Below are 70,445 nucleotides of genomic sequence, written 5' to 3'. Positions count from 1 at the left end.
TAAAAGAGCAAAGATACCAACATGTCCAGGTAAGATGTCTGAGGTTATATACACAGCTATAAAAAAAAGTGAAAAACACTATATCTTTACAATAGTAAAACTGTGTTCTTACTGTTTTTCAGAAAGTAATGGCGGTGAAAGCAATAGAAACACCACATTCATTAGTATTTAGAGATGATGCAGACATCCAATGTGATGAAGAAAACTTGCCACATGATGCTGGAGAGAGGCAGGATTAGTCACACTATTCTTTGGTACTGTTACGTATGTACCTTTTAGTTTTTTTCCCCCAGTAATTCTATAAATTACTAGAGACAAAATACTTTATTGAAGAAAACTGCTGATTTTCATTCCTTCTTTTTTACCTTACGTAAAAATTGGTATGCTATACAATCTATATTTTTTAAACTATTGAGTAGTGTCAAGTCACTCAAATTGTTCAAACTGTAAAGATGAGAAAGTTTGTAATTTGTGTATTGGTGTTTGATGCTAGTGTTTTTACTCTCAGTGTGTTCTGAGTGACAGTGTGTGTTATCTCAGTGAGGCTTGTGCATAGTGTTTGGCTGCACTGAGCCTGTTTTGCATGTGATGTGAACTGTGACAACACCAGTATCTTCTTATTACTAGCCATCCTATTTTCTTCCATTCAGCGAGTAATGACAACAATGATCCTTCTTGACTACTATCAACACTCTCTGATGAAAATAATGACTGATGACAGCGTGTGTTTACTAGGTCTAGATCAATGTTCTGTCAAACGATACAGATTAGCTCCGCCTGCTGTTATGGAGACGTATTAAGTCTCCCGCACGCACACAGCATACGCTCAAGTCGGCGTCGCTTCGGTGTGTTCTAAGGCACTTTTTTGAGAGACGGCAGCCAACTGATCAGTCCGACTGCCTTTTCTGCCGACGGTCGACCATCAGGTTGGTGTATCGGAGCCTTTAGAGACTCCAGCTGTGTCTTCCCTTCTTTAACACCATCCTCATCCTTGCCGTGACATCAACAGGATATCCTATACCAACACTGCTGACCTCAGTAGACCTCAGTCCACTGCACATACATATACTGTGTGTGTGTGTGTGTGTGTGTGTGTGTGTGTGTGTGTGTGTGTGTGTGTGTGTGTGTGTGTGTGTGTGTGTGTGTGTGTGTGTATGTGTGTGTGCTGGCATGTGGTCTGCTTTCCATTAAACTGCATCTAAGAAAGTGTCAGTTTTTTAAAGAGCTCTAAGCGCAGGTTGTAATTTACTAAACCTGTGTTTAGGACGTGTGCTTGGAGCTGGTGCAGTGCATGTGCTGGTTGGGTGCTTGGCACAGTTTTTTTTTTTTCTTAAAATACAGAGGGCAGCAGCAGACCTCATCAAAGCTTGACTACTGTTTAAAACTTGCTGCCTGCTAAACCTACTCCCTGGATTATTTCAAAGGTCAGGTCCACTCATGAAACCTTGTCCATACTGTAAACACACACACATACACAGTGATCCAAACACACATGAACCAATGCACTGGGGGAAATTGAGAAAAACAGTTATTGGTCACTGCATGTTTCATCTAAAACGATCTAAGGCAAGGGTGTCAAACTCAACTTCCCAGAGGGCCACACTGGAAACTAAGAATCATATCCAGACATGTTTAGTTTATTGATATGCTTTTATTTAATTGAAAAAGTCAAATATCCTTGACTGTATTATTGCATGTCTTCTCACTTACAGTTTGGTCGACATAAAGTCCTAAAGAAGTCAGGAAAAAGTTCTTCAGCAATCACAGACAAAAACTTCAGAAAAAGTGGCCAAAACTTCGGAAAAGTTACAAAAACTTCGGAAAAAGTGGCAAAAGCTTCTGAAAAAGTGACAAAAAAATTCAGCAAAAGTGGCAAAAACTAGGTGGGCCAAAAATGTATTGTGAAGCTAAATTGATATGCGGGCCGGATCATAATCTGCGAGGGGCCAGATTTGGCCCGCGGGCCGTGAGTTTGACACCTGTGATCTAAGGTATGACAAGTCGAACAAGCTCTGGGAAGTGTTTTAACTGACCACTCAGGTAGTATTACAGCTTCAAGATTTGGGGAAATTTGCTTGAAAAAAGATCGATACAACTGTTATATCTCTCCATCTAGTAAAACAAATAAGTGTATAATAAGTGTTGTATCTTGTCATCTAACTTTGGGCAAGAAAGCAAAAATGTGGAAGAATTAATTTGATAAAACTACCGTGTGAACAGGGGTATTTGTTTAAAACACACATTTGCCTATAAAACTGCATTACTACAGATGTTTAGCATTGATTAGTTGACGTTTGTTAAGCCCAGTAAGAGGGGTCAACCAGGCTCAGTCACTGAGTGGAAGGAAATATTTCAGCAGGGCTGTTGATGACATTTTCTCAGAGAACAATAGCGTTGAAATCCCTCTTTAGATCTGGCTTGGAGACCAGAAGGTTCTTGGCTCCAAAGATATCAAAGTTTTTTTTTGTCAAGATTGCAAATATTGATTTTTAGCATAAAATGCTTTTCTTTTCTATTCCGGATTAACTGAACTTCCCTTCCCTTATAAAGAGTTTGGCACAATAAAGAGATCTAATGATTAAAAGCGCTGGTCAGTGTTTCACATGGAATGTGATAGAGCAGAAGTCTCTCCCCTCTTAAATGTGCTGCACATTTAGCTGAAATTTGAGCATTTCACTGCCCATCTCTGTTTCTTGTTTTACTACAAAGCAACACTAAACACTAAGTAGGCCAAGCTGATAAAGGGATAATCAATAAGGTCAAATGAGGGTTAACCACCCCCTCTCTGCATCACTGCTAAACATCACATGCAAGCTGTATCACAAAAACTGCATCTGGTACTGGTAAGATTCCAGAGTCCACCGCCAGATAATTTGGGTCACATAAGTTCACTTTTTAAAATGGCAACACATGTAAAATCTGAAACTGACAAGTAGCCAGCTTCTTTTCGGGCAAAATATTTCACTGTAATTGGAGGAAACCCCAAAATACATGTAGTACAAAACAGGTTAGATTTTTTAAAAGTTTAGTTTATGATTAAGGTCTCTTGGCTTTATCCAGTGAGGCCATTTCCATGTTATCAGAGTAAAGTGAAAGAAAAGGATTAGATTGTCCTGCTGAAAGCATCTGGTTTCACCCCCTAGTGTGGCAGTAACAGCATGTAACAGCTGAAATCCAGAAAACATCTTGGCAGAGTTTGTACATTTCCAGGTTCAGGGAAGTTAAAAGCACCCTAAACTCCATTTTCTTCTCTTGTAGGGAAATAAAAGAAAGATTTAGATATTGTCTTCAAATACAACAATAAACAGTGAAGGATAGACCTTTACCCGACACTTTAATACCTCCAAAAGGACACACAATCCAAGGATAAGGATGGTTTTCATTGACTTTAAAGATGGCCACACTTATTTTTTACAGGGTACAAAGGGTGGGGCCTTCTCAGTGATGAAATTTACATCTAAGTGCACCATGTTAGTTATTTAGTTAGTTGCATACTTCTATGAATCTTCTTTGAATGCAATGCATGCCTCAAATCATGCTGTGTGTATAAAATAATCAACATAATTTATGAATATCAAACTTCTAACATTATCTTATAGAATTTCATAAAGTGAGCACACCCCATATGGGATTGAAGATTGAGAATAGTTACGGCAGTAGTGTGTGAAGGGTTGCGAAGGGTTAGCTTGTGATTACATTTCAGCAAGTAAAATAACTATGAGGCAGATTTTGATTAGGCAACTTGGACAACTTTATTTAAGGTTAGAGTTTAGGTTACAGCTTTGTTAGGGCAAGTAACAATAAAAATAATTTGAAATGATTAGAAATTTGAGAGTCTTGGCTTTTGTTTTGGGTTAATTGAGAAAAAAGTTAGCAAAAAAAGTCAAATATGTTACACATTCCCATATGACCAGGCTTATATGGTATTAAAAAAATGTGTAACTTGTCTTTCTGCCTTTATGCTGCTTTGGGATGGGTTGTCACTTTTAAATGCACAAAAAGATGCCTTTTAGTTATCACACTACATACAAATACAGATACTGCTTAAAGATTCCCAGGAAATCAGGCTGGAAATATGCCAAAATAAGTAAACACAGTAAAGGTGACAGCCAATAAAGCTGTCATGTGTACATATCTGGTTGTCATGAATGGGCCCATGTGTTCTCTGTATTGCAGATGCATATGTTCATGTTCATATGTGTTTGTGATATTGCTGATATCACTCACACGGCTGACATCAATCACTGGCAGACATGGTACAGATGTAAGTAGTGTTTCAGTAGACACAAATAAGTCTAAACAGCTGGAAGAACAGACATCTGAAAGGAAGATAAGAGCAAAACAGCCCTCAGGATATTATTTGTGTCCTTAAACTTTTCCTGCTGAAGAGCATCTGCTTCTGCAAATGCCTCTGCTACAAGGTTTTACCCACAACAGGAGGATTCTGTCCCAGTCCTTCCCTACTGGAGATGACAGTCAGAACAAAGAAAGGCTCAAGGGCATTGCAGTTGTCTCCCTCTTGCTGCAAGTTTTCCCTCCAAGAAATCTCTTATTGTTGGAGAGGAAGAGAGGGAGGAAACCCTTGGGGCTCCATGGACAATAAATTCACCATGTATCTCTGTATCGCCCTCAACCCAACCCCTAACCATCTACTATCATCTAATACTGTACCAAATGTGGTGTAGACTTCCTCCCTCTTATGTTTGGGTTCATGCTACTGGTTTGATAGACAAAATACAATCTATATCGGATAACTTCCTTCATTAAAACATGGTCCAGATGTATCATTTGACTCCATTGTTGAACATCGAGGGATTTGCTAATTCAGACAAATGAAAGCAAAACAATAATATTTAAAGGGTTGGTGACAAGAGGGGTTCCAGCCAGAGATTGTTGGTTGTTAAACATTTGAGACAAAATTGAACTTTTAATGTGGATACAGCACTCATAGGAAAGCTCTCAACATGCTTTTGTGAATTACTGTCAACAAAAAAGCTGTAGTGATCACTTACATCAAGTTTTCTCTGTGTAACCAAAGTCTGATTCATCTGTGCCGTGAAGCTCAATTGCTGTCCACAAAATATTAAAAACACAGCAATGAGCCACAATTTGTAGCGGGTGAAATGTTCCTTCATTGCCAAAACACAGACATTGTAGTTTATTTTAAGTAATTCCCACACACACAGACATGTTGTGAGAAATACTCACTAGAGAACCAAATATATATTAATCCACCCCTGAAAAGTGTCCCTAACAAATGAACTGTTTACTCCGATGCTATAATTAGAAACCTGATGCTTGTGGGCGCTGTGGAAACCATGCTAATGCAAACTGAAATGAAAATGCCCATTAATAGACCAGTAAAACACAGACGTAGCCAACTGTAGGCTGTAAAAATGAGCTCATTGCACAGAACAGAGGGATGGGTTGGGTCAGAGAAAATCTGATAAATACAGATGTGACTGTGTGCTCACACATCACTCCACAGCATGCTGGCTTGCCAGTGTGGTTACACAGAAGGGTTACTAGCTCTGTGGTTCCTGTAATGTCAGAGTGACACACTGTGTGTGTGTGTGTGTGTGTGTGTGTGTGTGTGTGTGTGTGTGTGTGTGTGTGTGTGTGTGTGTGTGTGTGTGTGTGTGTGTGTGTGTGTGTGTGTGTGTGTGTGTGTGTGTCCAAGAGCACGCCCCAACCAAATGCAATTAATGTGAACTCACTTAAGGTACATGTTGCTGTTACTGTTATATACCCAAAGAGACAATAAAACCTTCACAAGGAAAATTGAGACCAGAGAAAAGAGACTCGAGGCCAAAAGACAGAAGAATCTAGACTTGTCATTTGTAAAGCAGATGATTGCAAAGAAATCATGACAAAGATAATGATGACAATACCAGTGCCAGACAGCTTAAGGATCTGTTATTCTCACTGTAATCCATTAAAAGTACAGACATTGAATGTGGCCTATATATCACTGTTAGTCAAGCCTTCTTCTTTTCGTTCCATTCTGATTATCAGGTCCTGACGTCTCCTCCAATCCAGGCAGCAGGATGATTAGACTGACGCACTGAAGCAGAACCAGGCAAATGGAGAGAAGCAATGTATTGATTGTCAGAGTGACCTTTCCTTTGCCACCGTTCTAGAGAGGTGGGGGTTTCCATTCTTTAAGATGCCGGCTCACTACCAGCCAACGTGGCTAAAGACAGGAGCACTTCTCAGCACAAATGACATTCATAGCTTTTACACACTAAGTTGTAGTCATTGGGATCTCAGCAGGGTAGGACCATCTTACAACAACCTTTAGCTCGGTCCTACTAAGCCTATGGTCATTATAGGGAGCGTGTCTTAATGCAATTACAAAATACCAATGTAATAATATTGGCCATGATAATTGATATTTATTTTATACCTGCCACTAACTACCATTAGCACTATACTTTGATTTTATTTATCTTTGACAATCAAACAAGCAACAATACAGTGAACTTATCAATAAATAATGGTGATGTGTTGGGGCTCAAACTCAGAACCTTTGTCGCCTTATTTAGGTACTGATCTCAGGGAGCTTTTATCTGGGTGATGACACAACAGCTTCACTATATTGATAGACAATTGGTAGGACTGCATGAAAATGTAGAATTTTAAACTACTGTCAAAAACTAATTTCTCACTAGAAATTTCTGAGAATTTCTGTACTTTGTTTAGACAAAATAGAGATACCTGTAATTTAACTTTACAAGGATCAATTAGTGACAAACTGATGTTTAAAGATGGCTTATGTTGCATTGACTGAAATTGTGTAGATAAGGACACAATTATATATATATATATATATATATATATATATATATATATATATATATATATATATATATATATATATATTTCACTTTTTTAGATAAACTTCTGAAATCACCTCAAAACGTGATTGTTTTCCATGAACATCAAAGATTTAGTTTGGAAGAAATTGCAGTATTTGTTGAAACTGCATGCAGTAAAACGTTTTAATGTACTAAGGGGCTCAAATTTTTATACATCAAAAATATGAATGGTAAATTGAAGGAGGACAGTCTGGAGATGAATTTCCCGAAGTTTGGTGTCAATAGAAACAAAAGAGTGTTGGAGGAGATAGGTTTAAGAAGTACGTTTTTGAAAAAAGTAGATTAATGGACTTCAAAATTGCTACGGGCTAAAAGCAGGGGAGAGTTTCTGCTCTATTGGGGCTACAGTTTGACTAAGTTACAACGCTGTAGCATGTATGGTTGATTTGTTATGAATTTTTGAAGTTTAGAATTAAGTTGGCTGTTGTAGCGCCACCATCAGGACTATTAGCACACAAATCGGACTGATTATGTTTGGCATAGGACTGGACGTGTGTGCAAAGTGTGGTGATTTTTTGTGCATGGGAATATGGATTTCTTAGAAATAATGATAATAAAAATTAGAATAATAATAATACTGGCAAAAACAAAAGCCTGTTCTGTGCTGTGTTGCTGTGTTGTTGTGTAGTGTGAGCACTTCTGAAGGCAATGCAGCTGACAGATTGGCTGAGGCTGTGTACAGTAGAAATGCAGGGTGGGGGAGGTGAAGAATTGACTGTTAAACCACTTCTAGAGTCTGAAGCATGGATGGATGGTTGGAGATGGCAAAGGAGAGAAGAGGGGTCTGTGGTTGAGGCGTGTGGCAATAATGGCAGTTACAGATCTATATTTGAAACAGAGCTTCAAAATCTAGGCAATTTTCTTAAGTGAAGTAGTGGAGAGAAAATACAGAGGATGTGGACGAGGGAGGTAGGACAGACAGGGCAATTGACATTATTGGCGGTTAAGACAGGGAAAAGACATCTGTGGAGGGAGTGGGCAACCACATGAAGCCATTGGATCCAGATGGGACATAAACAGGTATGCAAATATGTTGATCTCAGTGATATGAACTGATACATTAAAATGAATAAAAGGAAAACCATGCAATATGATTGAGGGGAAAGTTAAAAATCCAAAAAGTGATGTGAAGATGAAGATCACAAGTGATCATAACATTTCATAGAAAAAACACAGCAGAGAATGGCAGTAATTACGGTTCAGGGACAGAGCTCCTGGACCTCTGACAAACATCCAGCTAAGCACACACACACAACCTACAACACAAACACATGTGGGGAGCATGGGATGATCAGACCATCACTTAACCAACACACATCATCCCTTGCACTGCAGGGCAGGCCTGCCAGCAGGGGAAAACCAACACAGCAGCATGACCTTTGTAGAGAGAAAAAGGGGTGGAAGAGAAATGAAAAGATGAATGACCTCCAGATATTTAGCTCCAGGTTTAGCTGACAATAGTGTAGTCTTGCATTGCCAGACCTCCACAGAGCTGTTGAGTAAGATCTGGCCCCTCCACACATACACTCCTGGATAGGAGAAAAAAACAGTCTGGGTTGTTTGCATTTCTTTAAACCAATCACAATTGTCTTGGGGGAGGGGGGACGCTTAGCTCCGGTTGCAGCAATGGTGGATCTGCAAAATGTTCTCGGGAAGGAACTTGTTTTGGTGGAACATTTGCACCCTGCAAAAAAAAAACGCAACATACAATATTAAATGAAGTTAACTGTTCACACAATACAGTAACGTGAGCTATTTAAATGAGCTGGATTCATGGTTAAACGTAATTTGCTCTTACCAGTGTATCGCTGTGTGTATTTTGTCAATAGCAAATCCCTGCCAATTGGTCCCAAAACCTCCCAGTTAGATAGTAAATGCTGTACACATGTTCTTTGTCTTTACAATCCTTCCCCGAAAGAACCAAGCAGGCCTTTTTGCTCGATCCCATTTTACTTTAAAACTTGCAAAGTTTGCTAGCTCGAAGTTTGTTGTGGTTTCCCGAAACAAAGGCAAGGGACATCCGGTGGAACATCATTATCCAGGAGATGAACTGTCGTCAATCCAGACTAACAATAGTGGAACTGACTTCTATATTTCTACTGCCAGTAATGTCACGTTACAAGTACAAATACATTGAAAGATCAGTAAAAGTACTGGTACAGTTGTGATATGGGAAACTGCAGACAATAGGCTTAGCCTAGAGAAGGCGACATGCAACCATAGAGTTCATGACCTGTCAGGGAAAATGTTGATAATATTCTCAACTATCAAAATGTCTTTGAGGGAAGCGTTCAAGCTGCTTCTCCTCCAGTGAACCTGCTTACTTGGAAACTAATGCATCTGTTAGGCAGTTTCTGTGTGTAAACGCAACTCACATGTAGAAAACAGGTCAGAAATGTGTTATTATGGAACCCACGCAACTTCTAGGCAAGACCCGCCCTTTATTAGCATTCACACACTACTATTGGCCAGGCGTCCATGTTTATGCAAGGTAACGTAACCCGATTTGTTCAGGTCCTATCCCAATCAGCTGTCCTAACCTTAACCACTCAAGGTCAATGCCTAACCTCAACCAATCGAGCTACTTCGTAGGGCGGGACTTGCCTAGAAGTGACGTGGGATCCATAATAACGTGTCAGAAACCGTTTTTGTGGTCAGTAATATCAACCCACATTTCTATTAACTGTCAGTCTTACAGTGTAGTATGAAAACTGAGAATGAAAATAGATATGCAATGGATCCTGGTGTGATCAAATCATCCTCAAATGATCAAATCACTCCAGCCTGGGAATCCCCTTTTATTGCCCCCTTAGCTTCAGTCACACAAACCACTTCAAATGGGTTTTTATATTATAGTGAATTATCTCCTCCTGTGGAGCAGAAGGTCGAGATAAAGAGAGAGTCTGTTAGTAACTTACTGGATCAACATCAGAGATTGAGCTATTGGTGATGTGATGTGGTGCAGATGATCATACACTGCTGAATCAGCTAGTTTGGAAACCAGAAACCAAAGACCCTCGATCCCCTGCTTCCATGCTTCCCTTTAATCCTCAACGACCCCATCATGTATGCCAGACACACACAAGCCACCACCACGACTGTCTCCCCCTGGGCTCCCTGGGAAAAACCGTTTCCTAGCCTGCAAACTATCGTCACTCTTCACCACACCTCCATCTCTAATTTAACCAGAAACCTCATGTATGGTGCCAAGCAAGCCCTGCTTCAGATGATCCCTCATGTAACCTCCAGCGCTGAGGGCTTAATTCAAACTCAGTGTCAACATTACCTTACAATCAAGCTGCAGTCACGCTTCTCAAGACTTGAGGATGGAAATCAAATAACTGCACATTGTGATCAGACGTCATTTGGGTTTCCGCGAATGAGGCCAATTCAAACTGAAGTGCCAATTATACATTTTAAAAAAGCAAACACACTTTCACTGGCGTGTTTCTACTTTAACAATGTTCAAAAGCAACAAGACTTTATTTCACAAGTGCAAGGAGGAGTTCTGCTACATGTTTTCACACTGAACCAGCTTGGTTCCCATGTTAAACAAGCATATCCAAGTTGTGTTTGTCTTGCTTTTCTTTTTTCTACCTTTTTCACAGCAAGTGTCTATCCTTTCCATTCTCATGGGGGTTTCCCAGCCTCCTGTGTAAATCACATCTCTTGACACAGTTTACTGACTAGAATCAATGGGCAGACGAAACATGCCAAAAACAAACAGACCCAATTTAGCTGATAGCTATACCCGTGATTCATGATGTGTTAGTCTAATTTGATTTTATATGGAATATTCATTGCAGATTCATGTAGGGTATTGCAGGGTATTGTAGCCTATCACATCGCCGCCATTTCTTGTGGTTGCAGACATTATTTACACGCTTCTGTGTTTTCACACTAACCCACTGGTCCAGTAGGCCTAACAAAGCATGCAGTCTGATGGGATCCCTGCCAGGATTTCTGATGGCCATTCATCATCCATAGGACACACCGTTTTGCATGCTTACATGCTTTTCCTTGAATCTTACATCTCTCTCAGAGATGGGGCGAGTCTAAGAAAAATAGGTTTTACACACATGCCTGTACGCACAATAACAACCCTTCTCTGTAAAGGACAAAGACAGGAGGTGGGAACTTTGGATAATTTGGTTACTGGAAAAAATCTAATACAATCACCTTGAGGTGTGAAACGAATGAGGAACAGTATTGAGTTAAAAAAAAAAAAAAACTGAAGTGTTGGGAGCAGCATGCATTGGTGGAAAAAAAGTCTCTTTTTTTCTTCCAGATTCACTTTAATCAACAGGAATTGGTCAACAACGTCATTTCCAGTGTGTTAATTGCACTTGGGGATATATTTTCTGCTCAAAAACTATACATTTCTTGTATTGAGGACTATGCATTGTGTGGAGACAGCAGGCCATTAAATTAACCATGGCTGTACTGACAACATAATCAAGTTTTTTATGGTTGAAGTTTTCAATAGTCCTTTTGTAGCCTCTGAAAAAGCATGGAATCTAGAGCAGAGTACACTTTAGCATGCGTAAAGAAAAGGAGTGTAAACATACAGGAGATTTACATCTATGATTGTGAGTCTTAAATAATTTTATGTATTAAAAGGATAAAAAAAGATAGATCTTAACATCTTTCCTTAATTCCCATGTCTACAGCTAGTATATTATGTTGTAGCATGACAGTTTGCCTAATAAGCCTGGATCAAGAGTGACACCTAGTGGTCAATATACAAAAGACAGAGTCACTCAAACAGTTCTATCCCTAACCTGCATGGGAATTTGAACCCATTTATTTGTTTTCCCTGGAGACACATCTATTAAAACATGCCAATACTGTGACTCAGCATCCAGATAGGAATCAGGCCTATACGCACCTGCAGATTTACACACAACCCAAGAGAATGTGCAAAAATATTTTTTTTATAGTACAATATCTTCCCCAGCAAAGCAGGATTTTGAAGCAATACACTTTGTTGCTGTTGACAGTTAAATCTCTGGCAAGAGAAAAATGGCAGTATATAGTTTTTAAGATTCAACTTAATGATTAATATTTTAGGTTTTATTTGTTTAATTTAATTTCTGATGGGGTTCTTTTTCCTAATTTTTACATTCCAAATCCAACATTAGACACGATAACAAAACCTGCATATTTTTTACTGACTGGACGTCTAACAAGTCTCCATCAAGAAAAAGATCTTCCTGCAAAAAACACCTTCTTACAAAGGAAAGGTCCTTGCTAATACTTGAGCAAGTTATCGACACAGAGCACACATCTCCCTTTGTGGTGGTTTAAGCAAGCAACAGGAACACTTACACACTTAAAGGGAAGGCAGTTTGTTCAGCAAAAAAGCTAGTCTCGCAGGTTGTTGGACTTCTTTGTATCAGTGTTGACACAGGGCTGTGGAGATAGGTCTGGCAATGCAAAACTAGTGTTAAAGGAATTGGGCCCTCCATAAATAAATAAGCATTTCTTTTATTCATTTGTTGTTGTTTTTTTAAGTACTTAGACATAAGCATACACCTAAGACAATATCTAAAATGTAATCCTGCTTTAACTTAAACATTATGGCACAATAAAGGATAGACACAAAGAAATAACATGTTCCTGTATTCCTTAATGTGAGTTGTATTAATAAAATGCAATTGAAGATTTCTTATATAAGAAAATGTATATAGTAAACAAGTGACAGTGAAGCTCTTCATGAAGGCATTAACTAACAATGCACTAAAATTGAGAGACAAATAGACAAAAGGTAGGACATATATGAATCAATTCAAACTCCGTAACAAATCTAAAATGTGAAGTTTTAAAACTGCAAATCAAGTCACACAGTAAAACCACATCCTTTTGAATGCGTTTGTCACAGTCAGGCCATTTGGAGGTAAAATAATGTATTCCATTTTTCATGGAAGACCTGTTATATTGGATGCACCTCACTTAACATCCCATCCCTGCTTTATATCCTATTTATGCTACCATCTTGACATTATCTAATCTAACAATATTAAACTCCTAAACAAAACTTGCCTAAAACTCCCTGTTGTATCCACATAATATTCAAGTTCAATAGTACAAACAACCCCAGCAACACCTGATTAATCTCTATCTTACACTTTTTACTTGACAAGAGTCATTAAGAGAAAGTGTAATACATAACTAAAGGAAAAACAAAGTGCTGGTGAGGTTTTGGCCATCCATGTGGCTCAGCTAAGAAGAGGACTGTTTTCTTTCGGCTCTTCAACAAGATCATCCTCCCCTGAGAAGACAAACTCTGGGTTTTTGACCTCTTCTGCAACATCCACTCCTATCAGACCCACCACCCTGAAATGTGGGGGGAAAAAACAGCATAAGAGCAGCAGAAAAACATTTTATACATTACGGTCTCTACCAAATACAACTAAACTGGGTAACTGTCTTCTCAGCATAGATTATCTCTGCACACGTGCATCAGCTTCTCTAAATTAGAGACATTTTCAACACACAAGTTTTCACCCATCAAAGTCACTGATGTTTCAAATGTTACAACAACAATTAGTGTACTAGTCGCCAGGTTTGACGATCTGTTGACCTACTGAAAAAAGGTTGTGTAGCGAATGCTGTCCTCAGCTGTTAGGCTGAGATTGCTGAACCAGTGGCTTTGTTATTCTTTAACTACTCACCATGTAACAGAATAAGCAGCACGTGTGACAGAGATGGATTTACTGGAGGAGTTTTTTGTTTCATGTTGCGCCTCCCACACTGACTCAGCAGCACTACTTTGCCAACTCAATGTAACAAAACAAATGTAAGAACACAATGTACCACAAATAAGTATCCTTTTATGGCCATTTCTATATAATAAGACAGCATCAATGTTGAAGGTGTACACGTATCATTCATATTATGACATAATATCATAGATTTAAATTACTATATGAAGAGATTTGGAAAGGGAAGTTGGATGTGGTGAATGCAGGAATGAGGAACCGACTCTTCTTGTTTTCTGAGGGCCCAAAGGGTGAAGGAAGCCATTCCTCTTTTTCTAGTCAAGCAAAACTGGCAAACAGTGACTCAGCAGATAAAAAGGTGTTTGTAATGCAACTCAATCCAAAGAGTACAGCTCTACACATGAAGCATATCTACACAGCACAAACTGTTCATGAATTGCTGTTTTTATTGTAGTATAAATGAATACCTTTGGGTAAAATACTCTCTGAACACCTTTTCAAGTTTGGAAATGTATGCTTGTATGCTACAATTATGTAAACCATTTGGTATTTGTAGTAAAACATGCAAAAGTGCTGTTATACATTGGCAACATGATTAACTCACCCTAGGACAAACAAAGGGATGACACAGAGTCCTGCCGACAACAGGAAGACGAAGCCAGGGTACCATGCCACTGTAGCAGCATAGACGCTGTTGAAGACTGCGACCGATACATTGGTAGTTAAACTGTCCAGGAAGGAAAGAAGGGCAAACAGGGCTCCTGCAAAAAAACATACCCAGGAGAGAAAAAATAAACAAGTTTTAACCAGTGATAGAGTGACTAAAAAAAAAAAAAGGATACACAGCATTGTTCCAAGATTCGCTCAAAGGAACAAAAACTTGGAGTGCTTTGTGTTCAAGTAGATCATGAAGTTGCTGGGACAGGCAACTCTTCAATGGACCCTGACTCTACAAACACACAGACACGGTTCTGTGGCTCTTGCAAAGCCCTAAACCCACTCACCCTGCTCAGACTTTGAGATGATCTTTGATATCATGGAGCGCAGAACAGGGAAAGGCATGATAGACAGAAGCATTGGCACCCTCACTGTGGTAAACAAATAACAGAAGACAGACTTTATATTACATAGCATAATACAGGGACTATAATGTAACCACATCATATTGTAAAAGACATAAAGAAAAACATATTTAACAGTTTTTCAAGGTTATCTTTGTAAAAAAAGATATGAATGAACATTGAAATAAACAATGCAGTGATAATATATCATAATTACATTGTCTTATTGGCTTACAATTATCTGATAAAATACACAAGATACTGTAACCCTACAAAAGTATATTATTGGTTTAAGCAGCAATGTTGTTATACAGTGTTTCTCACCTAAAAACATCAGTAAAGTGGTCTTAGTAAACGCCAATAGAACCATGCCTGATATAACAGACAGGATTCCCATCAGGACAATGAGCAGCTGTGGCACACCACAGTATGTGAACGCTGACACTCCCACAAAACTGGTCAGGAACACAGTGGTGGACAATGCTGAGCCGTAGCCAATCAAAATCTCAGTCCAGCACAGTGGCTTATTCAGCTCATATAGCGTCATCAAGGAGATCCCACCCATATAAGCAAAGGAGAAGCTGGTGAAGATGAGTACCAGGAGGACCAAGACAGTTTTACTTCGGCGGCTGGTCCTAGCAAACATGTGGTAGACCCCATAGATCATCTGTTTTATGGCTGAGGGCTCAGGAGACCCATCTAAAAGAATAGCATCAGTGGGAGCCTTCTTCACAGTCTCTTCTAAAATGAAAATTGCATAGAGCAGAATTAAACACTGACACAACGCAGAGGTTAGGAAAGGCCAGTTAAAGCCTGCAGCTCTCAAAAAGTAGCCTGATGATATTGAAGCCACCCCAGACAACAGGCCAATCATCATGTCCACTCCAGCCATGCGCAGAGTCTTCTGACGGCCATCCTCACACAAGTCTGCTACGTAGGCGAAACAGCCCCCTAGAAATGTGCCCAACCCACCAAACAGAGAACTGAGAAGCGAGGAGCCAATGAGCAAGTAAACGTTGAGCTCAAAGTAGGACACTGTCAGGAAGGCCAAGTTGTAGATCAACGAGCCAATCAAAGGCATGATGATTGTAATCTTGCGTCCTCCCAGGTCACTATAGGCCACAAGCATGAAGGTGACAACCAAAGAAGGGATTGTGGAGAAGAGCTCTGTGTAAAGGGAGAAGAGAGATGCCTGCCTCTGTACCTCCTAGAAACACAGAAAGAGAGAGCATGGTTTAGTCTAAAAGTCATGTATGGGCTGGCACTGGACTGCATTCAAGTGTAACAGCAGGCCTCAGAAGGCAAACTATCTACCATTAAATTGGCAACTATCCTTCAAATGATATCAGTTAAACAGAAATGGTGACAATCCAATGTCATGAAACCAACACAGAATGGAAGCACTTTGATGTGTGCGTCATGTGATTTTTTTTTATATTTTATTCAGGGCCAAAAGGAACACAGCTTTCTGTAGTGCAACAGGTGCAGGAGATATTTTCAGACAAAACAGGCTTTTCCAGGTCAGTGCATTTGTTCTCACTTCTCTGCTTTGTTTCATTCTTCCTTTATAAATACAACATTACCACTTTTTAACAGAAGAATATTTTTTTCTAAATCCTTTTTGTAATATGGTATGCCTTGGTGTACTGCAGACTTAATTGATGTGAACTAATAAGTCTCTCACCCCCTACACGAGACTGAGTTCCCTGAGCAGCTCCTTCAGCAGCAGAATGCTGCATTCTCAGTGTAAGAAGGAGCGCTAACGCAAGTCCTTCATTCCAGCAGCAGTCAGACTCTTTAATGTAACATCATAATCTAGCACTGCTAAATGTTTCTGCAATATCAGCCATCACTGGTCAATATCCTGCACTGCGCTTTACTATATATTACCGTGTCACCTCCAACTGTGCAATATTTCATCTCTGTTCATCCGCACCTTACTCACCTGTATATCTGTGTTTATATACCTCTATATGTCTGTTTATAGAAGGTTTATTGTGTAAATATGTTTGATCTATTACTTTTATTATTATAACAAATTATATTCTTTTTCTATCTCTTATACTCAATGTATATTATTTTTCACCAATGTCTACTTAATGTGTATTTGTGGTATTCTGTTGTGTGTACATTGTTTTTCTTTTGAGCTTCTGTAGCAAAGGAATTTCCCCAGTGTGGGATTAATAAAGTTTATTTTAGCTTATCTTATTTTAAGTGATATATGTGCTCTGACATTTTAGCAAAAGTGTTGCTATGACAGCATATACAGTACATTCAGTATTGTCTGTACGAGTTAAGAACAGTGACCTTTAGTCACAGGTCTCACCATATCACCTAACAGTGCAGTAAATCAGGTATTTTTGATCTGAGCTGTGTTGCTAGAAAGGATCTGAAAGGATTCAGGTAACTGAATTCTACTTTTACCTTGAATTACTTAAATTAATGCTCTCTTACATCGAGGTTTAAGTGACTAACCTCGTGGTAGCTGGAATGGTTGCTGCTGTTGCTGTTCTCTGCACATCTGGAAGCGTTGTCAGAGATGGGATAGGTGGTGTTTGTGAGCTCCTGCCAAAGCCTCCGGTACACATACTGCTGCACAAGAGGATAGATGAGAAAACTGGAGAACGCGTACAGTGCAACCACAGGCTCCACGAGGAAAAGACCCTTCATTTTGAAGGGTCGCAATATATTCCTTGAAAAAAAAGAGAAGAAGAGAATCAATTTAAAGTTAACATGAACACAGATAATAAGGTAAACTGTGCATGTAGTTTTTTTTTTTTTTTTTTTTTTTAAACATATCCGTGTATAAATAAGACTTATGATATTGAACAGATCTAGATTATTGAGTTATCAGTTGCCCATCGCTTTAATAACATTCAGGTACAGTGTGCAGGTTAATGAGGATATCCACATTCCTCTTTAGTAGCCCACAAAACAGGTTACAGCGACTACATGGAAGTTCAGATATTTGTTTAGCTGATGTCGATGAGAGCGTTTGCACATCGATCCACATTATCTGACAGTTTGAAAGTTGAATATATTATTGTTAAGAGGAATATAACATAATAACCCTGTAATTTAGCCTAGTTTGTTTGTTTGTACCTTTGAATACTGCTTTAATAATTAGATACACACACACAATGGAAGACAACAACAGCTTAGCCTTTACCTTATTTGCTTTCAAGATGTTGACCAGAACATGCAGTATAACTCTTACCTTTTAGATTGTCGCTTGGATCATGTTTACAAATACATTGCAAGACGTGTTTACATGTGTTTAGACACGATCCGATCAGATATCTTGCTTTATACAGAAGCGTACGGCGTACTGAAATCCCAATGTCCCGCCTTTCACCATACGATTGGACAGCAGTCTTTCGAGGCTGTTTATTCGATAGCTGGAACTGTCAATCATGAGAAAAATCGGGCGAGAACATTTTGTGACTTCCTGTTGCAGGCTCTTTATTGAATATTAACGTGTATTTAATACCTCCAAGAACCGTTAACTGGATTTAGCTGATACATTGTTTTATTTACGAACTCTAAATGCTTCCGTTGTATAAAAGCACAAGGTACCTTTACTAACGTTAATAACGTTGATGTAGGCGTGCTTTGCGTTGGAATGTACCATTTTTGCCAACACGGAAGGATTTTGTTGTGACAGCGGAGAAACCGAGAAACCGAGAAACCCGGCGGGGGCACTAGACGGTAAGGCGAAATTATCATCCCTTCACTGTAAGATAGAGCCGACATTCAAATATATACACAGACTTATGTTTTACATGACTGAGTCACTCAAATATATGCATTGCAAGTAAATGTCATCTTATCATGCCGGACGTGCAGGTAACGTTCGTAACGTTACCACCATCAAAATACCGTCAGCTAGCGAATCATAGCTAACGTTACCCCTGTGATTAATTTAGCTAACTTAGCTAGCTAACGTTACCAGCCAACATTCACGTTAGATAGGTAAACGACAACTTTATCAGTTTAGCTATCTCTTTCGTTTTCTTAGTTGGTTTTTCACTTCTCAAAATCCACAGTTAAAGCTAGCTGGCGGGTAATATTAACGTTAGCGTTAGCTTCGCCTGCTGCAGTTGCATTATAAAGTCGTGACTGTCCGTGTCAGGATGGATGATATTTCAGTCCCCCGGCCTAACGTTATCTTTTACAGTGTTGGTGCTGCTCATAATCCCTAGCTAACGTTACCTGCGATATTCAGTTTAAAAGATACGTTTTTCATATGTTTCGGCCTTGGTTATGTCCGTAATTGATGGTTTGTCTTCTGATTTCGCAATGAAAGTTTTCTGGCGTTCACGCGTAATGTTATTACCTAATACTACGATAGGTTTCCATAATGTGTAATACAATTAACAATGTGTAATACAATTTCAAAATGTTTAAACAAAAAAAAATGCATTACCTGCAATCAGAGTGGTTTACAATTATGGTAACGTTACTGTATTTACCGTCTTTGAAACGTCCTTATAGCCACAACATTAGCTACACATATTTGAAACTGACATTATTCATTTTTAACCAAACTTTATAAAAAAGCAAGCGATGTATGTCCATGTCATATGTCACCTCTCCATCAATAATCAATTGACCATCGTACACTATAGTAGCTATTAAATAACAGATGGTGTGTCTCATTGTGAGTGTCTCTCTTGTCTGATATGCTGTTATTCATTCTTTTTGTTTCCAGGTCATAACGGAAAGTTAGGTTTTTTCATCTTGGATCAACAATGGCATTCAGCAAGGGATATCGCATTTACCACAAGCTGGACCCACCCCCCTACAGTGTTATAGTGGAAACTAGAACCAGGGAGGAATGCCTCATGTTTGAATCGGGGGCTGTTGCTGTTCTGTGTAAGACATCTTGTTTGATTGCACTGTAATGAGAGATGATTTAAATACTCTGAACTCTTGCCCCACATAAGGATGCTACAAGGGAAATGCATCTATAAGATACATATCATTGACTATCAAGTGATGGACATGATTCTGTACTATGAATAAGTCACAGGCTACATTTAAAGGAGAGCACTACTAATATTCAACTTTGTGTTGCTTTTGTTTGTCTTCTAGCGGCGGCAGAAAAGGAGGCCATTAAAAACACATACGCCAAGATTGTTGATGCTTATGGCATCCTGGGTGTCCTCCGCCTTAACTTGGGTAAGCTACAGACACATATTCTTTGCTCTTTTTTCCAGAAATTTCCTGGATTCAGTCCAACCTGAACCCAGGTTCTTGTGTGACTGTAACGGCCCTCTGGTTTGTAGTCCTGTTGCTGCTTACTTATAAGCTGCTTTCTGCTGCCCTCTACATAACCTTGAATACTGTCGTTGTCACAATAGAGTATAAAGCCACATAAAAGATTAAAGCTCAGTCTTATAGATGGCTGAGATTTGACTGGCTGGGGATTTCCTTTAAAGTAGTGGTACCAAAGTTGAATTAACCATTTATTGTCCAGTCTCTTAATGCTAAATGTTTTATCATATGTTTTCTTCATGTAATGCTTCATGTCTTTCAACATACTGCTTGTTTTTATCCCTTTTCTTTACAATTCACCATATATGTTTTCATACTCATTTACTCTTTTTTTTTTTTCACCATACTCCACCTTACTTATACAGGTGACTCCATGCTCCACAGTCTGGTGGTTGTGACAGGATGCAGCTCTGTGGGGAAGGTGCAGGATTCTGAGGTTTTCAGGGTCACACAAACAGATTTTATATCGCTGAAGAATGATCCAGGAGATGAGGACCGGATCGCTGAAGTACGAAAGGTCCTGAACTCAGGACACTTCTACTTTGCGTGGTCTGCCACTGGAGTCAGCATGGACTTGAGTCTCAATGCACATCGCAGGATCTTAGAGGACACTACAGATAACCGCTTCTTTTGGTAAGAGCATAAAATGTTTACTCTACCAAGGTAATAAGAAGTAGGCAGGTATTGGGCGTTAGCAATTTCTGAAGTAGTAGATATGAACTAAATATGTGTTCTGCAATCTGCACAGTCCTTCTGATAAAATTGTTTCTTCTGAATGTGTGATTTGCAACTAAGATGTGAAAATGCACTGTTCACACTGAATTTGTTTGTGTGTTTACTGTTGTGTCTGTCTTGATTAATCAATAGGAACCAATCTCTGCACCTGCACCTCAAACACTACGGAGTAAACTGTGATGACTGGCTGTTGAGGCTGATGTGTGGTGGTGTGGAGATCAGGACCATATATGCAGGGCACAAACAGGCAAAGGCTTGCACCTTCTCCCGCCTCAGCTCCGAGCGAGCCGGCACGCGATTCAACGTCCGAGGTACAAATGACGATGGACAGGTGGCCAACTTTGTGGAGACTGAACAGGTGACTCAATGTTTCAATAGTTTAATTAGATCTCTCTTCCTGTTTGAGAGGTGTAGATGATAAAAGCTGCTGATTAAAAATCAGTTTGATACTGTATTTGCATCAGTTTCTATATGACCACATGACCTTGGTTAATACAGTCTGTTTAAACATTAACTGTTGAGGACCAAACCTGGTGCAGCCTTGTAGTGAAACACTGTTGTTCCAGCATTTTATGCTGTCACTGTAGAATGAAATCGTTCAAAAGCCAGCAGGATTTTCTGTTATGTTTTTTTATTATTTTGCTTTTATTCAGGGTGGCCGCGGGTCCTTTAAAAAGTCTTAAATCACTTTTCCTAAAAATAAGGCCTTAAAAAGTATTAAATTGTCTTAAATTCAGATTGGATAGGTCTTAAATATGTTTGTGTCATGCCACCGCGAAAATGCAGGCAATCCGTTCTGCCAGCCAGGTCGAATATTTTTTACGGAAGGTAACGTAACCCCATTTGTACATGACCTATCTCCTGACCAATCGGCTATCCTAACCTTAACCTTCACCGAGGTCAAATGCCTAACCCCTACCAATCGGGCTGCTTCGTGGGCGGGTCTTGGCGTGGCCATAGTCAGTGGGATTTGCAATTTCGCTGCATACAGGTAATAGGCTACAGCAATGGTTGATAGGCACCTAGAAACATGGGGAAATGGAAGTTCAATTACAAATGGCTTGAAAAGAACGAGTATTATTGGTTAAGGTCGGTGCCTGGGAATGTTTATGAAGCGAACTGCGTTATGCGTCGGAAGAATTTCAAACTTGGTAAACTACGTACTACGTAAAGGCTCGCCAGCAGCCCGTAATTGCTAGTTTCTGCTACACCATTTCTACTGCTAGCAACGATGTAAACGCTACAACGCTGGATGTTAGGATGGGAAATCCACAGCCAACAATGCCAGCTGACCACTGAGCAATTTGTGGCTCTATGCCAACACTCCGAGCAGAGGTGAGTTGGGTGCTGAAGACTGTGACAAGCCACAATTCCTACAAGTATAATGACGAGATTTAAGAAGTGTTCAAAGCAATGTTTCCAGATTCGGGGCTTGTACAGTCATTTACCTGTGGAAAGGACAAGACCAGATACGTTACGCTAAATTTGGACTGGCGCCATATATCAAAAAATAACTCCTCACCTAAGTCCAAAAATGCGGTGCGTTTGTAATTATGTTTGACAAGACACTTAACCAGACAAGTGGTGCTCATAAGTTTATGAACCCATGATAAGTTGACTAAAAAGAGGAATACAAAAATCATCTTTTGGAAATTAATCTTAATTCCTTATTTTAAAAAAGTCCAACCTTTAAGGACACCAATTTTCTTTGTGAATAAATAATGTATCGTAAATAAATAAATGTTCTTCCTTTAAAATACAGGGGGCATAAGTCAGTCCACCCCTATGTTAAATTCCCATAGAGGCATGCAGATTTTTATTTTTAAAGGCCAGTTATTTCATGGATACTATGCAGCCTGATAAAGTTCCCTTGGCCTTTGGAATTAAAATAGCCCCACATCATCACATACCCTTCACCATACCCCCACATCATCACATACCCTTATACCCCCACATCATCACATACCCTTCACCATACCCCCCACATCATCACATACCCTTATACCCCCACATCATCACATACCCTTCACCATACCCCCCACATCATCACATACCCTTCACCATACCTAGAGATGGGGCACTTTCAATAAAATTATCTCTCAATGTAAATCAAACCAGCTATGAGGCTAACTGAAATAAAACCATGCCAATCTCTAGGTATGGTGAAGGGTATGTGATGATGTGGGGGGTACGGTGAAGGGTATGTGATGATGTGGGGGGTATAGTGAAGGGTATGTGAGGATGTGGGGCTATTTTTATGAGCAGCATGTATACTATTTATACATATTGGCAGGTAAACAGCAGACTCTAATACCATTCTAAAACTCAATTTGGCTGTTTTTAATTCATTCATTTTAATTTGTCTAATTAAAGAATAGTGCCCTATCCATAGTTGGTATTCACTTGACAAATCAGTAAAGCTTAACTATATGATACACAACATACAAGAGGTTAGTTAATAAATATATTTATGGCACACTTACTTTGAAATGCTGAAGTAGATCCTGGGCAGTTGCATGGCCCATGAACTGCTCCATATAATCTTGACTGGATGTGGTCATTTAACCAATAACGCACATTCAAGTCCAGTTGTTTGCTTTTGGTTGTCTGGTTCAGTGTCTCGTTGAACATAATTACAACGCACCGCATTCAAGTCTTAAATTTCATTTAGAAGTGGTCTTAAAAAGTCTTAAATTTAACTTGTTTATACCTTTAGCCACCCTGTTATTGCTGAGTCAGCACATTGTCTGTGGACACATGCATATTTGAATACACAAGCTTATTTCTCAACTCTTCATTGTGGAAAATTACTCAGTTTGCATTTTCCCTTTTTTATACTTTACAGTTCCTGTTTCAGGAAACAACCACAAAGCTATAGGTTGGACAGATACAGTTACAGTTGCAATACAATGAAATGCGGTACAACCACCAATATTTGCTGCCTCAAAAATTATCATAGTGGTCATTTAACTTTTTGTCAAAGTTTGAATAGAAATTGAATAGAATGGAATCTTCAGATGTATAGTGGTTAGCAGGGTTTTGGTACTGGATTATATTGTATTGTCAGGTGTTCTGCTTATTTTGGCCAGCCCCTGTATTGTTGACAGCTTTTGGTCATGTTGATTAATGATTTAGGCCTCAAAAATCAGCACACCACTGAAAAAAGTAGCCCCTTTACAAATGACATGGTTTCTCCTTTACATTTTCCTTGTGTCCTGACAAAGCGATCACACACACACATGCTGGTATTGTCTATAGCAATATAGTGATGTCATTTCCCTCTCTGCATTATACTATCATAGAATAATTAATTAATTTCTGTCAGTTACCTATGGTTTTAAAAAGGCTATATTCCTTTTTGATCTTTTTATCCTCCTATAGGTTTTATACATTTTATATTTAACATGATATCTTTTCACAATCTGTTTGTCACATTGCAAATATAATTACCGGTAACCAAACATTCCTCTTGTTTTGAACAGGTTATTTTCCTGGACGACAAAGTCTCGTCCTTCATACAGATCCGTGGGTCCATTCCTCTTTTCTGGGAACAGCCAGGAATCCAGGTATTGGAAACTAAACTTATTCTATAAAGACAGCCTAGAATCGTAATTGTGAGGTTTTCATATATTAAGCCACATTATATGAAAATCATATAACAGCCTTCATGTTTGTGTAAACATCCTGCCAATTTTGTAAATGCTGCAGTTGTAGATAAGGCTCACTTAATCTCAGATTGCACATTGTAAGTGTACACTGAACTCTGATGAAGCTACCACTCCTATGTGGAGCTCTTGCAAAACAAGAAAAAACACTTTAATTAAAAGACATTGTATTTGGCATTTGTGGGGAATGAAACATCTCCTTGTAATTACACGGGGAATCTTTATCCTAGTTTTAACACATTTTATCCATGCTGCTGTGTTCAGAAAAAGAGCATTAAGGGTGTTTTGTTGCACCTGAATGAGAATCGGCATCCTAAAGGGACGGATGACAACCCCCACCTGGTATAACCTTCTTTTTGTTTTGGCTCTTGCTGGTGCTGGCACATTCATTTTGCAGACAGGGCTTTCTCTGTGCAGTGCCTAAGGCCAGCGGTGAAAACCAAGGCAACCCAATCATGGTTTCATACCCAGTTATGGTGTTCATGTAATTGGTGACCTCATGATGAGCCATTTTGGAGATCTAAAGCAGGAACTAGGCTCACCTATTAAATGCACACCATAAACAACATCACTGGGATGCTCCTGCCCTTGTCCTGACATTGCACAGACTGGTGGATTAGATCAGACTTGGGGGAGGTAAATGATAGAAATAGTGGTTGGTAAAGGGCATTTTTCTGTTTTCTTCAGCTCCCAGACTTCATTGGTCAGGTGAGAGCTTGGTCTGAAAACATCCCCTAACCCAAACCCTTTTTACTTAGTCTGCTGATTTTCCCAAGGAAACTGGATAGGTCTTAATTGATAACCTAGAAGAATGAGCTGCTAAATATCTTAGAGGGCCAAGAAAAACCAAGACCAAATTAGTCACCTCTTCAGTCCACAATGTCTATGGTTTGGTCAAAATACAGGGTAGTGGGCCCGGGGTTGTTTTCAGACAGAACTGTAATCTTCCTGCTTTTAAAGAACTGTTTAATCTTAGTCCCCTCTACCAATTGTGGCTTCGTATGCTTTCTTTCTTCTCCCCATACTCTCTTATTCATTCCTTGAGCAGGATGGTTAGTTTCAGTTTTATCCAGAAGAAGAGTTATTAATCTTTCTGCAGTAAGCTTGCATTAGAAATTGTGGTGGATTACTCTCTAAATCATACCTGTAGTGTAGTGTCATAAAACCCTGCTGCATGTAAATAAGTAAAGTAGGGCTGCTGCCTCGTCTTAGGTCGCTTTCACACAGCAGTTTGGTGCGATTCAGGGGTGAAGTTGCAACATTGTTGCATTTTTCATTTGGTTCGGTTTGCTTTCACACTGCACTTTGTCAAACGCACCAAACACTGTCACGCGGTGGAAACAGTCGCTTGTTTATTGGATGGAATATCCAAAACTCGCCGACATTTCTAGTCCCAGAAATAATGGAGCAACGCCAAATTTATGTCTTGGGTTTTCTGGTTCTGCTTTGGTGTTTCTAATATTTCAGAAGAAGGCGAACAATGTGAGCAGAACCAATCAGAATCTTCATGGGCGGTTCTAATCTCTGCACAGAGCCGCTGAAAAATAGTTGTGCAAGTGAAAACTCAGAATGGACAGATAGTCTAGCTAGCTGTCTGAATTTACCCTGCAGAGATCTGAGGAGCAGTCAAACATAGTCCTCATAAATCCACCGAATTTTAAAATTCCAATACAAAGAAAGCGGAAGGAAACGGAAAATGCATGCAACCAGCGGAATTTCCTGCAGCACCGATGCAATCTTGGAAGTGGAACGTGAAGGATATAGACTATCAGCTGACAGACAGAGAGAGAGAGATGATGTCACACAGACGACCAGCAATGTGTGGTCAGAACAGCTTATGGATCTGAAAGTTATCATCCCTTAAATCATATACAAGTCCGAAAATTGTGTGCAAGGTTGGAATTGCTGGCTAGTAAATGGTTCACTTCCTGTATTTGGATCGGATTGCATTCTCACCTAAAGTGAGAGCGATGACTGTGTTCAACAGATCAATAAAGTCCTGTGACAGCACTTCACACTGTTGACCCTACGTGCAGTATGATGTTTTTCACAGTTGGGTGTGGTGCCACGATATACTGGATTTTTTCTGCCAAGTCAGAGACCATGTCCTTGGGAAAGCGTAGTATTTTGGTGTTTTTACTGCACATGCTTTTTTACATCTCTTGCAGCAGACTCACCCACAATCAGAGTTTGAGGCCCAGTTGTTAGCTTTCCCTGTAGCATTTTACTTTTTGAGTTACTCTCAGTCCTTACCCTGCTGTGTGGCGATTAGACGTAATCCAAGTTATCAGACGGAGATCCAGGGTGCTGCAGCAGTGGAGCATATGTTGTCCAGTTGCACATTTGGTTGTTGTGGATGTGTTTTGTTGCTAGTTCTCCATTTGGCAGCTGTCCACGGCTGTGTCCTAAGTACAGGGGTTTGATGAGGCGTACTGCCTGGATGATAATGCAGTCCAGCCGATCCTATCACAAATCTCAGGGCGCTTTTTACTCTGCCTGTTACTCATCCTCCTTTCACAGGAAAATGATTTAGTCTTAGGCTTTGCACCAAGAGAGTTCCAGGGAGGACTACCATTCGTAGATGTATTACCCTCCTAAAGCTCTAAGGCAGGGGTTGGCAACCTTTTTGAAGTGCCCTTTTCAAAATGTCTTGTTTATTAGTGTGCCATGTTAACATAATTTTTTTTATGAAATCACATCAAAATGTAATAATTATTATTATTGTATATTATTATTATTATCATTATGGAAACATGATTTTAGTATGCAGTCCTGATTGGTGGAAAATGGTCCGACAAAAATATCACTGTCAAAGAGCCTGAAGCGAAAAGTTGTGGGAAAAGCCCAGCTTTAATCATGAATGGACTGATAAGCAGGTCCTGTATGTCTCCTTTTCAATGAAACGATGCTGTGGCAAAATAATAACACAACCAGCATCATTATCAAGAATGGAGTACACGAACATAACGATTGCGTCATTCACGTGCATATTAAGTAGCCACATGTATTTGTTTTGGTCTTATAATGCATCCATATTTACCGCTCCAGCGGAGAGGATGGTTTCTTCTTTCAGACAGCTTAAGTTTATAAGAATTTGTCCAAATTTCAAGATCCCTGCAAACTAAGATACAAAAACAGACTACAAACCAACAGCTTTTGCTTTAGCTTGTTTTGTAAAAATTCGCTATTTGCAGAGTAGAGCTGTGTTTGCGTAAAACAGCGCGGTGGACAAGAGTGTACTGAGCAGACAGAGCAGATTGAATTATCGCTTTCTACATGTTGATGCCGGTCTACACAGGTGAGTGCACTGATAAGTATTGACTTTTAACTCACGAAGGTTTAATTGTAGCCACCTTACATTAACAAGACGTTAGTTCATCTGCCCCAGCGGTTGTTGGTAATCCTCTTTGTATTGTTCCCAGTCAGAGATATGAGTCAATCAAACTACCGTAAATAACAGGTTGCGCACAGGTGCTGATTTGTTTTCCTCCATGGGTGCTCACACGCGCACACCCTTTAAAAAAAAAAAAAAGTAGTCAAAAATGTTTGCATTTCAGAACCTTAGGAAATGGACAGCGGCCGACACGAACACACACGCCGTAGAAGCTATCTTTCAACTCAGCACAGCGCCACTTCTCACAGATAGGATTGGAGATGAGAAGTTTAATCAGCTTCGTGGGAAATTATAAATCAATGCCACCGACATGACCAATCACACTATGACAGACGCTCCACTTAGCACCGCCTGCAATGTTTAATATTAAAATAATGTAAAAATGAACTGGCAGTCTGGCACACGTGGGTGCTCAGTATTTTTCGTGGGTGCTCAAGCTCCGGAGCACCCACGGTATCGGCACCTATGAGGTCGGCAACTGTGAACGTTGTAATTTGGCATGCGGATGAGAGAGTGCTTCAGCATTTCAACCATGATTTCAACACATCAATAACTCTTTTGCACACATATTGCCAGCGTGCCATTGGTTAAGGTCCCGCGTGCCCATGGTGGCAAGCGTGCCTAAGGTTGCCGACCCCTGCTCTAAGGTGTACAGCTGTAACCTGAGTCATTTCAAATGCTGTTCAGAAAGTTATTAAATATGCATAGCATAGACCTGCACTAGAGAGTGGAATGACAAAATGGCAGCAGCATGGAGCAAAATGTCTAGTCCTGCCAAACGCAGGCCTAGCCAAAATAGGCACATACAGACTTTCAAGCAGATCATATCTGGAGATAAAATGCATTGGTAATAATGATTGACTGGTGTGCTTGTCAGTAGGAGAAAGAGGAGGCAGAAACTAATTGGTGCAGGAGGGATGATGACATTTGATTTTTTTTCTTTGTTGATGACAAGCCATTAGAGACAGGAAGAGATTTTAAAAGCAAGAGAAGATAATCAAAAGTTGACAATGTTTAAACACGGGCAGAGATGGGTTGAGAACTGCAAGGGAACAAGTGAGGACCTGCAATGCAGAGTAAATAGATTTTCTGTGTGCTGGCCGATGTGCACCTCAGCCTGTTAAGGTGTGGTCATGCCTGCCTTTACTTCTCTGTAAAGGTCATTTTACAGACGCCGCAGCCCAGCTGGCGCACGCAAAGGTGACGTCAAAATGACGTAGATCTCGCTGGCGTGCCAGGATTATTTTCTTTCAGCGACAAAGCGGAAACAGGAAGCATGAACGAGCTCCTGGGCAACCGGATGCCAGGACTCTCAGAGTGACTGCAAGTCTCATTTGTAAATTTACTGGGTTAAGATGAGTGACCGGCAATTTCCACTGGATGCGGAACGTCTGCGGAACGTCGACGGAGTCATTAGGTTTCCATTAAAGTCAGTGTGTGTATTTCCACAGACTGCGGAATGTCTGCGTCCCTACTCCGTCCCAGTTCCGTCAGTCCGCAGTCCTCCGCAGCAGATACGCAGAGCTTCTGTTTTTGACGGACGACGGAGAGATCCGCAGCAATTCAGCACACCGCAGATAGTGCGGGACAGGAAGTCGAGCACAGAAACAAAATAAATATCCGGTTAATTTTCAAAATAAAATACACCATGTTCACGACGGATCATATTTCCCTGCACTACACCTTGAAAACACAACACAGAGCTGTTTCCCCTCTACTCCTCTGGATGGAAACAAACTGTTGTTGGTTTTGTGGTTCTATTCTACCTGAATTCTACTTGTGGGTCCTCGTGACTACAGCTGTCAGTCACGGCCGCAGCCGTTCCGCAACAAATCCGGACCCGGTGGGTATTGACGGACGGCGGAGCAGACACGCAGCGGAGCCGGTCCGCAGCAGTTACACATCCAGTGGGAATCCCCGGTTATTTTATGGTGAATGAAAGTAACGGGAAAACCAGCAGGAAAGCCGACGAAGTAGGTCATCGAATCAAATCGAAGCCTCATTCCTCATTAGCGCCACCTCTGTTCAGGAGAAGACTGCAACTAGTGTCGCGACCATCACGCGCAAGTATAAACCGTTACGGCGATCCCATGACGTCACACTGGCACTCGACAGGTCGGCTGTGGCGAGTATACCCCACGTTTCAGGCTCTTGGGTATTTCTTCTGATTCAGTCAGCAACAATATACTCTCAAAATGAGAGAATATATTGCAGAATTAGTGAGACAAAAGAAAAAAACATAAAAAGTTCCAGTGTCTCTTCTACATAGTGTCTTTGACTCTGTATGAGCAAATATCCCTATGATGCCCCTGTGTTGCTGCTACTATAAAATACACTATAAATGGCGTTTTTCCATTACATGGTACCTGCTTGACTCGCCTCGACTCTACTCGCCTTTTTTGGTTTTCCATTACGAAAAATAGTCCCTGGTCCCCCCAGGTACTTTTTGTTTAGTATCACCTCCGTGGAGGTTCCAAGCGAGCTGAGGCGATACCAAAAGGTGACGTGAAAACCTGCAGACTACTGATTGGTCCAAGAGAATCGTCACTAATCACTGCGTCGTCATTGCTAGCGACAGATGGGGGTGTCCTGAACAAACCCGCCATTTTTAAATAGTTTAGCCAGCGGAGTTTTTTTTTTTTTTTTTGCTGCCTCCAGCTTCTTTTGAAACAATTTTTTTTCTTGCCGAGAGTAAAAAAACAACACACCTTCGACGTTCTGTGTGTGTGTCGCGTTAGGTCAAGGCAGTTTCCTGCTATGACGACCAGCCACGCTCGCCACAGGCATGAGGCGGTACTAAATCTGCAATGGAAAATGGAGGACGGGGCACCGCGGTTGAGCCGAGTAGAGTAGAGCTGGTACTAGCAGTGGGTAAGCGCCAAAAGTGTTTCCACTGTTCAAATGCTATCCCAAATTTCTATCCCAACTTCATTCTTCACCACCAGGTTTCCTTGTCATCTGCAACATGTGTGTTTGCATAAAATTTGGTTTTCAGTTAAGGACACTGTGACTTTTTTGTCTTTTCTTGCTGTCTCTAAACCTGCAGGTTGGCTCTCATCGTGTCAAGCTCTCAAGGGGATTTGAGGCAAATGCGCCAGCATTCGAAAGGTAATTATTTGTGCGTAGCAGTTTTTAGCTGCTTCATGGGGCATACAACAGATTACCATTCCTCTGAGGAGCAGAGGAGACACTACAATACTATGTTTCCTCCAGTCACTGCCCAAGGCAGAACAGAGGAAAAACTCTCCAGACTCTTGAAGGAGAAGATGTTAATTGAAGTGTGTCCTTGGAGGCCGGTTTATTGCAGTGAACATAAAGGACACAATAGTAACCCTTGATTAGCTGTCGACCTTAATAATCTGTATTTTTAATTAATTGCAGACAGTTTCTTTGCAAAACTCCTTCTTTGACTTTTTGCACATCTCTTATGCATGGCATTCAGCTCCAGATAGAGACTATTTTTCTTCCCAGTAGTAGTATCGTTCCAAATTTTAGTCTGAGAGTTGGAGAAACAATTGGAGACCAGATGGACAGTGAGAAACGTGTGCCTCCTAAAATGGAATCTTCCACATTTTTATGTAGAACTGATTCAAACATTTGTCTAGTTTCTTTACAGAAGGAAGATCAATGTTGGCAAGTATCACAACATAATGTTAATTATAAATGCTCACAAAGCTTGCAGTCTGATACCTAAAAACATTTAAAATATATTTATATATATTATTATACACATTACAGATGCAGAGTTAGCATCAAAGCAGCACCCTTCAGAGTTGTTAGTTTACTTAGGGGCACTTAAGCCAGATGGATTGCCGTTGTTCCTAAACCCAAGCCCTCTAGAGCAGTGGTTCTCAAACTTTTTTCAATAATGTACCCCCCCTTTGAAATATTTGTTAGCCAAGTACCCCCTGACGAGTGCAAAGCGTTTTTGGTAGAAAAAAAGGCTATATAAAGAGATACATTACAGCTCTGCACCATTAGTGTCTGATTTACTTAACAAGCTTGTAACTGAAACACACTTAAAGCTGCTGTAGGTAAGATTGTGACGATCCAGGACTTTGTCAACAAATTTGAACATCGACAACTTCTCAGTCCCTCCCCCCTTCCTGCTTCAGCCCAAACCGTCTCCTAAGCCCCTCCCACACAAGGGAGTTTGACAGAACTGCCACTTTTATAAGGCTTACCTACTGCATCTTTAAATGTTACTTCAAATGTTTAGAATCTATAACTAAATACAACACTGCTCTAGAGGACAGATAATCACCCTAATCACTGTGGCACACCCTGATAGTACCGTGTCTGGTTTCATCCATATCAACTTTCTGTTGCCACCCTGTCAGTCTCAGAGCAGCCATGCTGTTCACTCAGTTGAAGTTAACATAATGCTGTAAAGCTATGAAGACCAGCAGTGGTTCTTTTCTGGTCGTTTCTAGTAATCTTGGACTTTAGAATCCTGCACATGTCAAGACAAGCATGCCAGATGGTGAACCAGTTATATTTTTTAGTCTTTTTCAGTATCTGTCCAGATTGGGATTCATGACTCATCCTCTGTTTTATTGAATCAGTTTTCTGCAGGGACAGCCATATCAGACAGTCATATGTCTGTGTTGAAATTTCTTAGATAGTAAGGCCAACAAAAACATCTTTTATAAACTCAGTAACAGTAGCAGAGTATAGCCTAGGTCTGCTATTTTCTCTGCTGGATGGTGCTGCTGTTTCATCCATGTCCATACAAATAAGCAGTAAGACGTATACTTTTGAATTCATTGCACATTAATATTTCACTGTTGACTCCAAAAGTGAGGCTTGAATCCACATTTACTTGCCGTTGTTGATTTGTCATGACCCGTTCAAAGTCATTGCATTCCTGTACCATACATGTAAAATAACAGTTTGAAACAAGTGGGACAAAAGGCTTGTCAGTGGGTTTATATTCCTGTGTAATAAACAGTGTGTTGTGTCTCTGTACAGTAGAGATGTGGGCCAAGCAGGTGTTTAGATGCGATGTTGCTGTGCTGCTGAAGGCCTGATTTATTTATTAAGTGATCTTGTCTGTATATTGTTGAACCATTAGTTAGTCTGTTATGCCATTTTAAGCCTTTACTGCTTATTATGTAAGTGTATTATGTTCTGTCCAGACACTTCACAGCACTGCGGAGGTTGTATGGTAAACAGGTGATCATCAATCTGCTTGGGAGTAAGGAAGGAGAACACATGCTCAGCAAAGCTTTTCAGGTGAGAGGAGCCAATCTCTGTCCCCTAACACTGACATGTACTACAAGACATTTATGTGATGCTTCTAACAAAACAGACTTTGTCCAAAACACACTGGCAGCAGGTCTGGCAGGTCTTTGTAAACCCACAAACCCGTCCGGTCACATTTTCCTCTGTGGTCCGTTAGCTGTCAAATCCAAGTGTGGATTTAAGTGCAACGATGAGGAAGCTAAGTCAATAGTATTGCCAAAGGTCAACTGAGCCCTAGTTCTCAAACATGACCTGCATGTTTACAAATTTTCCTTAGAGTTCAAGCCATTGGTTTTGCATCAATTAATGCAAACTAATGTTGCTTCGTGGGTACAGGCAAAACACTTTGCATGCACAACATTTTTGCATTAAGTTTGAATTTCTGTGAATAAGTCCTCTTCCCCTCTCTGTCACTCTCAGAGTCACCTGAAGGCATCAGAGCACGCAACAGCAGTCAAAATGGTGAACTTTGACTACCATCAAAATGTGAAGGGAGGCAAGGCAGACAAACTCCACAGTGTCCTCAAACCCTACATCAGCAAGTTCATGGAAGAGTGTGGGTTCTTCTACTACTCGGGAGAGACGGGCATCGCAAGGTGAGAAATAAATACAAACGTGCATAAAGTAGTATTTAATGTCACTTTTGTTATTTCTTCTTAACATTATATAACATGTCTTTTTAGGACTCAGGGTGGGACCATTAGAACTAACTGCCTAGACTGTCTGGATAGAACCAACAGTGTCCAGGCCTTCTTTGCCCTTGAGGTAGGAGTCTGACACAGTATGCTCTTGTTTTGTTATAAAATAGCATTTGCATTTCTTCTGTGAAAGTTGATTGCTTTTAGTGGTGATGCTTATAGTCCTAATCCCCTGTTCCTCACCACACCAGATGCTGCCAAAGCAGCTGGAGGAAATGGGTCTGACGGAGAAGCCCCAGCTGGTGGCCAGGTTTCAGGAGGTTTTTAGGACCATGTGGTCTGCCAATGGAGACTCTGTCAGCAAGATCTATGCAGGCACAGGTGCCCTGGATGGCAAGGCCAAGGTACACAATATGGATGCACTAAATGCACACAAATACCAGTTCACAGTAATTCAAAGTTTCACAATTGTGGCAACATGTTATAAGAGCTGCATTTTATGTAGGAGTACCATGATTTTGTCAGATTGTATTAATTTTGACACTTTGTCAACCTGCTGTTACAATGTCCTCCCAATTGTTGATACTTACTGGTCAATTCCAACTAAAAAGAAAGCTTTACAGCTTTAGCTAAGGCAAGATTTTCAAAGATATTTAAGCCCTATTAAAACAAAGCTTGAGAGAGGATCACAAAGGCTCACTATTGTCCTTCACAACCTACTGTCAGCTTACACATCTTAAACATCTCAGTTTAAGCATGCTCATAGCAGCCTACGCAAGGGAAAAGATACATGTCCACTTTTAGAAAGGCACAAATGCTGGCACCTGTGTAGTAAAGGAAAAAAATCCCTGTAAATTGACAGAACTGGGAACCTAAATTGTTACCTTTTTTACATTGAACCATAAACCATAAACAGCACTCAAGATAATGTCTAGTTGTGCACTGTGCATGCAGTGACAGAGTTGATCCTCTCTGTATGTAGAACTGTGTGCTTTAGTTTCTTAACTTTTGTGTGCTATCTCTTTCTGCTGTCCTTTGGACCTCTCTACCTCTGTGGTAAGTTAAAAAAACATGTCTGTTTTTGAGCTGTGGGCCTATGTCTTGTGCATTATTGATTTCAGTGTCTTGGTTAAATGATTATGATTAGGGGCACCTGGTTAGCTCACCTGTTTGAGCGTGCGCTCCATGTACAGAGGCTCAGTCCTTGTCGCAGCAGCTGCAGGTTCACTTCTGAACCTTTGCTGCATGTCATTCCCAATCTCTCTCCCACTTTCCTGTCTTAATCTGTCCTATCAATAAAGGCAATAAAAAAAGAAAAAAGCTCCCTGGAGTGCTCTAAAGAAATTGAGTTTAAAAGAAGGAGAATTGCTATTGCTGGTTAAGGGATAATTTTCCTACTACAGTATCATCTCTGATTGTTGCCTACATTATCTGGCAACATCTGCTGTCTTGATTGGATGATCTTGGAGGAATCAGTTTCAAATTATTGCCATGTGGCATTTAATCAAACCAGGTTGCACATCAATCAGTGACCTTTTTTTGATCCTTCCCGGTCAGTTCAAAAATCTATATTGCTTGGATGGATACTTGCTTTCTGATGTGTTCCTCCTTTTCTTATCTTCTGTGGTTGGAGTGGGAAGTGCAGACATTTAAACCAAGTGGGAGTAGAGCTAATAATTAGGCAAGGCAAGGCAGCTTTATTTGTAAAGCACATTTCAGCAACAGAGCAATACAAAGTGCATTACATAAAACATTATGTGGTGTTAATTAAGTTTTTTTTTTTTAATTGTCTGTTTGTAGGCGGGGAAGCTAAAAGATGGTGCTCGTTCTGTGACAAGGACCATCCAGAACAACTTCTTTGACAGTTCTAAGCAGGAGGCTATAGACATCCTGAGGCTGGGCTCCACACTCAACAGTGATTTGGCAGACAAAGCTCGGGCCCTGCTCACCACTTCCAGTCTTTATGGTAATTGTTTACAACATATGACATTTTTGATGTTGAAGTCAATGGATCACATCTTACCTGAAATGTACTTATGAGTAGTCTAACAAATGCTTGGTTATAAATGCAAGTGTTTGCTCCATATTAGCTGTTGCTGATTCTATATTTTGTAATTTCAAGAAAAACTTTCTTTCTGCTCCATCTAGGAGGAATTGTTTGAATATTTTGACAAGTTTTGACCTGTATCTGTTATAGCCCTGTTAGCAAGAAGCTACTCTGCACAATAGAAGGGTTTGTCTGCACCACATCAAGTGTAATCTCCATGTGCCAGCTCTCTGTCCCAGTTAGATTAATGCTGACCGACTACTCTGCTAAAATTATCTGTTGATGCACTGGTTAACCCACCCTTCTCTCCCTTCTCTCCCCCCTGCTCTTGCACACAATCTTAGTCACTGAGCCCGTCTTACAATCAGGTATAGTAACTGACAGACTGCCCCCCAGTGGATGGATCTTTTGATCCTTCCCGTCATATAGTTGTCCTATCATTTGTGTTTGCTACTCGTTATTGTTCATTGATTTATAATCCAATGTTGGTAGTGGTTTATTCCATATCTCTTTTGCAATAGTGGTTCAAAGAAAAAGGATGCTAAATTTCGCAATGAAATGTAACCTCACTGAGTGGACATTTATAGACAGAAATAAACCAATACCAAGGTTGATTATTTGAATGTTATCTGTATTTCAACAAGAGTTCTGGTTTGTATGCTTTCTCCCACGCCCTATGTTTTAGAACATTGTTTATTTGGATGTTCTCCCATTGGTTTTGATAAGACCTTTCCCGTTTTTGGTTTTGTTTCCCTGTAAGCCACCCCTTCCTGCAGACACACACATACGTAACCATTTTATACTCTAATCCTACTCTCCTCCCTTTTAAAGCCTCCCCAAGAGTATTGCTGGGAATGTGTCAGAACTACCATAAATACACGAGGCCCAAGAAGATCCGGGTGTGTGTCGGTACCTGGAATGTCAACGGGGGTAAACAGTTTCGCAGCATTGCTTACCGCAACCAGACACTCAACGACTGGCTGTTAGATGCTCCAAAGAAGGCAGGGCATCCTGAGTTCCAGGGTATGTCAGTGTGTATTTATCTGCACTCTAAATTTCTGGAATGTATGTTCTATTGGGCTGCTCTTAGTTATTAGGTGAAAAGAGTAGTTTGACATTTTGGGAAATACAGTTATTCGCTTTTCTGCCAAGAATTGGATGAAAACAACGATACCACTCTTATGTCTGTAACTATAAAGCTACAGCCAGTTAACTTAGCATAAAACGGGGACAACAGCTATCCTGGCTCTGTCAGAAGGTAACGGCACGTCTAAAGCTCACTGTTTAACATGTTCTATCTCCTTTATACATTGTGTGGTTTAAAGGGGGGTTATGTGCCGGTCTGGACTGTTTCTTGGCTGGGCACACTAACTACTTAAAGTGACTGGTATAGATATATCTATACCTAAACAGTATACAGTATCTACTTTATGTAGCTAAATTTGTATGTTAAGATATGGTGATTTTTTTTATTAGATGCTTTTGTTGAACATTTTTTATTTTTTCTCTTTACAGATAGCAAAGCCAACCCCATAGATATCTTTGCCATCGGTTTTGAGGAAATGGTTGAACTAAATGCTGGCAATATTGTCAGTGCAAGGTATGTGTGCAAGATTCTAGCCTCTGATAATGACCTTTCTGTTTATTTTTACCTTTAGGCTAGATAGGAGATGAGCTCCATACAGCCTACTCTTTAGCTAGTATCAAGCATGCGGTTTTCAAAAAATAAAGTTATGAAATATTAAAATGCATTAATTACATTTAAAAGGGTATTGAACATACAGTATGTAAAATCCTGAAAAGGTGGCTATGATATTTTTGCAGTTCCTGAATTTGCCCCTGACATAATAAGATGATTAAGCCGGGCTGGACTGCTTGGGCCTGAGCCGACAAGGCTAATGTCACTTATCCAGATGTGAATTATTTTGGCTATACAGTATATCTTGAGGAGGAACTAAGTGGATTTTGTCATCTTAAAATTTAACATAATAAAATGTTAATTGTCCTCTCACTCACTTTATGTTTCTGGCTTGTCTGGGTGGTATATATTTTTTACTGCACATCTTTCTGTTTTTGTCTCAGCACTACAAACCAGAAACTATGGGCAGCTGAACTCCAAAAAAACATATCGCGGGACCACAAGTATGTGCTGCTTGCTTCAGAGCAGCTGGTCGGAGTTTGTCTGTTTGTTTTCATCCGCCCACAGCACGCACCCTTCATCAGGTATGAACTGGACCCATTCTCACGAGAGACTTATATACTTATACTATAAATCACAGTTATGGTAACAAATGTAAACTTGTCATTCAATATGTTTTGCAGGGATGTTGCTGTAGATACTGTAAAAACTGGTATGGGTGGGGCTACAGGCAATAAAGGAGGCGTAGCCATCCGCCTGCTCTTCCACACCACCAGCATCTGCTTCGTCTGCTCCCACTTTGCTGCTGGCCAGTCACAGGTCAAGGAGAGGAACGACGACTACAATGAGATCACGCGCAGACTCACCTTCCCCATGGTATTAACCATGGCATTAACAAGCATTTTTACAAACACGTTTTTGCATAACGTAAAAATAACCGCATCCGTCTTGTCCCTGCCAGGGTCGTCTGCTGTACTCGCATGACTACGTTTTCTGGTGTGGAGACTTTAACTATCGAATCAGTCTGCCCAATGAGGAAGTGAAAGAGCTAATCAAACAGCAGAACTGGGATGCCTTGACAGCTGGGGACCAGTTGTTGGACCAGAAGAATACTGGTTTGGTATGACCTACAGCACACGTGCATGTTTACAGCACTGATAACTTTCACTTCATCTCAACAGGAATTGCATGTACTAATACGGAGACCTCTTCAACAGGTTTTCCGAGGTTTTATCGAGGGGAAGATAGATTTTGCCCCCACCTATAAGTATGACCTCTTCTCAGAAGATTATGACACCAGTGAGAAGTGCCGCACACCAGCCTGGACTGACCGCATACTCTGGAAGAGGAGGAAGTGGAACTTTAGCAAAACAGGTAAGATGCAGAGCCATTTCAGAGAAGTCTAACTAACCCAAATCATCTTCTTCCCTTCTATCTCAGACCTTGTGACTGAAGACAACATTACAGCATTGGCAAAAATATGGTTTTAGTCTTATTATTGCATTTGTGCATGTTTTGCAGCAGAGGAGATGAATGTAGTAGGGGCAGCTTCGACTTCTAGGGACAATGAGGATGATCCAGACAATCCCTGGAGCCCTGGGACTCTGAAGTACTATGGCAGGGCTGAGCTTAAGACCTCAGACCACAGGTAATTAACAAGATATATCGGTATGAGTGGAGCGAATTGATGATATTGAAGTTTCACCTGTAGCAATATAAATTGCTGTATTTCCATCTCATGTCACATCTGTGTTGTCAAGTGGAAACAACTAATCGCATAGACTGTGAAATATATCGTAACAATGGCAAAAACAAATATATGGTGTTTGTGTTTAGTCAAATATCACCGTCCTCAAGGTCTCCTATCTTTCTTTAGGCCCGTGGTGTCGATAATAGATGTGGACATCCTGGAGGTCGACCCGGACGCGCGGCACCAGGTCTACAAAGACGTCATTGCCCTGCAGGGGCCTCCAGACGGCACCATCCTGGTGTCCCTCTGCTCCTCCGGCCCTGACGACTACTTTGACGATGCACTCATAGACGAGCTGCTGGACAAGTTTGCTCATTTTGGAGAGGTCATCCTCATCAGGTGAGCCTGACACCCCGCCACACACAGACAGACTTGTATCACCTGCAGACAGTGAGACTGCATTGACAGTGTCCTTGTTTATGCAGGTTCGTTGAGGAGAAGATGTGGGTGACTTTCCTAGAAGGTTACTCTGCTCTTGCTGCTCTGTCTCTCAGCGCCTCCACTGTAAGTCGTCACTGATTTATATTAATTGCTTCTAAGCTATAGCCATAAGTCTTAACATTAATAATATAAAATGCGTTAAATATTTCCATCTTTATTGTTTAACCTTAAAGTCAATCATAATTTTAATCACCACTGTGCACAAGCACTTTTTCCTCAATTGTATACCTGGGAACCAATATACTACTTCTCTCTTGTATGTATTTTTGTGACATTGTAGGTCCTCGGCAAGATGTTGGACATCCGTCTGAAGAGTCCAGGTTGGATCAAGAATCTAGAGGATGAGATGAGCGTGGATAGGATCTGTGGAAGCATCCCTACGTCAGCCAGCTCCACCCTGCTGGCTGAGGACACGGACATGGGCGATGATGATTACGATATGGAAGGTGAGGGATGACCACCCAAGCAATTCCAATCCTTATCCTCAAAATTTTTAAAATGAATGACAATTTATATTTATGTTTTTTGCCGCCTCTGATATAGAGAAGGCTGTATAGATTACCCGTTTCAAGTACATGAATTTGTCTTGTCTCCTTTACTAGGCGATGTGGACGAGGAGGTAGAGGAGATCCTTCCCCAGCACCTTCAGCCTGGAGCAGGCTCTGGCCCTGGTTCCTCCCCTCTCCCCTCCCCCCGCAGTAGTCCCTGTCCCTCCCCCACCCACGGAGAACCTACCGCCCCCAGCAGGCCTAGTCGTGGAGTACAACCCTCCCGACCATCACATGGTAAATATCATTTGTGGAGCATGACACACACCTGGAATCGGTAAACTAAAAGTAAAGTCCAGTAATCAGCTAAGGCTCCAGTCTTTGCCTGCTGGAATATAAACTGTAATTCTGTTCTGTTTGTAATTTACTGAAGCAGAGTTAAGCCCATCATCATTGAGGAGAGAAATTACAGGTAAAATGTGATGTGTGATAAATGAATCTATGTTTAGTGTTAGAAGGCTTGCAGTGTGTCTTCTAGTAAACTACTTGCTTCCTTTAAGAACATGTTTTATGGTGCAGTATTAAAATGTGTGTAGTGTTAGCTTTATCTTTTCTTTGGTCAACACTAATGGTGCGTTCTTTTTGTCTTGTAATTGCGACTAGTAGCTCAAGTGTGACGTCACATCCGTGTCGAAAACGAGAAACGAACTTGGTGTCCTCTGTGTTCAGACGACTTGACGAGTCGTATATAAAACCTCGGGGGCGTTCTTTTTGCAACTTCCGGTTCGTAACTCCGAAAAACGACTCGTAGATTGACTTCGGTGGACAAAAAGAACGCACCATAAATCACAGCTGTGCACATGGAAGGAATTGTAGGATTAGAACTAAGACTTCAGAAATAGGGCTCATGGCTTGATATACGTTTGACCAGTGTGGTTTGTCAAAGAAAAGAACATATTTATACTATTACAATTTTACATTAAGCCATGCTTATTTCCAGAGAAATTTTAATGTAGGCTTATTTATCTTCCAGGGCCTCCTGTTGACTTCCAGCCTGGTGCCCCCACGTCTCTAGAGCCCAAACGCCCGCCTCCCCCTCGTCCCCACGGCCCCCCAGCCAGACCAGCACCCCCTCAACGCCCACCACCACCTTCAGGTAAAGGATCATCCTTAACCTTATTCTCTACAGTTAATTAAAGCCTAATTCTCTGGCATTTTAATCACAGAAGTATAGTCTGTAACCTCAGAGCAACCAAATAAAATCCTACATTGGAAGTGTGGATATAAAATTTTTTAGCATGGTACAGAATGATATTTAAGGCAGGTGTTAACATGTTCCCCTTTATCCCACTGCTTTGCCTCATTCCTGAAGGAGGCATGAGCCCTCTGCCAGTTAGAAAGGACACTGGAGGTAAAGTGTGGAACGATGTGTTTATGTGCTTACATTGCTGAAGTAGTGGCTGCTATTTTCCATTTCAGTTCAGCATAGAACAAAGTTAGTTTGCCGACAATTGTATGATGCTTTAACAAAAAAAGTGTACATGACATGAACCCTCTCCTACACCTGACTGGATGTACACACCACTGGGCTGTTCTTGGGCTTAGATTCAGCTTCAGCCAAAACTATCCACCCAAATCAATTTAAGAATAAATTTGAAGCGGAAATAGACCATGTGGTTGCAGAGTCATGCTTGATTTTAGGTGAACAGTTCCTAGATTAAGGTTTTTCGAGTTGAGAGGTGGTGAATGACCACTTAGGTCAAGTTCTAAATGCAGTGCTTTATGTGCATCATCCAATCGCTCCCTATATTATGATTTTGGTGGATGTAAACTCTTTTAGAGAAAATGTGGCTAGCTTTACAACAATATCCCTCATCTGTGGTATATCTGTGAGTACTATTAACGTGTAACCTAGACCGTTTCCTAGGTATTGTTGCCCTTATTTGAATTTATTTAATGTAGGAGTAGCTGGTAAGTCATGATGCATTTTTTTCATATTGAAATACTGTTTCCCTTCTTTGACTTTAAGACTGTGGCGAATGTCCCAGCCCACTGTTTGGTAGGAGAGGCAGTGAAGGTAACTGGCCTGGTAGGAGAGGCAGTGAAGGTAACTGCCCAGGCAGTGTGTCTTTAAATGTCATCTGATCCCTGTAGACTTAGACCCAGTCGTCCATTAACCAATTCTATATCTTGTGGGCCTTCATAGTCTTGTGTGTATGTGAGAGAGATGTGTTTGGTAGCCTGTTGTAAAAAAAATAAATATACATACATAGGGCTGGACGATATGGTTGAAAACTGTATCACGATATAAGTTTTTCATATCGGTCGATATCGATAATTATTGATATTTTTTATGACCTATTTAAAATAAGGACCAGGAGAAAAATATATTAAATTTAAACATTTTTATTTTAAACTTAACCCTGCTCTGATTATAATCCCCTCAGTTATAAAAGCAGAAATGTCAACACAACCATGGAAAACACTCAAATAATTCAAATGTAAACAGGTCTAAAATCACAATGAACACTTAACAATTATCTCTTAACATTAAGGTGCAAAATTAAAGAATAAGTAAGAAATGCTTAATAAAGTGTCATAAAATAGTGCAAAGTGTTAGCTAAATATAAGAAACCTGAGAAGGAACTATTTTCTGCAGGTTTAGTGCTAGGTTGGTAACCTGGCTTCTGGACAGTGCTCAGCATGTCTGCCTCCGTTATTTCTTTGTAGCGTTTAGTAAGGCGCTGATGCAGAGAACCTCTCCATGGTGGTCTGCTGCTTGTGCCGAGTTGCAGCTGCAGATGTTGTTGGACGTTGATGGCGAATACGGCTGTGCTCGAAAGTGTGAGCGCGGCTAAAGTGGTAAAACAAGTTTATGGTCGTACCAGTGTTGGTGGGGACGACGGTCTGACGACATTGGTCTGACTACGGTCAGACTTATAAAATCCCCAAAACTGCCATACTGACTTTTCCTGTTTTATACTGTCTATGGTTTTATCAACGATTTCCTCGCTCGCTGCGGCACTCACTTTCCACTCCACGCCGGTTCTGTTATTGAAGAACACGAGACAGCGATGTGGCGCAACCAAACTTGATACTGTTACATGATTGGCTGTTAGAGTGTCACTCCCCACGTTGCTAGGTTGCCAGAGAGTGAGGGCCTTTGTTCATGCAACCAAACTTGATTCACAACCTCTGGTTTCTTCTGATGAAGAAAAACAAGTTATCGAACGTTTTATCGACCGCATTTTCTATTGATATTGATTATGTGTCTATCGCGATACATATCGTTATCGTTTTATCGCCCAGCCCTATACATACATACATACATACATATATATATGTATATATATGTGTGTGTATATATATATATATATATATACGATTTAAAATATTGAATCGCATTAATGTCATAGTTAACTCGCAATTAATCACACATTTTTGTCTATTCTAAATGTCCCTTGATTTCTTTTTGTCCCATCATTTTTTTTCTCATTTTAATACTTTTATCAACATGGAAAAGTGGATCGGCTTGCTTTGTGCTTTTGTTGCCTGGCTTTGACAAGGGGGCGGAGAATTTGCATCAGCTGTGTGCTTGGCCATCAAGTGGAATTTCAGACTGGACATGCTGCGATGTTAGCTCAGTTGACAACGACAAAACACACAGATCACTTTGGTCTTGTCAATGGAACCATTTGGCAACAACAAAGTAAACTTTCCCTTCAGAATCTTATTGGCATCCATTTTGGCGTCTCACGCTCACCATCCTGTGTGTGTGTGTGTGTGTGTGTGTGTGTGTGTGTGTGTGTGTGTGTGTGTGTGTGTGTGTGTGTGTGTGTGTGTGTGTGTGTGTGTGTGTGTGTGTGTGTGTGTGTGTGTGTGTGTGTGTGTGTGTGTGTGTGTGTGTGTGTGTGTGTGTGTGTGTGTGTGTGTGTGGCTTATTTAAATGCAAAATAAGCAGGGAATGAAAAAACCTGAAAGAGGTTAAAGGACTAGCGGGACCAAATCCACTGGAGACAAATTCTGACTTTTTTTTATGCAGAGGACAACATGTCTCCTTCCCCATTTAATATTCAGTGGTGGTTATAAATGTAATCCATCCCTACCAATTAGTGTTTAGTTTTAAGCATTAATAAAAACCACAACAAAAAAAGAAGAGCAGGCATTTTCCGTCATGAGACTATATGTTTTTTTTTTTTTTTTTTTTTTTTTATTGTATACATTAGTATTGAGGTCTGGAAGTCAATATCACAGCTTGTGCAAGAGTAATACGTATCAAAACGAGGCTACTTTAATCAGTCAATTACATTATTATCAGGAGTCACGAGTACAGACATTGCAGGCGACCATCTGACTGACATGGTTGCAGATAGTAGGAAACTGGATGCCTCCCAATTGTACACTCTATCATTATGGACTAAACAGGTATTGATTTGGTGGTCATAGTCTTTTCATAACTGGGGAGATTACGTGAGTTAAAGGTTCCGGACATAAAATGGTCTTAATGTCAGATCGGCTACAGGAAAATCTTCCTCGGGCAGGTAGATATTCCGACTCACACCATCTCAGGCATCAACGCTCTGCTGCATTTTTACCAACATACGCTATTCCTAGTGCTTCTTGTAAAGTGTTGTCAATAGTAACACCTACTTCCTGTACTCCACTTTGTGCATAACAGTAATGTGGTTTGGTTTCCTTTGTGCTGCAAAAGGACCAAAATGCCCCGCTCTTCCTCAGCCAGATGCTGCTGCAGGTGAGTGCCACATAGCATGACGTAGCCTCACTTAGCATTAGCGTACTAATTAAATAAAAGGATTGTTACTCAATTATGTACGTTTGTATTTGCCCCATGAACGGCCATCTTTGTGTGGAGTTTTCTTGTACTTGCTGGGAGTGATATGGGACGGAGATTAGCCCTGTCTGTCCTTTATAATCCTGTGTTATGTGTTTATACCCCAACACAAATTAAGCCCGTCCCAGGGTGGGCGATAGGGTTTGGTTGCTAAGCCTATCGGTGATTTGGCCTGTCTTCACCTGACCGATTTTTGTATGATGTGTGTGGTTAGCTGAATCCCTCTGTCACACTAAGGGTGTGTGTGGTTAGCAGGGTTGACTTACGTTTGGTGGCTGTACAGTGATGTATTACAGAGAAGCAGACATCTAAGTCGCGTGGGAACATGTTCGCAGGTGCTGAGAGGGGTTCAGCAAGAGAATAGCAAAAGAAGAGGTGTGTGTGCTCGCAAGCTGTGTGAGTAGCAGTTGGCTTACAGGACAAGGCCTGCCTCTCCTCCAGACCTCCTGCAGCTCAGGAATGACTGAGTCATCGTCATTAATAATTAGCCATGGGGAATTTGGTCTGCCATAGGTTGGGGTGGGTTTGCCGTGCACTTGTGTGATTTAGTACAGGGTTTGTAAAATGTATCGCTAGTTTTCGTTCATTTGCTTGAACCTCCCATTTCACAAAATGCTATAAAAACGGGATAGAAATCCTGCTATTCCTTACATCTCTCCCTAGAGGGCAGTGCCCACGCAATAGACACATTATAGTATGATTTCTTTTGTTGCTAAAGTAGCTGGTTTGTCTTTCTAAACTCTTTCAGCTCGAGGCCAGGTAGCAGTGGGAGCTCCTGGACCTGGAGGTGCTCCCAGACCGGTGAGTTTACAACTCTGAATATCCACAACAAAAGGAGTTTGGCCTATCTTTTATTGTTTTTTTGGTTTGTTTTTTTTACCCAATTTGTTCATTTATCCCTATTCTCTATGACCTCTTCGTCATCCAGAATATCCCTGCTCGTGCTGGGGTAATCAGTATTCCCCCTCAGTCTCGCCCACCACCTCTCTCTCACCCTGGAGCACCCAGGCCCATCCCAGACGTGCATCCTGGGGCCCCTCGGCCCATCCCAGACACCCACCCTGGAGCCCCACGACCTGTGCCCGGTGGCCAGGCCAAACCTACTGACCTGCCTCTGGGTAAGGACATGTGTTTTCACAGAGGCCATTATACTAGATTATCAACACTAGAATGTTATTAATGCGATAGAGTGAATTAAGCCTTAACTCTGTCCTGTTTCCTCTCTCAGGTCCTCCTCCTTTAGAGCCCCCTGCAGCAAGACCCCAGGTTCCATCACCCATGCAGCCCCAAACGGCTTCCCCTTCAGTTCAGTCCCAACTCCCACCAGCAATGCAGCCCCCCATGCAGCCCCAACCAGCTGCCCCTTCAGTTCAGTCCCAACTCCCACCACCGATGCAGCCCACATTTCCAGCTCCACTCCAGCCACAGCAAGCTCCTAAAGCAGCGTCCCCTCCTGCCGCCACTGCTGCTACCCCCCCTGCTGGGCTTCCACAGGGTCTAGCCTCCCCTAAACCCCCACCACGCTCCCGCTCCTCTCACACTCTGCCACCTGATGCTGCCAAGTCTGAGACTGCCCCAGCTGCGCAGGTTGGTGCCAACTTCCTTTTTATTAAATTATTGGAATTTAAATAACTGAATAAAGAACACTAACTATTACTATAATTATCTATTAAGTACACTAAGCTTTTTCTGCTTGCATGTAGTTAAATAATGTACTAGGGCTGCAACTAACGATTATTTTAATAATCGATTAATCTGTCGATTATTTTTTTGATTTAATCGATGAATCGGATAAAAAAAAAGCATTAATTTACATCAACTCAATACATACATACTTGTTGTTTTAGTTAATAGTTGTGTAAAGGTAAGTAACCCAAATAGCAGGTACAGACAAGACACACAGACACACACACACACACACACACTTATTCATTAAATTATTACCATTATTGTAGTAAGTGCAAGTTAAGTTCGTTTATACACCACACACTATTATATTTGTCAACAATAACTGATATGGGACAAAGCACATACGTTTTAGGTGCTGACTCATCACCGTGGTGTGCCATGCCGTGTCGCTTTTGTTTATCTTGCAATTAACACGTTTTTGATTTATTTAGTGTGAAATGCTCCCACACCTTGGATGACTTGGGTCATACTGATTTCTCTGCCTCCGCCGAGTGTTTCAGAACAACGTTACGGGTCTCTCCGGTCTCTCTCCGTATTTCCTCTACCCCCGCTCTACTCTTTTTTCTTTTCTTTCGCTCCGCGTTACTCCGCTCTGCGCTCAACTTAATTTTTTTTTTTTTATCTCCGCGACTAGGTGGCCTAATAGTTGCGCGACACAATGAATCGATAATTAAATTCGTTGCCAACTTTTTTAGTAATCGAATTTTATCGATTCGTTGTTGCAGCCCTATAACGTACTACAGATTCTTGCTCAAATTCTGCTCATTAGACAAGATATTTTCTGCTAAATTTTGAGGAGTGTTGTGGAGACTGTGACCAAAGCCTCTTCCTACTCCTTTGTCTCACATAAGATGAGCTTAGTTGTCGGTGTCATTCTTCCTGCTTTTGTCTCTCTGATACATTTGTCTCTCTCTCACAAGCTGGAGAAGCCCTCTGGGTGACAGGTACTTTATATTAAACCACCTCTTTGTCTCATCCTCCATAGCACAACAGTCCTCTGCTCTGATGTTATTACCTCTCATACATTACACCCAGTAACCTCCTCTTCTCTTATTTCTTAATAACTTCCTTCCTTTTTATGTCTCCTCCTAAGTTATTTCAACCTGGATGTTTTTAGTCCACTGCAATGCCAGGCATTGTCTTGTGTTAGGCTCACAAAATGGAGCAGTCCTTGTCTTCGTTTTGTTGGTCAACATATCAAACCATAAATGACATGAAAAAATGACCGATGAAAATGTGATGTTTTGTTGTTGGCCATTTCCCCCTCACTAGTCTTTTCGTATCTGCTCACTGTGGTTCAGGTGATGAGAGTGAGCACATATGCAATGACCTCATAATTTGATTTGACATTTTGTTTAATTTGCATTATTTCATTCATTTGTATTAGAGTTGGTGATTGTATGTGGACTGTGATGCATACATTGGTTGTCAGCAGTAGTCCGTGTATTTAAATTGGCCAGATTAAAGTTACCCTGTGGAGGTTTTGACCAATGGTGGCATTATGGATCAAGTAAGAAACACTGGCTATAATTACAGTGGGGGAAATAAGTATTTGACCCCTTGCTGATTTTGCAGGTTTGCCCACTTACAAAGAATGCAAAAATCTACAATTTTAATCATATGTACATTCTAACAGTGAAAGACAGAATCCCAAAGAAAATTCCAGAAAATCACATCATATGAATTTATTAAAATTGATAACCATCTGATGAGGAAAAACAAGTATTTGACCCCCTGGACAAACAGCAAGTATTCTGGCTCCTACAAGCCAGTTAGTCTTTCTTTAAGACACAGCCCCAATCCGAACCAATTATCTACATCAAATATACCTGCCTCACCTCGTTACCTGTATAAAAGACACCTGTCAACACCCAAACAACCAGCATCCAACATCACTACCATGGGCAAGACCAAAGAGCTTTCTACGGACATCAGGGACAAGATTGTTGATCTGCACAAGGCTGGGATGGGCTACAAGAGAATCGGAAAGCAACTTGGACAGAAAAGATCAACTGTCGGTGCAGTTATCAGGAAATGGAAGAAGCACCACACCACCGCCAACCTCCCTCGATCTAGGCCTCCACACAAGATCTTGCCTCGTAGGGTGTCACTGATCATGCGAACGGTGAGGAATCATCCCAAAACCACAAGGGGGGAACTGATGAATCAACTGAAGGCAGCTGGGACCACAGTTACAAAAGAAACGGTTGGTAACACACTACGCCGTCATGGATTGAAATCCTGCAGCGCACGCAAGGTCCCCCTGCTCAAGAAGAAACATGTACAGGCCCGCATGAAGTTCGCCATTCACCACCTGGACGACTCAGAAGAGGCCTGGAAGAAGGTGATGTGGTCAGATGAGACCAAAATAGAACTTTTTGGCCTCAACTCAACTCGTCGTGTTTGGAGGGCAAAGAACACCGAGTACAACCCAAAGAACACCATCCCCACCGTCAAGCATGGTGGTGGCAACATCATGCTTTGGGGGTGCTTTTCAGCCAAGGGGACGGGACAACTCCATCGTATTGAGGGGAGGATGGACGGGGCCATGTATCGTGGAATTCTGGACCGAGATCTCCTTCCCTCAGTGAGAGAGCTGAAGATGGGTCGAGGATGGGTGTTTCAGCACGACAACGACCCTAAGCACACTGCCAAAGCAACAAAAAGAGTGGCTGAAGAAGAAGCACATCAAGGTTCTGGAGTGGCCTAGCCAGTCTCCAGACCTGAATCCGATTGAAAATCTTTGGAGGGAGCTCAAAATTTGAGTTGCCAGGCGACAACCTCGGAACCTGAATGATTTGGAGGCTGTCTGCAGGGAGGAGTGGGCCAACATCCCTGCCGAAATGTGCATAAACCTTGTCACCAACTATAAAAACCGTTTGACATCTGTGGTGGCCAATAATGGCTTTTCTACAAAATATTAACATGGTGTTTGTCCAGGGGGTCAAATACTTGTTTTTCCTCATCAGATGGTTATCAATTTTAATAAATTCATATGATGTGATTTTCTGGAATTTTCTTTGGGATTCTGTCTTTCACTGTTAGAATGTACATATGATTACAATTGTAGATTTTTGCATTCTTTGTAAGTGGGCAAACCTGCAAAATCAGCAAGGGGTCAAATACTTATTTCCCCCACTGTATATAACTGTTTGTTACAAGAAAGCTCCAACGGGTATCTTTAAACTTTGATCTGAGCTAAAGATTATGCTAAGCTAACTGATGGACCATTAGTTAGTAAAACACACATTAGCCCATTGTTTATATTTTCACACAGCATTTGTTGTGACAGCTGAATGGCATTTTCTTTTTGTTCCTCCTTAGACGAATGGCCTGAATGGAATCCAAAGAGAAGCACAATGGATGCCCGAACCCTTCGACACCCTTGCTTCTGATTTTGTCTCCTCTTCCTCATTCTCCTGGCACACCACCCAGTCCCTGACCAGAGGCTCCTCTCTGCGTACTCCACCCTCTGTTCCTGTGTCTACGATGTCCTCCAGCACTCTCCCTTCATCCTTCTCCCTCCAGTCATCTGCTCTGTCAGACTTGCAGGCACTTGATTCATCTTCCTCTTCCTCACTCTCCACCCCATCACCGTTCACCTCCTCCCTGCTCCCGCCCCCTCCGGTTCCGTCTCGTAGCCGCTCCCAGGAGACACTGCGTGCGTCCCCTGGCCCCCTCCCGACTGACTTGCTTCCTGCCCGACCCAGCAGCACCAATCCCTTCACAGGCCCACTGGCGCATCAGCAGCACCGCTCCCTCACCCCGGACTTCAGCGTCCAGCTTACCGCCCCGAAGCCAAACATTCAGAGGAACATGTCTGTTCTTACTCAACCACTCATCCCCACCCCTGCTCCAACAGCAGCCCCTACTGCAGCACCCACCTCCCAGTTACAAAGGACCATGTCCCTGTTTGGTCCATCATCCACCTTTAATCCTACACCTGCTCCTCTGCTCCCCCTCGCCCCATCTCCTGTCTCCTTCTTGCCTCTGGCACCACCCTTCTCCATTCTGCCTGCACTTCGTGGCCAGCCACCTCCTCCAGGAGCCAAACCGACCCAGCATTGGGTCACGTTTGATGATGATTTGGATTTTCAACCTCCAACTAAAACGCCACAAGCCCCCGTCTTCCCTTCCAGTTCCCTATTGTCCCAGACTCAGACTCGGCCCTCCCGCTCTGTGTTTGACTCTGAGCCCGACTGGTTATCCTCGGCCCCTTCAGTGTTCCCAACTCTCCCTCCTCCCATCCCAACTAGAACTGTAACCAGTAACCCAAAGCTCCCAGAGGGACCCAGTGATGACTTCTTCTTCCCCAGGGAGTCAACAGAAAGATAGGATCATTCTTAATATGTAAAGGGCATATCCAGATATGTATAGATATATGATATATGATGTGTATATGTGTGTGTGTATGTACAAAAGAGACAGTATTTAAGAAGTATAAACCAATCCCCTTCCAAATCGCAGGAAAGGATTTATATCTCGAGCAGCAACGTGAGAGGTGTATGAGCCTAAAGGTGTGTTCTAACTTTACCACAGGGATGTCTGCTTGTTCTCTGATATTACCATTTATTTTAATATATGAATCGTTTTCATGTTTATTTTTATTCATGGCAGCAAACGTGCCTGTGTCTACAGTATAGAGGTATATATAGTACATCTACACGCACAAATCATTTGTTTAATCACCTGTGCAATATTCAGACATTGTCTGTTCGGCTGTGCAGCACAATGCATTCGCCTGTGTGGTCCAGTGTTACCTTGGCATTTGCTACATTTGCTGAGACACTGCGGTTCATATCCATAATTTTGACTAACCTGTACATCACAGCGTGATTCTCAGAGTAGAGGGTAATATTCTACCTTCTCACTTTACATGTAGTAGAAGGTTATGCACTGCAGGTTTTACATTTGCCCCCAAAATAGTTAGTTCTAAGTTTTGTTCCGTTCTTCTGTGTCTGAGGGGACAAATTTAAAAGTTATATTGTGCACTTGCTTTTGTCATGAATGTACTTAATGTTGCACTGGGTTTTGTCATTGCTTAATGCTGACGTCACAGCGTGAAAAAGAACCACACGAGTCAGTGTCATAGTCTGTCAAACTGCCGCAGTACTGATGCTCTATAATGCCATCCCATCCACTTGATAGTAAGATATTTTGTTAACTCTCTATTCAGCCATCAGTCTTTGTCAATTGTCTGTTACGATTAGCTGAATATATTTTGTAGCTCTACTGTATATCAAAATCTATACATAGTGTTTATGTATAAATGTACGTTTTCAACATGGAAAGTACTTGCTTAAATGTGCGTTTTGTGATGACCGTATCAGTGGTTTGCACAGTGTTTACTGATATGAACTGAAAGGCTGTATTCTCTCTTGTTTGTATTTTTGCTGATAGAAATGAGAGCCTGTGGATTGAACAGATGACATTTCCACCTCTGTAGTGTTTTGATCCTTGATTTCTCCAAAGCATTTAACCACACTATTGTAAATTCAAAGAATGTGGCGTGTGTATACTTCTGTTACTCAAAGTTCGAAGATGGTGTGATTTGGGTCCATGGACATGGCAGCAGACAAGCCATGCATAATAATAATAATAATAAAGAGGGCACATTTTTTTTACTTCAAATTTTGTTAATTACAAAGGTAATGCTTTTAAAATTTTAATTTCTAAGAACATTTACTCTAAATAATCTATTGTTGATACTGTGGTGAGAAGTAACGTACTGTGTTTGAGGTGCATATCGTCTTGTCATGTCTGACAAAGTTTGTGTTTTGGATGTGAGGGTGTGTGTGTACAGTGTGTGAGTTAAGAGTGGAATATCAGCGCTTTTCCCCTAAGGAAGTCTTCTCTTTTAAGTGCACACAGTGTATTAGCTTACAGATTCTGAACTAACGGCCACTGTATTCACACGCTTATGGCTGTAACTGCATTTCTGCTCTCTGGCCTTCCAAGGGCTGTGGAGTGGCTTCACTGTATGCGAAAAATGCTAACAATACAAGACCAATGACTTTTTCACAAAGCACCCACCACATGAGTGAGAATTCCCCCACAGCAACACTAATGGAAGACTATTCGCCACCTTGACTGAATAGACAGACTCAACTACACTGTATGCTTGAATGCGTGGCCAGATTCTCAGTTCCAGTTGACTGTTTGTGTCCTTCCCAGGCGCAGCATTGCCCACATTCCAGACAGTAGTGTGATTTGAGTGTTGGGTGTCAAACTGTCCTCAGCGTTTGCAGATCCACCTGTGATATCTAATCCATAGCTGTATCCTCCAGTTGAGAGTAATTGTTACTGAGCTTTGCTGGTTTTGTAACCATTCATGAGGTGTGTGTGGTGTTGTCAAAGGTGATGTGTCTGTACTACCTTACTTCTCTCTTTCACTGCTGATGAGTTGTATTATTTATGGTCTTAAAAGCATGGAGGATAAAACATTTGACCCAAGAAAGTACCAACTAACGCTTCTGCACTTTGTTTAAACACAATGTAAAGTCAGTACAAATAATCTGTGTTCATTGCACTGAAAGCAGTAGATACTGTATCTATGTAAGCAAGTGTATCGGGTTGCATTTGCTTACATGTGGATGTCATCTCTAAAATGCATTTATTGTGTTATCCAAATGTGTGCAGTAGATACTGTATCTGCATCAACAGTAAGGGACTAGCCAGCGCTTTGTGTCATGTCATGTTCAAGATGAGGTTTTATAGGAAACAAATTGCTCCTTTTGTGAGGTTGGTGTCCCTTTTTATGGCTATAATCCATAGTAAATAAAGAGCCTGTGTTGTTGAACATATTCTGTATGTATTAAAGAGAAAACATGAAGCTGCCATTCATGTTAATATCCAACGTTCCATATTTTAAGTGCACAGCTGATTGCACATTTATGTATGAAGCAGTTTATGTTGTATGTATGCAAAAATAAATGTAAGTTGACCCAGAATGTTGATGTTTGTCTTCTCTGACTGCAGGCTGTAACTTTATTGCACATCATAAGAAGATATACCTATCATACCTTTTTCAAATTTTTGTTGTACAGACACATGGATTTGTGTGTGTGTGCCCCTTTCTGTCCCATCATCTTTTAGTAACTTCATACTTAATTCTAAAATGTATTACGTTACTCATAAACAAAATGCTGACGTAAATATGTTTGAGAGCTACGTTTACTTTTAATTCCTTCATGTTTAGCTAATTAATCTTGATGATGTCTTACTGTTTTTCTTTTCCATGATAAGTGTCAGCTAAACGGTGCTGCATTCCTTTATTTGGTTTGTCTCCTAATTTGTATTTTTGTGTACAGTATTTTTAGGCAAGTGGATTGTCCTTTTGTCTTCTGGTGTAGCAGGACGAGCTAGTGAATAACATTTTCAACAAGATGACCTAGCTATGTGTTCAATTAATGAATCTGCTCTGCTGGAATACCGTTGAGCAAGGCACACCATCCCTATGGAGTTTACTACAGTATCACTAAGCGGTTTCGACATCAGAACGATCTTCCTACTGAGTTGCAACCATAGACTGTTAATCTATACTGTCTATGCTGTTAATATACAGTCTATGGTTGCAATCGGCCACAGTGTTGTCATCAGCTAGCTACCTGTAGAGGGCAGTAATACTTCTTGGCTCGTTCTAACCTGCCGTAAATAGTTCACACGAGATGCTTGCGAGATCCAGATGCTTCTCTGGACCGATGCTACCGGTTGTAAACAAAGTGTGAGCTCAGTCTGAACATTGTACGTACCGTCTTGTGATTGTCGTTTCACTGCACAGCTAAGTGTTACCATTTCCAGTCACTGTAGAAAAGTGACCCTTTAACAGACTGAGCCATTGACTGTAACACTTAGCGATAGCTAAGTTATCCGAGCTAGCTAACGTTAGCTAGTTTAAAGCTAGCTTTGTGTCTATGGTGTGCTCACGACTGTTGCTATGGTTACACTGTTTTCCTAAAGACCTCGGGCACTGAGTTACACGGACACGTCTTCGTGCTGTGGTGGGTTTAAGTCGCATTAAACTTATATCCCTAAACGTCTCTTTCCGCTAGTAAACAGGTGTTGAGCTGCTTTTGCAAGATGGTGCAGCTACATGTGAAGCGTGGAGATGAAAGCCAGTTTCTCTTCAACACCACTGTGGACGCGCCTGTGGAAACTGTGATCCAGCAAATTACAGCCATTTACAACGGGAGACTCAAAGTGGACAGAATATGTTCAGGTGAAAAAGACATGTCCCAGCGCTTTCTGTGCTTACTGTAGGTATGAGAAGCGTCAGTAGGCTCACATAGCTTGATTTACTATTTAAACTGGGTAACCTTTTGCTGGCAAAATACCACCAGCCTTGTTAAATTAGTATAAAGAAGAGACAAATAAGTAATTATTCACGTTTATAAGGGTGTAAGCAGAATGTGTTTTTATTCTTAAATAATTGACTCACTGGATTTTCTGTTAAACATTTATTTTATTTTATTTGAGTATTTCATATTCAGTCGTCTACTAGGATACTGTATATTGGCATTGACTTGCTTGTTCATTTGTGTACCCACAGAGATCCCAGAGCTGGCAGACCATGGCATCACACTGCCACCCAACATGCAGGGTCTGACTGAGGAGCAGATTGTGGAGCTGAAACTGAAGGATGAATGGGAAGACAAGTGTGTACCCAGCGGGGGGCCAGTCTTTAGGAAGGATGAGATTGGGAGGAGGAACGGACACGGTGAGAATATGACTCTTATAGTTTTACAAATAGACCGTGCTAAACCCATAACATTGTCAGAAAGACCGGTCCTTTGCCTGTGCTTGTAACTTTGAACTGCAAACCGTGACATGCACGGACCGATATTTACACCTCCTTCTTTACACCTCTGATATTAAATTCCCTCTTGTGACTTGAAAACTCTGCAATTGAAGAATGTTAAAAATTCTAAGTATGTAATTCCCTTGTCCCATTTGATTGTGCATCCCTACTGCGAATAACATACAGATGCTACTATTGTACAGAACAGTTTTGTGAAGAAGTCCATTTGCCAAGCATTTCTTTTTAATTTGCATAAAAAACATGTTTAACTTCATTTCTATGCAAGCAGGAAAAAAAAGACAATAAAAGATTTTGGTAATCTGACGATCCAACTCATTGCCTTCTACCAGCTCCAAATGATAAAATGAAAGAGGTGTTGATGAGAACCGTGGAGGAGGCAAAGGCACTGATCTCCAAAGTGAGTATCAGGGTAAACACTCAATCTGTGATTGTCTTGTTCAACAAGGGTCAATACTTTTTATTCAATCTGTCTCTCTGATCATCTTTCAGAAACAAGTTCAAGCTAACGTTTGTGTCACTATGGAGGTGGTGAAGGAAGCCCTGGATCCGCTAAGGGGTGCTGTCATGATCGTGTACCCCATGGGGCTGCCCCCTCATGACCCTATCAGAATGGAGTTTGAGGACTGTGAAGACCTTTCAGGAACACAGGTGAACAGCTAAACCTGTGTCAGTAATCAGCTTGTCCTCGCAGCTATTAGCTAAAGGCCATCTGAAATTAGTTTTCAGTCAACGACAGGGGTATGAGTTACTATTGTTAATGTCTGTCAGCAGTGTCTCCTTAATACTCTCTTTTTCCTCCCTCTCCATCTGTCTGTACTTCAGGCATCTCTGCAGGTGATCACAGAGGACGAGTGCCAGCTATGGTGGGCTGCTAAAGAGATGCAGAGGGGGAAAAAACTGCAGGACTACATTGGCAAAAATGAAAAGACAAAGCTTGTGGTGAAAATCCAAAAGGTGAGAGACATTTCAGCCAATCTAAAGGGAGTATTTGTGTGGTATATGGCAGGCAGTGTATGTGTTGTTTAGTGGTTTTTGTTAGTTTTGAGAATAACTCTAATATATTAGTTGCCATTCCCTCCAGAAAGGGCAGGGGGCACCAGCGAGAGAGCCTCTGGTCACTGATGAGCAGCAGAAACAGATGATGATGCATATGTACAGGAGGCAGGAGGAACTCAAGGTGAGAAAAAGGCTTAAGAGACAAAACACTCAGACTTTTAAATTGGTGCACGCATTAAAAACCAGGTTCCTGTTTGTACTGAATGTGCCTTTTGAACCATTTTTAGAAACTTGAGGAAGCAGACGATGATAGCTACCTGGACTCAGAGTGGACAGACAGACAGTCCCTCAGAAGACAGTTTCAAGGCCTCACCAACATCAAATGGGGACCAAGATAAAGACCACTACCACTGAGATTCCTACCTTAAAGCTGCTGCTCTGACCTGGTCCTTTACAGCTCTATATGCAAATGACTACAATGCCTTATCTCAATTCTGATATTAGTTTACTGTCCGTGTTATATGAGGTCTTCTGGAGAATATAAACAGTACGTGTTTATATGTCTTGGAGTAGTAACTGGATGATGACACGTGAATTAACCTGATTTATTTGAATTTAAATCAGATCTCTGTATTCTTTTACCGATTGTTTTCACCCTGTTGTAAAGTTACATTTTTATTGGAGATATGCAAACAATTAAATTTGAGTTTAATCTAAATGTACTGTACATTTTTATTGATTGTAAAAAAAAGAAAGAAAAAATTCCAATGGTTTTGTTTTGTTAACATTCAACAAAGTTTCATAGGTAGTGATTCATCTGGAACACAGTTTTACATCCCTTGGATTGCTGGGACAAGGATGCTACACCTTTCCTCTCTTTGTCTCCAGTCAGTGGCTCACACACACACACACACACACACACACACACACACACACACACACACACACACACACACACACAGAAAGTCGGTGCTGCTCTGAGGCAGGAAGTTGCCACATAGTAGATGGTCGTTCCAGCTCTTGTCCCAGCAGGGATGAGGAAATTGTAGAGTTCAAAGTGAGAGTTTAATCCCACTGTGTGGAACTGTTGACAGAGTCGATGAAGTCAGTCAGACCAGTGGCCTGTTTCAAGGAACACTGCATAAAAAAAACATCCTGGATGTAATGTCTAGATCCTTTTCTACATTCAAATTTGATCTGTGATACTGAGCTAAATAAATAAACTGACTTGACTGAACATGGCAGCTGTAGTCTTCTGTCAAGACAAGTGCTTTTTACAATTTTTGTAACAGTAAACATTATTTTAACCTGAAATCTGAACTTCATTGATGTGAATAAAAACATTTTAACAGTTCCAGAATGTAGGCCGATGTGAGCTCCCATTTTACAGCATTAAAATCCTGTTGATCCTTTAAAAATGGCTAGTACTGCAGTTTCACCCAAATATTACACTTCACAAACTGAGCTGCAAATATGGCAAAACACAAGACAAATTGCTTTACAATGTACAAAAAAGGCTGGGAGCTGCTGGCAAGAATCCTGAAAAAATCCTGAAGGTGCTGAACAGCATCCATGGGTCACAGTTTAGTTAAAGGTCCCATGGCATGAACATTTCACTTTAAGAGGTTTTTTAACATTAATATGAGTTCCCCCAGCCTGCCTATGGTCCCCCGGTGGCTAGAAATGGTGATAGGTGTAAACCGAGCCCTGGGTATCCTGCTCTGCCTTTGAGAAAATGAAAGCTCAGATGGGCCAATCTGGAATCTCCTCCTTATGAGGTCATAAGGTCCATTTTATCTGCTTTGCCCACCCAGAGAATTTGGCCCACCCATGAGAGCGAGACATCATGGCTTGCAAACAAGCAAAGTGGCAGTTGGTCAAGGCCACACCCCCACCCTCCACCTAGCCCCCCCTCTCTCCTTCTCAATAGCTTCAGACACAGAAATGGCACATACTAAGGAAAGCTCATTGTGGGACTGGCTCTAGTAGCTGTAATTCTGCACCAAGGCTGAATTTCGGGAAAGAGAGTTCAGATACAGTATTAGGGGACCACTGAGGCCTATATAAAAGCATCCAAAAAGCAGCATGCCATGGGACCTCTAACATGAGCTGCCATTCATATAGGCATTCATCCATATCTCCTGTATGATCATCTCCCTGCGCTCAATCCTCTCCGCCCGTTCGGCTGCCTCGCTCACATAAGTCCCTTCCTCCCAGCCGTGTATCGCCTTCCTTTCTGCGGCTGAGATTAAAGAGCTTTCTGTTCCCTCTTCGTCATCATCATCATCGTCCTCCTCCTGGCAGTTGAAAGCCTGGATATGAGACTTGGGTGCGAGTCTGTGATCTCCGAGCTGGCGTCTGGCTCTGCAGGTCACTCGGACCGATACAGCCAACAGTGTGAGCAGAAGACCAACACACACACTGGAGGTGAACAGCAGCCCTGCCATTTCTGGATGCTCTGTGTAGGAAGTGAAGAAAGAAGATGCGTGTAACAGAAACAAACAAGGTTTATATGTGCATTCGTGAGTGCATGCATGCATGGATAATGTTACCTTTGATGTAGGCATAGGTCAGGAGAGAGGTGCTCATCATGGCTCCTGAGTTGTCTGGCTTTCTTGACCCTTTGGGAAAATGCTCCTCCAGATCTACAGGAGGGGCTGCTGTAAAATTTTGAATTATGATATCAGATAAAATGGCACAGAAAACCTGGAATTGCAACAGATGGCATGGTTACCTTTTTCTGTGTCCACAGTGGGAGACGAGGTGGAGCTGAATATGTAAGGGTCTGCCTCTCTTAGTAAAGTCTGCGGTACTACTGAAATGAAAACAGAGGAGACAGTCTTAATGTTGCTGTGGACAAATTGATACAGATTCTGTGACTTCACACACCCAACCAACCTCTGCACAAACTGGGCCCGCAATGGAGTGAGTAACTCTCAAATTTTCAATATATTCTGTCCAATTATGTCGACAACTGGTCTGCAAGGTTGACACACATTGGGTTGTGCTAGATGGAGCCAACAGAGCCGGTCAAAAGAATTCTGTCAACCAGGCTGAAGTCAAATCTCCAAACTTTGATACATGAACAACGTTGCTGCATGACCTCACTGGCAGTTGTGCCAATTGCAGGAAGTTTACCAGGATGCCAGCCTCAATCTCCAAATCTGAGCTCACAATTATTTCCTGCTACTGTGTTATTGGGTGTGATATGATAAAAAACAGCTGATGGCTGAGATCATCAGATACGGTTCCACAATAGGAAACTACAAATGAAAAAGGCAAAAACAAAAACCGACATGACGTGAGCTATGTATATAATAACATCACGAAAGCCCTTTCTTATTTTGAAACCTCTAATTCATCAACAGGCTAGTAATTGTATCTTGTGAATGAGGAAGCAGAAAGAGTCCTACCACAAGAATAGACCACACTGAGGTACTTCCTGGTTCCTGGAAAGCAGGGGTCCCTAAAGGTCTGGTTGCTTACAGCAACAGCACACTTCTGTTTGCTGTAGCAGGACTTGGACACCAAGTGTACAGCCTCGTGGTTCAGACACTCTGTTGGGAACAGCAAAGAAAAACTCAGAGAACCAATCAAATAAGAAACCACATCTTTCAGTATGCCGGTGTCTGCCAGGAGGTCTCTCACTCTCTCCTCATTTTCTGCATGGGTGAGAGCTGCTGAGGAAGACAGTACTGGTGTGTGTGTGTGTGTGTGTGTGTGTGTGTGTGCGCGCGCACATGCAAGATGCTCACTCAACTTGTTCACTGACATGTACTTCAGTTGAAATAGCCGAACCACTGTTTCAATGTTTTGCAGGAGTTTGGTTGTAGTTTAACTACAATGAAATCACCTTTTTGGCAGCCATGTGATTTTTTTTTTCCCCCAGCAAATATTAACTCAGTGCACCTGTGTTGGTTTAATGTCATCTCAAAATGTGCTTATTCTGTAGCAGTGTGTGCAGTCAACGTTGATATAAGTTACTTTAAAGCATTCTGTCATGTCATTGTAAAATGTGTATAATTTGGTAGAATTACTAACAAATGACAACATAATCTAGCCTTTATCTCACACCATTCATGTATGCCTTTTTTTTTTTACAGCTGACTTTGACTTGTCATACCAGGAACAGCACAGATGTACTCAGTAACATTAACGATGGTTGGGCCACACCCAAAATGAATGCAGCCATTATTGATGTTATTAGTTACACCTGTGCTTTTTCTGCTTTGGCATGTCAAAATATCTGCTGTGAAAAAAGCAGACTGTTTAGTTTTTGCCTGTTTCTCTTTAATTTAGGCCACATTTCCCATAGATCCCAGATCACTTTGTGTTGTAAAGCAAATGTGAGTGAACAGCTTCTATATTTCCATTGGACTTTTACTCAGGTCACCATCTGCCGTAGGGCCTTTTTCACAGAAGACAACTTGGCATGTCACAGTCGGAAAAGTACAGTTGTAAATAATAAAACTGAATGACGGCTGAATTCCATTTAGCTGCTTCAGTTTACAGGGACACTTGGATATAACAGACCCATCGTTAATGTTATTAGTAACGCCTGTGATTTTCCTACAATGACAAATAAAAATGTCTGCTGAGCCATCGACACTACTTATTTTAGAGGGCACTACTCAGAATTCGGACACTCAAATCAAATGTCGGACAGTAAATATAGTGCACTACAGTATATAGAAAATAGGGAGTGACACAGTAATTGTTCATAACCCCTGAGTAGGGCTGGGCGATATGAAGAAAATCAAATATCACGATATTTTTTACCAAATACCTCGATATCGATACCGCAACGATATTGTAGTGTTGACTATTTGTGCTTTCACAAAATATTTACACAATGAGATTTTTGATAAACAGTCATCAGTAATGTGGATATAATGACTAAGTGGGTAAATGCAAATAATAGAACAGTAACAACAGTCTGGTTAGTTCAGAAAATGACATCACTTTACTGTAATGCAGCCTTTAAAACCAGGAAAAGACAACACTTATGCCATATTACGATATCCAAAATCTAAGACGATATCTAGTCTCATATCACGATATTGATATAATATTGATATATTGCTCAGCTCTACCCCTGAGCTTTGAGCAGCACTCAAAGCTGCAATTTAATGAAACATCATCGTAACTGCAAAAAGACACCACTAGATGCTTATAATTAAAATAGCTTGTTTACAGTAATTACAATACATTTTTAAGTGTATTTTTTAGAGTAGTGAAACCTTCCTAAAACTTTCCTATTTCACTATGTAAAGTAGTTTCTGAAGATATACATACATTCCTGGCTTAATTGTTCTCCTTGCAAAAGGAATCATCTGTTAGTAACCATATGCGAATACTGAATATCCTGTTGACTCACCAAATGGGGGTGGTCTTGTCAGGCGTGAGGGGCAGGTGTCAGTCTGGCCAAGACTTCTCCCATAGACAGCTGCATAGATGTTCAGAGCCTTGGGGGGCTTACAGCGCAGAATCATCGTCTCCCCCTCACACACCACATGTCTTTTGTGTTCATCTGAGCGAAGGGAAGAATGAATGAGGATGAAGAGGTGAAAGGGGTGATTGCAGTGGGAAATTGAGGGGTTAGGATCGGGGGAAGGGGTGAGATTTTTGTGTATAGCTGTGTAGTTATTTCATACTCATCCACCAGTAAATGTAAGAGAAGAGAGAGAGAGTTGACTGGGAGGGGATATGACAATAAAAAAGGTAGGGACAAATGGGAATAGAGCTGCTGGACTCACTTGGTTTACACTTGTAGTCCACATGGAGGTATTTGGTAGTGCCAGGACAGGGGTCCTTCCCAAACAGCAGGTGGTTGACAGGCAGCTGGCAATCTCTGTGGCTCTGACACTCCGACAGCAGCTTCTGCACAGCAAACACCAGGGACAGTCAGAATTTACCTTCTTTTTTTTTAACCTCTTTTACTTTGATGTTACACTCCACAGTGGGCACAATGTAAACCAGATGCAAAAAGAATGACGCACTAACTGGCAGACAAATGTAAGTCAGTGGGCTGTGCCGTTAATAAATCTACTATTAAACAGTCAGCAGCATTCACCAGCCAGCTCATCTAAGGGTTGTGTGTGTTTACAGCAAAACTAAAACACGTATGGGGAGAAACCTTTTCAAGTAAGTCAGCTAAAAACTGGTGAACACCAGCATACACGAGTGACCCAGTGAGAGTAAAAAGTGCTGTATTTGACACACATAAAATGCACCTGTAGAGCAGTAAAAGCTGAGCAGCTGTGGTTGTGGGTTCTGAGCGGAGGGTCTGGGTCTGCTCTACACAGCCGCGCCTCGCCGCTCCCATAGAAGGCAGACTGGATGGAGATGGCGGAGTGACGTGGACAGTGGAGTCGCAGAGGCTGTCCGTCACACGCTTGAGCGGAGTGACTGGTGATGATCCTGGACAGGTAGTCTGTCACACAAAAGGCATTGGTTAGGCTGTAATGCACATGGAAACATACAGATGCGTCAAAGGGACATGCAATGAGTACATGAGTACTACTCAGCCTGTGGAAATAGTAAATACTTAACATAGATGACATCAGGGTTATCTCAGCTTGGGCGATAAATAGGCTATTATCTGTCTCTTGTGAGCTCCTAAACTTAAAGGTCCCATGGCATGAAAATTTCACTTTATGAGGTTTTTTAAAATGTATATGCGTTACCCCAGCCTGCCTATGGTCCCCCAGTGGCTAGAAATGGCGAGCCCTGGGTATCCTGCTCTGCCTTTGAGAAAATGAAAGCTCAGATGGGCCGATCTGGAATCTTGCTCCTTATGAGGTCATAAGGAGCAAGGTTACCTCCCCTTTCTCTGCTTTGCCCACCCAGAGAATTTAGCCCACCCATGAGAGAGAGACATCGTGGCTTTCAAATGAGCAAAGTGGCACTTGGTCAAGGCCACACCCCCCCCTCTCTCCTCCTCAATAGCTACAGTCACAGAAATGGCACATACTAAGGAAAGCTCATTGTGCGACTGGCTCTAGTGGCTGTAATTCTGCACCAAGGCTGAATTTTGGGAAAGACACTTCAGATACAGTATTAGGGGACCACTAAGGTCTATATAAAAGCATCCAAAGAGCACTATGTCATGGGACCTTTAATATAATATATAATATAAAATAGCTGGAGTACTCCTTTAAATCCACTTAATCATATAAGGGATAGACAACCACAGGAACCCTCTAAGAGAGGGTGTGCTTCCAGGGGCCCCATTAAATCCACTATTACTTACAGAGGTAGTAATAGTCACATATAAAAACTAAATTGAAAAGGATTTTAACTTTGAGGCAACTTAATACCATTGAAAAGCTTTCATTTGTTTTTGTTTTTTTCAATCTACTGCATCTGTGGTTTCGGATCAGTTTGTTTGGCCTCTTTGGAGCTTGCTTAGGTGTCTCATGTTGCTTTGAAAATGTACCCAATAAAGTGCTGACTGCCAGATCTCTTTCCTGGGTGGCAAACTCCGCCAACTGGCATTCAACCTAATATGACCCACCTTTGTTGCTTGGTGTGCAGGTGTGATTAAGTTACCTCATATCAAAGTCCCTTATCTTAAGATGTTTACATTATTTGTCAAGTATTTTTGCACAAATCAGAAATGATTCTATTTGATTAGATTATGGATAGTTGCGATAAAACATTGGAAAACCACTGGCTGGTTTTTAACAACAACTCCAACATTATTTTGTTAACAATTGTAAATGACAAGACAAAAACTACAACGACAAAACACAAAAAGGAAATGTATTTTACTCCTCACACTGTATCTTTTACATAACCCCTTGTCAGACAGGTGTGCAGTTCCATGCCAAGTCTCAAATGGATGCTTTGGGACAAATGGCTGGTATTTTAGGAACACTGGCAATGTTATGTAATGTATTTATTAAAAAATAATAATAATAATAATAATCTATTACCACCTTATCGTTTACATGATACACGAGCTGTACAAATATGCTTAACTCCTCCATTGTAGCTATTATTACACAGCTTATAACAGGGCATACTAAACCTAAGAAACAACTTTCTGTAATCTTTAACTATTGTCACCCTGATGTATCCCCCTCCTCCTTCCACTGCACCATCATCATCATCATCATCATCATCATCATCATCATACTTGAAAAGTCAGCCAGTCCAGTCATGCGTCTGGTCCACAGGAGTAAAGTCAGGTAGAAGAGGCTGTGGCTCCAGTCTAGTCCGTGGCAAGGACGCGTCCAGCTCATGACTTGCATCCCGTTTCTGAGATCATATTAAAGAGACTGCAAAATTCACTGTAGGCTGCTGGACTTCATAACAATCCATACAAAACCGTCATCTTCTTATGGCCTACGCATTGGTAAAAAAAAAAAAAAAAAAAAAATGTAGTTAGAAAGTATTAAGGAAAGCCAACGCTTCATCCATCTGTATTCTTTCACAGAAAATATTACCAATGAAGCACAAAACAGCGCCTTGTGTGCTGGTGAATAAGAGCAGCCCCTGTCCCACTGCGCCGACGGACCACAGAGGAGGTTAGAAATAGCAGCTGCGCAACAAGTTGGTCAAAACTGAGAGACGAGATGATTAACCGCCGCGTGGTGATCCTCCCAGTCCGACTCTCCTCTTGTTCAACACCGCAGATTTGTGAATAGATGCATGTGGAAACTGAAAGCGACTTACAGTAACAGCTGAGTGGGAATTATGGTGTGGGCGTGGCATTTACAACTATTTTAAAGGCAAAAGCGGCGACACACTCAATGGTATGACGCACTGGCAGGAACACCCCCCCCCTCCATGAGGCACATGTTTACTTTTTGGATTATGGCAAAATGCTTTCTTTCTATGAGGTTTCTTCTGTGCTTTCCTTTCTCTTCTTTCTTTTACTACTATAAACTGACACATTTATATTCGTTTTTTTTTTTTTTTTTTACGTCATAACACATATGGGAATTTGTTTAAATACTGTTTAGGTAGAGTCCATATAAGCCCTTTGGGGAGTGTTTCCTCTCTGCACATTCATTTTTATTATCATTTCTATGTCATATATGAATTAACATGTGCAAATAAACAAAAATCTAACTCAAAACGTTTTTTCGGGTTGCTGTCTTTGACTTAGAAAAATACTGGCACAGTGGCACAGCTCACATTGGTAAATATTTTGTTTATGAAAGCAACCCTTGAATTAAAAGGCTAAGATAGCCAAAGATAGCTGCCAGTGACCAACACATAGACAACATAGTGTGTTAATGATGCTCTGTGTGGGTCTGCGTGTGTCCCAAGTTGACTTCAATGGGATGATATTTTGATTCTGTTTCTTTTCATAAACTGTTGATGCCCTAACCACGGTGCCTTTGAATGAAGCAGGGGGCCTACTGGGTAAATTGCTCGCGGGCCCACATCCATGACCCACTCCATGGTAACCAGTCAATCTACAGGTCAGACTGCAGCACAGACTTACGACAGTCAAACCGACAGAGACGTTGGGGTCTCCATGCTCGGCTCCATTGGGGGAAGAATGGCAGGGGGAGGAACTGAGAGGTGATATTTTGCATACAAACTGGACAACAGCCCCCCCCCCTTGTTGGTTCCATTCTCTATACTTTAGCTTTAGGCACCCAGGGAGTGGCTCCAAAACCTCTTTCATGTGCGGTTATCCCTCCAAAGCCTGTGGAATTTTGTTGTCAAACTCAGAAAGTTTCCTCCACTTTGTTTTTAAGGCAAGAGACAGCCATGTAGGTTAAAAAAAAAAAAAAAAAGTATAACTTGCACTTGAGTAAATGTACTCATAAGCTCATAAGAGCTATGGTGAAACAAGTTCTGAAATAGTGTGTAGATGTGTGGACTCATGTAAACTTATAGAAATAAGAATTATAAAAACACATAAAAATCACAAGGCTGGCTCCTGTCAGCAATCTACAATTCCAGTTAATGTCTTTACACTTCAGAATAATGTAGAAATTTGATATAAGCATATGTAGAATACAACTATTAGTGTTAATTCAAATGTAAAGTGTTTGTTACTTCTGAAAAGATTTTTTTCAAAGTTGCCATAAAGACAATCATATTGCATTTAGTTCCTCTTTAAAAAAGCCATTCAAAGAAAATCCAATGAATCCAACTCTCTCTGTTTGGGCAGACATATGGATAATCAATATGCATTTGGCAGACAGACTTTGATCAAAGAACCTTTTAAACATGTCATGTTGTTAAAAGACAAACCCCCAATTAGGTAGCATACTAGAAAATAAAGACAAAACATTTGATTATGTTAATGATGTTTTGCAACAAACAGGAAGAGGGGGACATAAACCGAATAGGTCCAAAGAAAATAAAGATCTTGATTTACATTTTCTTCCTCGGGTGTGTCTTGAATTGATCATAAATCAAAATAGATAGATCGTCCGAGGGAACTATTTTTGACTTTAACTTCCCAAACTAAAACGTTTCAGTCTTTAGAGGCAGACAGGGGTTGGCTGCAGCACAACATTACAAAGAGTCACCAATACATAGAAACAATGACTTTATTATTCTTCAAACAGATCATTTACAGTTCAAAACAGATAACATCTTAACATTACAAACATCTTCACTTGAAATCCATATTCATCTCAAGTTGGGCATCAATTGCAGCCTGTAATTGGGGAAAGACAATGGCATTAAAATAAAAGGTAAGCAGCCACATCCCATCCATCATCAAATACACTGTTAAGATACTCACCAATTCTCTTTTTGCTTCTTCTATTTTCACTCGAGCAAGAGATGGGCTCTGTTGTGATTTAGCAGGTAAAAACATTTCATAAAGTCAAATGCAGAAACAGAAAGTTGTTTCCAAATATCTAAACATGATACACCCATTTCTGTCAAGTTGCTTTAATTAAGTCTAATCTACACACATTTTTTAACAAAAAAAAGGCCATCATAAAAATATTTAGGATATTGTGAAAGCACTTTGTTGTTGGACTGTTACAAGACAAACTGAAAAGAAACGTACCGGGCTTAAGTCCATGTAAGGCTCCAGTTTCTTTTTCAAAGGGATTATTTCTTGTTTCAGCGCGGTGGCTTCCTAGAGAGAAAAATAAGATGAAGCATTTTAAACCCTGAAAGCAGAAAGTGTTACGTTTTCATAACAACGGTGCTCGGCTGTGTTGCATGTGTAACAGCTGAAATTACCTCAGAAAGCTGCACAATAGCCTGGTGGGTGATAGACTTGTCCATGTTCCTGGATGCAAGTTGAGCCTGCAGGATTGATAGATGAGAATAAAACAGCCAACATATATATATATATAGGCTATTTTATTGTAAATATGGTCCCTCCTGACAATGATACCAAGGGTGTTAACTGCTGGACCTGTCTGCAGCATCATCTCTGTGCTCTAAACCAGAGGCAGTAACTTGATGCCCACATTATACAAAATAAAACTCTACAGAGAAAAGTGCTGTGGCATGCCAGGAGGTTATTTGCTATTTTTCAGAGAGCAATATCTGCACCTTTGGTATTTTTTTTCCAGTGGCAACATAATTAAGCATATTTGCTATAAGAAACTAAATTTCTAGCACCTTAAGTGTGTGTTATTTCCCATTGTGCTAGGTACTTGCAGAGGGTTTTCTAAGACTCTCCTCATCATCTCCATCTTTCTCCTTACTAATTGAGTATTTTTATGCCATTGGTTGTTTGATTTTCTTTGTGTGGCTTGTGTTGATTTCCACTTTCTCTTACTGATGGGCTGAGAACACCAACAATGAATGCCTCTTCAGGCTGCATAGCAAGTTGTCATTAGAACAATTTTGCTTAATTTTCTCACCCAGAGCAAACCTCCTGCTAAGAGATGAATATTTGACCATACCAGAGCAAAATGTAAAACTCTTAGGCCTACATATCTTGGCATTTTCCGGCCACCTTATCATTTTCAATAGCAGTATATTGTACCATGTATCAGCACCTCTATGAGCTATGCAGCTGTTACAGCTACAGGTATAACACCACAACATACCTCTGCCTTCTCCCGTCTGCTGCTGAGGTCTTTAGTCTTTGCCGTCACAAAATCCATGTTGAGCAGTCTCTCCTCTGCTTTAGCGCTCTCCACTGACTGTAATTTGATAGTTTTGTTGATATCTCTGAAGACAATAAAGAACACTGATTACAGGTGACGTACAGTATGTGACAGCAAATGGTTCATGTCTGTTGTAACTGGATGCGCTTACACACAGTATGTCATAGCCCAGGACTGTGTGTTTGTTTTTTTTACTATAACAATGGTACAACAGAGTAGTAATATCAACACGCTAAAGTCATCATCCTCTGCATCCATGTTCTTACTCTTGTAAGTTGCTCCGCAGCACCATAGTAACACCAAGTCTCTCTCTGAGGGCCCTGAGTTCCCTCTCAAGTCTCCGGTTTGACTTCTCTTTTTCCAGCAGTTCGTTGGTGAGGTTGTTCATTGCTGGCATAAAGCTAGACAAGACATACAAATCCAACTGTCAAAACATCTCAATGGTAACTCTCGTGTCTTTAATCAGGGAAACTACTGTCGAGAGAATACACATAAAATAGTTCAACAGTGCAACAACAGGGTACCTGCCCAGTGATGTGTCTCTGACTCCAAGTACCATGGCAGTGTCCACTAAAGCAGACAAGTAGTCAGCAGCAGGCTTTGACAAGCTTGCACAGGACAGACCTACACCTTGTAAAAGAACATCACGGAGATGAGCACCTAAAACGGAGGAAACACAGTTCAGTTCAGTAAAATGCTGTGAATAGGTTTGTTGTGTGAATGTGTGTATTACACTTGACAAAACTTCACACAGTAAAGTGAAGCATGTAAAGACACCGAATTGTAGGTTTGTAACAACTTGGGTCTTATTTTCAGAGTTTTGGCCATCATTCTGAGATCTGGGTGGCGAATTGCTAAAAAGAAGTCCATGGGAAAGAAAGACAAGTGATCCCACAATCACTTGTATATTTCCCTGTGTAATAAAGTAACACATTACTGACAGTTGGGAGAAAAGGCTAAAGGGTGGCTTGTTGACAACCTGTCTGATTAATCGTGTGTCTTGCCCCATCACTGTATTGCAGCGATGTCACTGTGTTTCCAGATTTCAGCTATTATGAGCATAGGCAGTACAATGTTATCATAACTGAGGGAAGGGATGATGGGAAAACCTACTCAAACAGGGACCGAGTTGTAATAAATTGGGAGTTATCCTTTAAGATAAGTGTTCCTGTTGTTTCCTGATATGCCTAACCCTTGTATGTTCTTCATATTTTTGTTACACAGCCAATGGACCCCCCACATTATTAGGATTTTAAATCAATACAGCCATAACAATGTATGTAAAAAAATACTTAACAGATGTTTACTTTAGCTCAATTACCAATGATATATAAATCATTTATGGTTCATATTTGCCATTTACCCCTGTGAGTACGTCATTGAAAATAAGTTATTGTTTATGTTCTTCACAGAAAATCATCCAAGGCCAGTGAGTTTGAGTTAGAAGAAATAATAAATAGCATGATTTGTCTTTTAGCAAACATTGAAAACGGGTCCCACAGACCCGTACACCATACAAGGGTTAAATCACGGACTAAAAGCGACTTTACATCAAAACTAGAAGTCCGAATTTCACTGCGTTTAGCTCTGCTATGCGCTCACCCTCAGCCTGATACTCTGATGCTTTCTGTTTGAGGTCTTGTGTGAGGAGGGCTGTGTCGCTGCACCGGGCTTCACTGGACTGTGCCAGCTGGTACAGGATGTCGACAGTCCTTGTGTTGACCTCAAAGTGTGGCACCGGCTGATCCCCAAACACTGCGCCGAGCCAGCTGTTCACCTGAGGAGAAGGGTAACGTCTAACTAAAGCCACGCCAGTAACCGCATTAACTTATAAAGGCATGTTAGCAAGACACTGAATGTTAACGTTACCTTATTTATCTTTTCACACATGGCGAATGAAAAGGCAGCAGCAACCACAACTAGCTAGCTTCCTAAAATGTTAGGCGGTCCCGCAAGCCCTTAAGAAAAACAACAATTTTCGCTTTCAGCTGTTTTCGCGCCACCCAAAATCATTCTAATAACTTCCGGGTTACAAGGCAATCTCTGGAAGATGGACATTAA

The 70,445-nt window shown here is 41.1% G+C and overlaps 5 protein-coding genes across 10 annotated transcripts in view; 2 read left to right on the top strand and 3 right to left on the bottom strand.

Moving 5' to 3' along the window:
- Positions 1-12,345: 12,345 nt before the first annotated feature.
- Positions 12,346-18,011, bottom strand: LOC114567347 (solute carrier family 46 member 3). Its single transcript, XM_028596423.1, has 6 exons — positions 17,879-18,011; positions 17,137-17,353; positions 14,986-15,868; positions 14,605-14,688; positions 14,205-14,361; positions 12,346-13,214 (listed from the first exon to the last, which is right to left on the bottom strand). The coding sequence occupies exons 2-6, from the start codon at positions 17,329-17,331 to the stop codon at positions 13,097-13,099; spliced, it is 1,437 nt and encodes a 478-aa protein (XP_028452224.1). The 5' UTR covers positions 17,332-17,353; positions 17,879-18,011; the 3' UTR covers positions 12,346-13,096.
- A 94-nt stretch (positions 18,012-18,105) lies between these two features.
- Positions 18,106-53,470, top strand: synj1 (synaptojanin 1). 2 transcript variants are annotated; one of them, XM_028594836.1, is made up of 29 exons: positions 18,106-18,369; positions 19,373-19,536; positions 19,756-19,842; positions 20,304-20,571; positions 20,806-21,031; positions 24,156-24,239; positions 30,779-30,840; positions 32,871-32,967; positions 33,397-33,572; positions 33,660-33,741; positions 33,866-34,018; positions 35,415-35,580; positions 36,493-36,684; positions 37,177-37,261; positions 37,744-37,884; positions 37,984-38,176; positions 38,262-38,420; positions 38,518-38,674; positions 38,822-38,948; positions 39,177-39,389; positions 39,476-39,554; positions 39,772-39,937; positions 40,094-40,276; positions 40,413-40,451; positions 41,013-41,135; positions 45,580-45,632; positions 45,760-45,949; positions 46,060-46,418; positions 49,845-53,470. In XM_028594836.1, exons 2-29 carry the CDS (start codon positions 19,413-19,415, stop codon positions 50,853-50,855), a joined length of 4,995 nt encoding a protein of 1,664 aa, XP_028450637.1. In that variant the 5' UTR covers positions 18,106-18,369; positions 19,373-19,412; the 3' UTR covers positions 50,856-53,470. The 2 variants fall into 2 exon arrangements, with proteins under 2 accessions (XP_028450637.1, XP_028450638.1); XM_028594837.1 differs by lacking the exon at positions 40,413-40,451 and having other exon boundaries at positions 18,107-18,369.
- Positions 53,471-54,117: 647 nt separating this feature from the next.
- Positions 54,118-57,052, top strand: cfap298 (cilia and flagella associated protein 298). 3 transcript variants are annotated; one of them, XM_028595321.1, is made up of 8 exons: positions 54,118-54,243; positions 54,572-54,738; positions 55,069-55,236; positions 55,668-55,735; positions 55,864-55,986; positions 56,161-56,292; positions 56,420-56,515; positions 56,622-57,052. In XM_028595321.1, exons 1-8 carry the CDS (start codon positions 54,188-54,190, stop codon positions 56,730-56,732), a joined length of 921 nt encoding a protein of 306 aa, XP_028451122.1. In that variant the 5' UTR covers positions 54,118-54,187; the 3' UTR covers positions 56,733-57,052. The 3 variants fall into 3 exon arrangements, with proteins under 3 accessions (XP_028451122.1, XP_028451121.1, XP_028451123.1); XM_028595320.1 differs by having other exon boundaries at positions 54,120-54,243; positions 55,828-55,986; XM_028595322.1 differs by having other exon boundaries at positions 54,162-54,263; positions 55,828-55,986.
- A 1,306-nt stretch (positions 57,053-58,358) lies between these two features.
- eva1c (eva-1 homolog C (C. elegans)) lies at positions 58,359-65,022 on the bottom strand. 3 transcript variants are annotated; one of them, XM_028596033.1, is made up of 9 exons: positions 64,785-65,022; positions 64,475-64,683; positions 62,568-62,767; positions 62,091-62,214; positions 61,712-61,864; positions 59,748-59,891; positions 59,069-59,149; positions 58,887-58,994; positions 58,359-58,792 (listed from the first exon to the last, which is right to left on the bottom strand). In XM_028596033.1, the coding sequence occupies exons 2-9, from the start codon at positions 64,587-64,589 to the stop codon at positions 58,434-58,436; spliced, it is 1,284 nt and encodes a 427-aa protein (XP_028451834.1). In that variant the 5' UTR covers positions 64,590-64,683; positions 64,785-65,022; the 3' UTR covers positions 58,359-58,433. The 3 variants fall into 3 exon arrangements, with proteins under 3 accessions (XP_028451834.1, XP_028451837.1, XP_028451835.1); XM_028596036.1 differs by having other exon boundaries at positions 58,887-58,991; XM_028596034.1 differs by having other exon boundaries at positions 59,069-59,146.
- A 1,814-nt stretch (positions 65,023-66,836) lies between these two features.
- Positions 66,837-70,445, bottom strand: part of haus1 (HAUS augmin-like complex, subunit 1) — a 3,744-nt gene continuing 135 nt past the window's right edge. Inside the window, exons 1-9 of the mRNA XM_028596040.1 lie at positions 70,254-70,445; positions 69,987-70,161; positions 68,909-69,044; positions 68,651-68,785; positions 68,325-68,448; positions 67,504-67,569; positions 67,325-67,396; positions 67,052-67,099; positions 66,837-66,964 (exon numbers count right to left, since the gene is read on the bottom strand). The exon at positions 70,254-70,445 is cut by the window's right edge and continues 135 nt beyond it. Coding sequence (XP_028451841.1) covers positions 66,920-66,964; positions 67,052-67,099; positions 67,325-67,396; positions 67,504-67,569; positions 68,325-68,448; positions 68,651-68,785; positions 68,909-69,044; positions 69,987-70,161; positions 70,254-70,274 — 822 coding nt within the window. The 5' untranslated portion in view covers positions 70,275-70,445 and the 3' untranslated portion in view covers positions 66,837-66,919. The remainder of the gene's footprint in view (positions 66,965-67,051; positions 67,100-67,324; positions 67,397-67,503; positions 67,570-68,324; positions 68,449-68,650; positions 68,786-68,908; positions 69,045-69,986; positions 70,162-70,253) is intronic.

Source organism: Perca flavescens, chromosome 13, assembly GCF_004354835.1.
Source record: "Perca flavescens isolate YP-PL-M2 chromosome 13, PFLA_1.0, whole genome shotgun sequence".
Lineage (NCBI taxonomy): Eukaryota > Metazoa > Chordata > Actinopteri > Perciformes > Percidae > Perca > Perca flavescens.
Note: the sequence above shows the minus strand (reverse complement) of the source record. Positions and strands in the feature narration are given on the sequence as shown.

Excerpts from the sequence above, each read along its gene's own strand:
- LOC114567347 (XM_028596423.1), bottom strand. The coding sequence starts at position 17,331 with ATGAAGGGTCTTTTCCTCGTGGAGCCTGTGGTTGCACTGTACGCGTTC. Across the intron at positions 14,689-14,985 it reads CACTTTACTGATGTTTTTAG|TGAGGGTGCCAATGCTTCTG; the intron begins GTGAGAAACACT and ends TGTTTACCACAG. Across the intron at positions 14,362-14,604 it reads CATCTCAAAGTCTGAGCAGG|GAGCCCTGTTTGCCCTTCTT; the intron begins GTGAGTGGGTTT and ends GTTTTTTTGCAG.
- synj1 (XM_028594836.1), top strand. The coding sequence starts at position 19,413 with ATGGCATTCAGCAAGGGATATCGCATTTACCACAAGCTGGACCCACCC. Across the intron at positions 30,841-32,870 it reads AATGCGCCAGCATTCGAAAG|ACACTTCACAGCACTGCGGA; the intron begins GTAATTATTTGT and ends TGTTCTGTCCAG. Across the intron at positions 33,573-33,659 it reads GGAGAGACGGGCATCGCAAG|GACTCAGGGTGGGACCATTA; the intron begins GTGAGAAATAAA and ends ATGTCTTTTTAG.
- cfap298 (XM_028595320.1), top strand. The coding sequence starts at position 54,188 with ATGCTTGCGAGATCCAGATGCTTCTCTGGACCGATGCTACCGGTTGTA. Across the intron at positions 54,244-54,571 it reads CTACCGGTTGTAAACAAAGT|TAAACAGGTGTTGAGCTGCT; the intron begins GTGAGCTCAGTC and ends TCTTTCCGCTAG. Across the intron at positions 56,293-56,419 it reads TTGTGGTGAAAATCCAAAAG|AAAGGGCAGGGGGCACCAGC; the intron begins GTGAGAGACATT and ends CATTCCCTCCAG.
- eva1c (XM_028596033.1), bottom strand. The coding sequence starts at position 64,589 with ATGCAAGTCATGAGCTGGACGCGTCCTTGCCACGGACTAGACTGGAGC. Across the intron at positions 62,768-64,474 it reads TGGACTGGCTGACTTTTCAA|ACTACCTGTCCAGGATCATC; the intron begins GTATGATGATGA and ends TTTGTGTGACAG. Across the intron at positions 61,865-62,090 it reads GGACTACAAGTGTAAACCAA|ATGAACACAAAAGACATGTG; the intron begins GTGAGTCCAGCA and ends CCCTTCGCTCAG.